Raw genomic sequence first — 60,948 nt, forward strand, 5'->3', positions numbered from 1 at the left:
TAAACTTTCAAGTTGAATCATGTTTTTAGCAGCATGTGCTTGGGAGCTGCGGTAGACCACAGGACGACCACAGGAAGAATTAGATCCTGTATCATTAAAAGGTTTTATGGTTATAAATAGAGAATTTTGGGAATTTCTCTCCATATTTTTGGATAACCACAATGAGATTCCACCACGGCCAGAGGTTTATTTCCCATAGACTGAGATTCAACATTTTCCAGGAAGTTACGGAGCAGCTTAACAGGAATCCTAATTACAAAATTTTATCATGGTATGCACGCAATGCTTCGAATACAAACTTGTTTGTTTTTCTGCAGAGAAGAAGCTACAAAAGACATTTTTATATGACCTTGTGGCAAGCGGGGGATTTATTGTGTCACGCAGCCTGTTTTAGTCCTGATTGCAGCTAGTTTAGAACTTCATATTAATCCCTGTAGTCACATGTCAGGGAACTTATTCATTTATCGGTGGTCAGACATAAAAAAATAATGGAAGACGGAAGAGGATGCAGAAACCAATCTGCTTTTATTATTTTATTACCCCTGATTCATTTACACACCCAGATTAAGGCGGTGCACAGCTAAATTTCTGTACACAATTAACGGTCCTGTAAAGCCTACAGTGCATTTAAAAAAAAAAGAAAAAAAAAAACAAAGGCAGCATTTACTGAGTCAGTTTACCCCCTCACCGGTGCTCTCACACACTGCAGGGCTCTGTGTCGGTGCTTGTGCACACTGGCTTCTCCTGTTCCACACATTGTTTCCAGAACGAAGGATAAGGCCCAAAGTAATTACTGCAATTTATGATCAAAGCTCGAACAATGTCCAAGACAAATATAGCCGTGGCATCATGTAGCGGCACATCTGAAGATATGTGGGAACTTGAGAGGGTCTGAGTGAGTTGTGCCAAGGAGAGACTGGAACTGCATCACCGTATTTGTTTGTAAGGAAAAGCATCTTGAAGTCGAACACAAGTACTTATTATGTCTTCAAGTTGTCCTCGTGAGCTCCAAGTACAGTACACCGCAAGGCATCATTTTTCACACTGTGTGATAAAATGTCTAACATTGGCCTCTTGGATGATCTTAATATTGATCTCCTTGTACCAAATCTTATCAGAATTCAAAGTAAGACTGAAGGTAGTTGAACTATATAATCCTAAATCAAATACCATGGACATTGTCAGCCATCTGTGCTTTTAAGGGTTTTTTTTTTTACAAAATACATAATATCTGTGTAGGTAAAACAGCTTATTTTTGTATCAGGTATAAAGGTTGTTGTTGACGGGAAGACTCAAACGCAGGAGACAGGTAGGACAGAGTAATTATTAGAGTCCTTTGCTGCAGGCTACAACTTGTAGAATATTGAATGAACCAATGACTTGGGCATGGGACAGCATAGAGAGGCACCACAAACGGACTAGCAGGGGAATGATGAAAGCAATGACATGTACAGTATACTAACCAACACAGTTATTGAAGCTACAAACCACTGATAAAGAAAAAAAAACTTTTTGTCATAGTTGTCCTAAGTATTGTTTCTGAGCGCTGGATCAATTGCAGCTTTATACGTATGACACAATGAGTGCTTATTGAAAATGCAGAAATAGATACGGTCTGTGGTTTATGTAGTTGAGAAAAAAATCAAGCAGAAGGAGGCAGTATTATGCAGATTGAGAGTGTGGACATAACAGCTGTCTTATCCTTCACCACTTTCCTGTCTCTTTATGCAGCTTTAGTGCTACACACTACAAAATACCTCCAGATTCCTAGATTGCTTTAATCATATTACGTTCTTTAGAATATGACATTGTAAAGTCTTTCAACGTTTTCTTAAGGAACTTTGTTCTTTGACATTTCAATGATTTTCTTCTGCATTTGTTGATGAACCCCATATCGTCTGCCTACCTTTGGTTGAACAAGCAGACCTCGGAGTAAGCTTGAACACACTCACCTTAGTTCAGTGACTGCAAGAGTTCTACTTTTGCTCATTGTCATGTCAGTTCCCTTTTATTCAGTTGAATGACGACAGGATTCAGTAGATATCCTTTATGCCAGTGTATAAATGTTATTTTTTGGGTGGATGTGAAGTCAGTTTTATATGAAAAACAACTAAATAAATGTAGGCTGTACAGACTCCAAAGGGTTCATCTCGAAATCATAGTGAACAGGCAGTTTCCTGTTTCCAGACAGTTTAACTGCAAATCAGCTGAAGCCATGCTGGTGTTGACACTGCAATCAAGGGCCTATTCTCAACACATGTTCTTGTTTGTGCTTGTGCTCTCATGGACATGTGAGATGTCATCAGTTGGAACCCAAGTAATGTTCCAGTTTAAAGTCTGCATGTAGAAAATTCAGTTGAAATCCCCGGATGTGTTTATGCTCAGCTTTTTTCATTGCGGATGCATCCAGCAGAGACTCAGGCCAATGTTTTAAAATTGCATGCTTGAGCATTTACACTTAATATTTTAATGATTTGTCACAATGACAATTCTGTACAAAGCAAGTACAGGTATTCTAAATACTTGGATGATGCATTCGAAACCGTCAGAAAATTGAGAGTGGAGCACTGGACACATCATTCCCCTAAATGGTCACCATGTTATTGGTGTAACCGAAGGGGTGGGACACTGACATGGTACGTGTTTGTTTAAACAGGGACAGCTGGCTGTGTTCGGCTCTAGCGTTGGCGCAGCCATAAGCTCTGATAAATCAGGGAAGATAGAAAAACCAAACAAAGAAAACTTTTTTTTTTTTTTTATTTGGAATTTGGGATTGATGAAAAAGAAAAATCTTGGAGATAAAATGGGGATAATTCTGTTAAAGCAGCCAAAGAGGAAAGTTAAATACCGGGCCAGCTCTCATTCACAGATGCATGTAAATGTATAGTGGGCCTCATTCATGAAATGTTCATAAATCTGTGTGTGGATTTGCACATAAATCACCTATTTTCCAGAAACCTTCACCGGATTCACTGCAACACTGCATGAAACTCCGATTTGATCATAACAACATGTGTACTTTTATAAATCAAAGCGGATCGCTGCCAGCTTGTGATTGACTGGCGATCATAAAGAAAATAGAGGAAAAGAGCGAGAAAAGAAATTGCACATGCAATCATAGAGGGAATTTTACTGCAATGAAGCAAAAAAGTAAAATAGCCGCGGGCCTGAAAAGAGTGAACTAAACCAGGTAATACCGCATCTTCTGCCCAACCAAATATTCAAAAGGTGAACTGAAAATGATTTGATATGAAGTTAGATGCAGAGAGAAAAAATGCATTTCCCCAAAATTGTGTGCTGCAGACAATAGCATTGTCTGTTAATTGAGGTAGCTCTTCATCTGGACTGGTACTGTACCTGATGAAGACTGAGATCACTCCACAGGTGTCAACAACAAAGTCTGAAAGTAAGCTCATACTTGTTACAGTTTGTGTAGTATATGTGTATTGCGGCAGCAAGGGGATGTATCAATTTTGACACATATTTGAAGAAACGATGGGGAGGAACAGTTATAGCCTGTCAATGTCGTTCACGGCCTAGTGTGCGTTGTACTGTACCGCGTGCTTAGGTGCTCTCTTGAAAGACTGCCACCTGGAACATATGTAGACTTGAGATGCCAGAAGAAGATGCCAAAATGCATTTTCCATCAAAAAGCAGCAGTAAGGGCAGAGGCGAAAACTCACAACTGGACTTTGAAATACTAGATATTCTCATGTGAGAATGTAACTGTGGTTGATTTATAAATTATTTTAAACTTTACTTTAAACTTTACCACACCCTGGGTGGGGTTGGCGAAAGGGCTTTTCTGTGTGGAGTTTGCGAGTTCTCCCCGTGTTCCCTTGGGTAGCAATGTGAGCTACCCTCACAAAAACATGCACACAGTCCTGGGCTATACATGCCCCCTCTGGCCGGCCGGGGCACCAGGTGGGGTGGGGAGGATCTGGCCGGAATAACGTGATCCTTCCACGCGCTACGTCCGGCCAGAGAGGCCCCACCCTGTCTGGTGAAAAGAAGCGGTCCGTCACTCCTCAGGAGAAGAAGGAGACCTGAGCTCAGTGTAGGACCCTCCCTGGGTTGGCAGAGGGAGCAATGCCCAGGGGCCTCATCTATAAAGCTTGCTTGCGCAGAAAAAGCGCCTGAAAGTTGCGGAAGCCGCCATCTACGCAAAGCCTCGGATCTAAAAAGTAAAAACTAACCGAAAAATCTGCTTATCTTTACGGCAACCGAGACCCTCCCGTAAGAATTTACTTAAGACACGGGGAACTGGCGACGCGGGTTTGAGGTGGTGAAATGAAGCCAGATTCATGTCATACTCTTAATAATGTCATCACATATCACAACATATATCAGACTTATAATAAAATAGTGCTGATCGTGTCCCTCTGTGTGTGAAGCGTCAGTCAGGACTCTGGTGCTGCTGGAGCTGCAGCCGCGGTGACACGCCGGGAACATCCTCACACCCACCGCTTTAGGACAGAACAAATGAGGGGCTTCGTAGAGCGTTTAGGGGCTCCACGGAGCCCCTCATTTCTTCCCTAAAGGGACACAGATTTTTGTATATATATAATGAGTTTTACGCGCGAGTGAAACCTTTAGGTGCGGGTGTAAGCCTAAATTATGGTTCCGCGTTAAAACGACGCAGAGCCTACGGCGTAGGGTACGCGGCGACACGGTGAAGCGGGGGCTGCCGGGCCATTCTCGTATCATCTTCGCACAGGGTGTGATTTGCAGTTAATGGCTGATCCTACCGTTAGTTTTTAAACTATAAACAGTGGGGGGGACAAAAACATGATTTTGAAAAGACGGGGGGACATGCCCCCCCCTGTTGCGCCGGGGCACTCACGGCGTTCCGCGCAGCAACGGCGTGCTGCCACTCACTTGCTGTATTTTATACTATTTATTTTTCTACTTTTACTGTGACCACAAAATAATGTCGTTTTCCTGTCCTCCACCTCATCCACAACATCTCGATCTCATATCTCAGTGAAATTCAGTGGCACAGTGGCTGGGGATACTTCTCATTCATTCTGAAGCCAAACAGGCTGCAGGAAGCCGCTGCGCATGCTCAGCAGGCTCATTCATATGCAAAAACATACCATTTTTGGTATGACGTGGGCGTGTAGAGGGCGGGATATGAGGCGGATTCAACTGCGCAACCTTCCAGCTGGACTGTGATTTATAAAGAGAACCTTACGTGCAAGTGTGCGTGCACGCGGTTTTATAGATCCGGATTTTTTTTTGCGCCCGCCATTTTCGGCTTTTGGGTGTACGTGCACTTTTAGTATGAATTCTACGCACTCCATTTTAAATGAGGCCCCAGGACTGTTACTTAGGTATGAGCACTGGGTGATGAAATGGGTAAAAAATCGGGATAAAAAAATAATTAAAAAAAAAAACTTTACTTTAAAGTTTCTGAACATGTTTTGGGCCTGAAGCAGGAAAGCAACAGTACCTTATATCATCAAATACATTAAAGCTTCAATAATAGAAAGACCAAACGGCATCTTCTCGTCCCCTGAAGTTTGTCTTCACCAAAAATAAACTGCCAAGTATGCAAGTTAAAATTCAGAGCACTCGGTATTGAGGAACGGCCATGATCAACTCACCTGTGGGTTAAACTCAGAATATTCTGGGTTTGGTAAAACTTTGGTGAACTGCAGCTAATTTTGCCACGGTAACCACGTTAACTGTTCCCTCTTTTATTTCACATCTTTCAGACGAGACCCTCAGCGAGCGGGCTTGTGAAGATGTGTTAAGCCTGCAGACAGATTCCGTGTTGTACAGTTTACCATCTGCATGCAGCCAGGAATTTTCTTCCCCTCTGAGGTCGAGAGACAGATGTTCTCCTTTGATGTGCTCTAGAATCAACATCTGATGCGTGATCTTCCTCCCTCTGTGTGACCTCTTCATTCTGTTGGGGTCCTGAGGTAATGTTCCCAAGGCTGTCCAGCCTCATCCTGACATGGTGTCTTGACAGAATCATAAAGTAGAGTGATTTATCAGGCCCCGGTAATGTTGGAGTAATGATTGTTGCCTGAAGCCTGCGGTAACTCAACTGTATGTGTGCGGTAGGAGAACGCAAGCAGTGAGTCCAGACACTTCTCAGTCTCTTCAAAGATTTGCACGTTTTGTTATGTTTCACACTCCTCTTCAAATGGATCCAGAGTTTGTTTGTGTTTTTTTTTCCTCATTAAATTAATTTGTGAAAAATAAAGACTAATGTGAGTCTTGCAATTGCATTCAAGTCCATGTTAATCTAACGCTTTTGGAACTTTGAGCAGATTGGTGCCCACTGTAATCAAAAGCATTAGATAAATAACACTAATAACTCTATATGGAGTTCCAAAAGTAAATGGTTCTTTATCATGTTGAAGTGTTGAAAGTAGTCTGAGTGGAAAACAAAAAGAAAACCATGAGATGAGTGTGAAACATAGCAAATGGTCTGGAAACCTCTTCTACTATCAGAAAGTATCCCAACTAATGATTTCAGGATATTATGCTACACTTTACATAAACATAAGTGGGCTACTTTAGGGTTTAGAGTTAATTTATTTGTCTGTGCCTTCGAGCAATACGGCGATATGGCAATATTTAAAATGTCCCTTGCAAACATAAATCTACACCGTGTGTAAATAATTACCATAAAATATGTCTTGTCTCCAGTCAGCGGCTAAAGATAATCAACTGGATTTTTAATGTGTGTTTGTTTAGCATTGTATTCCCGAAAAGCTGCCTTTGGAATGCTAACAATATGTCAGAACTTCCTAAATATCCAGTTCATAAAATAGGATGTGTCACAGCTCATCGCTCCGCCATCAGCAGGCCAAAAGGATCAAAACCTTGACTGCTAATGAGCACCAACTCTGCCCCGCACTCACCACTCAAAGCCGTCGCACAGGAAAACGACGGCCTTTGAATTTTAACCATGTCCTGTGTCACTGTACTGCATATTTCAAAGTAAAGCCTGCTTTTATCCTGAATGGCTTTGACTGGAACTCAAAACAGATGGAAGGAAATTGGAGATAAATTCAACCGGAGTTCATGCTAAAACAGAACCTCTCAGTGGTATGAGATGTGACCGTGACCATGTCATTTCTGTGTGATACGTGAGTGCATGTGCAACGATACTCTGAAGCCATTCATATACATAACCTTTTACTTTTCTTTCTGAAGTACGTCATTTGGTTAAAGGACAATGCTATTATTTAATCAAGTTGTATCTCATTTATTTATCATCTTTTTTTCTGGTAACCAGTGACTTTTGAAACTTTATTTCTTAATTGTATGTTTATTTGGATACTGTTCTGCCTGGAGGATTTCTATCGGCACATCTTAACATTTCTTATGACGAGTACCATGACGATGGAAAGCTGATGAAAGATGTCAAATGCAAACAAATTGAAGAGAAGAGGTCAAGGATGTAGAACAGAAGAAAAACTAGGGGTTGGAGTTGATGAGCTTGAAGTGCTGACAGGAGATGTGTCTGCAGGATTTCAGGTGATACAGGTGGATATAAGACTTCAGACAGACCAACAGAAGTGAAGTGGGAGTGCTTGCAGTTCTTGTTAATAACACATGATGTACATGTAATCGTGGACATGTTGATGTGAAAGAGTACCTCTGCAACCCACGTGTTGAACTGTTGGCTGTAAGTTTCCATTAGTCTACTGAGAGTTCACCTGGTCTACCTGCTGACGCTACATGTGACATGTTGCCAGGCGACAAACAAAAAAACTCCAATTGATGCCTTTATGAATATCAACGATCCAACAGTTTCTTCCCTCGTATTTATTTTAATTTAACTTGACTTCAACTTGAGTAAATTACATTTACATTCTTCTATGATGTCATTACTAATTTTCAGTGCAATAATATAATTTCCTTTTGGGGGGTGGATAAAGCATAATTCAACTCAATTCAATTCAAATTAATTTTGGGAGTAAAGATGTGGAATTGAGTGAGATACATTTTAAATCATCTTACAATAAGCCCATTTAACCAGGTTCTTTCTTCTCTTCTGTTTCCTCACGCTTGCTCAGGATGGGGAATTGCACCAAAGTGAAGATTCACTGCATTTATTTGAGTTCTTTAGTTTGACTATTTTTTTTTATGAAATGGCATTACATGGGATTTGAATTTTCAAGTCAGTTGGAATGAATTGGATTCTGCAAAAATTATAATGAATTGCACTAAATTGGAATACTGTATCATTTTGATTGGATTGGATTGTATTATATTTAACCTTGAGTGCTTTCTTTGTTGTGAAGTGGAGCTATACAAGTAAATTGTATTGAAATGTATTAGGGAACATGCATAACATTTTAAACATACAGTTGTGATTCTTTCTTAATATACATTTTATTTTCAATATATATACCACTTGCTTTATTCACTAATAACCTATTGACAGTACTATAATGGAATATTTATTTATTCATTTTTTATTTAAAAAAGATAGCAACTGAATGTTTTACTGTTTATGGAACCAAAATATGCCAGAGGACTGATTGAAAAAAATGAATAAATAAAATGTTTGCAGTTTACCAAATGCTTTCTGAAAATACATTAAGTTTTGGTCAACAGACCAACCAACAAAACAATAATCGATCACCTGAAAGAATATAACAAGTTATGTATAAATAAAATAATATGGACATAAAAAGTTAAAAGTCTACATTCTCTCACAAAATTGAAGTTTCTTAAATATTAAAGCTGATTAAAACCAGATAAAAGTCAGCTGTTGCCGTAGTATTTGATGAGATGTCAATGATGTATTCTGTGATGCAAGGAGTTGCAAAAGAAACGAGGGAAGCGAGGCGACCAAGAGGCCAAGAGGAGCACTGAAGAACCCACATGATTTTCTGGCAGGTCACCACTTCCATGTGACTCCCAGCTTCTGTGGGCTGTAGAGTAAGGTGTAAAGATAGAAGCTATTCCTTTCAAAATGAAAAGAATATACAAGATTATCAGCCAAAAATGTATTTAGTCACTCCAGCCACATAGGAAAATGTGTTATGGGTAAAGGTTGGACTTTCTGGGCTTGATTATATGAGGAATGCTGACAGTAATGCACGGCAGGGGTAGCATTATGGTTTGGGGATGCATCTTTTCAGCTTGGCCAGGGGCACTTGTTGGTACAGATGGGAGTGGGGGGTTGTAGCTCCAAATACCAAAGGTCCTGCTCTTCCTCACAAAGGAAGAGCCAAATTTCAACAGGACAATGACCCGAAGCACATATCAAAATCAACCTAGACTTGGCTTCAGAAAAGGAAACTCAAATTCCTGGAATGGCCCGGTCCAAATCCAGACCTTAATTCCATTAAAATCCTGTGGAAAGAACTAAAATGACCCATTCACAGGAGATTTTGTTGCAGTTTGAAGGAATTAATAATTTTTTTTTGTTGTTGTTTTGCAAAGAACAGTGAGATACAAATCCAAAAGGTGCTTCCACAAAGTATTATTTAGCAGAAATGTATATTTTCTTTTATTTAAAATGTTCTAAATAAATGTAGATTTCTTTCCTCTCTGGGTTTCTGCCTATTGGATATTGCTGTAAAGATCAAACAAGTCCTACAGTGATGTTGCTGTAAATTATGTCTTTATATTTCATCAAAGCTGCAGTTTCAGATGGGTGTGTGTACACTTTTTCCACTGTGCATTGTTAATTCAAAATATCATTATAATGAGTGACATTCAGCTTCTCTTATACTTTCTAACCACCACAGGCGGACTCTTCAAGACAGACAATAGTTTTGCATCAGATCAAATAAAATCATACCGCAATTATGAATTTTGTACAAGAAAACTCAACAAAGCATTAACCGAGGTGGCGCAGGAGTCAAAGTTAAACAGTTGTCAGAACAGGTCAAATTTTTCTTGGCAGCTTCTAGCCCTCTCTCTGGCGATGTGCCAAGAGGTAACACCCTCAGAGAGAGGAAAGGTTTCAAAGCAAGATCTTATTATGAAGCAAACAAGCCGAAAATTGGCCCAGAACTGAAATAGACAGTGCATGCTACAGCAGAGATAACATCAAGATGTCACGGATACGCATATTAACAGACACCTGCACTAGGCAGAGGGCACAGATCCCTTCCAGCCAGTTAAAAGGACGGCAGAGTAATCAAGAAATCGCTCCAAAATAATTTTATCATTATCTATGTGGAAAAAAAAAAGTATCTCTGGCTTTGATGTTGCACTGAAGTTCCGTCTTGATTAACATTGGAGATTCAACAAGATCTGGTAAAAAGCACAAAACAAAAATGCTGCTGGCGAGTGTCTTCGTAACATCTTGGAGTTGGATTAGATGGAGGTATCCAGGATATTTCTGACAGTGCTTTTCTTACTGGAATAAATCCTCTATTTTCTAGTTGTACTGCATCTGGGAGCCAGCTGTAGCTCTCTATATACACGCTGCAGGAGTGTTTAAATCTGATTGGGGTCACTGGGAGGTCTGTCTCATTTAATATTCAGCTGATACAGGCCCAACAGGCAGTGCTTGTAATATTAGAGAATTTGGTTTTGAAGAGCGGCATGCTCTCAAATGACAAAGAACACATAAGGAGATCTGCAGGCACTGAAACGTCAGAAGGGTTGCCGCAAAATCACAAAGAGCTGACATCTCATCAGCGACAATCACTTGAAAAGAACAAAGCATAACCTGTTTTAGTTTGAGTTTTTACAGTATAACAAAAATCATCTGGTCTGTAGCAGAGCAGACATGAATAGACAATGAATACACACAAAACGCCTTTTCCTGTGCAAGAACTGGTCAGATATGCAGCAAGAGAGCTTACACAAAATGAAAATAAAAGTCTCTTTCACTGAATAATATGATAAGGATTCTTTTTTTATACAGTTTTTATCCTTCTACCAATGTGTTCATTTCCTCTCCCCTTTACATTTCAAGACCATCTCTATCTGGTCTCTCTTACTTTGTCTCCAGGATATCTAACCTTGGCTATTACTATAGTGATTTTGATTTGATTTGATTTATTTTATTTTTGTAAAAAAAAAAAAACACTTCGTGAGAAGTTTTAGAAAACATAACAACAAAACAAAGAATTTCATCCTTTAAAACTTGCTATCTTGATTTACATGTGCCAAAAAAGGAGTACGAAGAAGTGTAAACTTATTTAGTCCTACCCCCATTCACTAATCATTTAACCTGTATTTATAAATATTCACACACTATTATTATATACTGTAATTATACTCACACACATACTTATACATACATACATACATACAAGTTGAATATTTCTATATATTTATATAAATATGCTTATTTACACTATACTGTATCTGCTCTATATCTATGTATATATCTACTTACACACATAATCACACCACACATATATATATATATATATATATATATATATATATATATATATATATATATATATATATATATATATATATACATACCTATCTATACACATGCATACATACACATATAATTTGCTGCCCATTTCTGTACATAAATATACACAGATCTACCCATTCACCCAATAGTGCTATCTGCAGGCTCCTAAAGGCCGTTAAACCCCTTCCTCTTTGTACCTTGTGAAAATCATGTTTTTATATTTGTTTTTAAACTGGTTAATGTTTGGACATTGTTTTAATTCTGAATCAATTCTGTTCCATAGTTTAACTCCACTGACTGATATAGAAAATCTTTTCATTGTTGTTCGTGTTCTAGTTCTACGAGTCTTAAAATTTAGAGTACCCCTTAAATTATACTTCCCCTCTCTGTCATAAAACATTTCCTGCAAGTGAGATGGTAATGAGTTGTTCCTAGCTTTATACATGAATTGTGCGGTTTGGAATTCTACTATGTCAAAATTTTTTATTATTTTAGAATTGAAGAATAGCCTTATGAATTATCCTTATGGCTCTTTTCTGCAGTATGAATAGTGGTTGCAGTGAACTTTTATACGTATTTCCCCAAACCTCTAAACAGTAACTCAGATAAGGCAAAACTAGGGAACAGAACAGAATGCGGAGTGATTTGCTATCCAGGAATTGCTTTGCTCTGGCCAGAACTGAGATGCCTCTAGATACTTTGTTGTGGATGTGTTTAATATGAGATTTCCAGCAAATCTTGTCGTCTATAATTACCCCAAGAAATTTAGTTTCATGTACTCTTTCAATGTTTACAGTGTAAACATTGAAATTGAGGGTGTAAACTTTACACCCTCAATTTGTACCTGTGCTTGATTCTTTTTATTGTTTCCAAATACCATCATTTTTGTTTTGTTTAAGTTTAATGATAACTTGTTATTGTCAAACCATTTTTTATCCATCCATCCATTATCTATACTCGCTTTATCCTTTGCAGGGTCACGGGGGTCTGCTGGAGCCTATCCCAGCTATTTTCAGGTGGGAGGCAGGGGTTACTCCCTGGACAGGTCGCCAGTCCATCGCAGACAATTTTTTAATTTTGTCAAATTCTGAGGTAATATTGTCCAAAGGTTGCTGTAAATTCTCACCAGAATAAAATATGTTTGTGTCATCGGCAAATAGTATGAATTTCAGTATTTGTGATACTTTACATATGTCATTGAGATGATAAACAGTTTAGGACCCAACACTGACCCCTGGGGGACTCCACACTAAATGTCCAAACATTGTGACTGATTTTCTCCCATCTTCACAAATTGTTTCCTGTTCTTTAAGTAGCTTCTGACCCACTGTAATGCACACCCCCTTTTCCCATATAGTTCCAATTTATTGAATAATATGTCATGATTTATTGTATCTAAAGCTTTTTTTAGATCAATGAATAAACCAACTGCGTATTCTTTTCATCTTTCTGTCAGTCTGCCCCAGGGCAGCTGTGGCTACCATTTGTAGCTTACCACCACCAGAGAGAATGTGTATGGATGAATAATTATTTCTGTAAAGCGCTCTGGGTGCCTAGAAGGGCGCTATATAAATCCAAGTCATTATTATTATCTATGGAATTTGTGGTTACTTCAATGAGTTCAGTTAACGCTTGTGCTTGTTCAGGTTTTTCGGAATCCATACTGACTGTCAGATAGTAAATTGTGTATCTATGTATCTATGAAATTGTCTAATCTGTTATTAAATAGTTTTTCCAAAATTTTTGAGAATTGTGGGAGAAGAGAGACAGGTCTGTAATTTGTGAAGTGGTGTTTGTCTCCAGTTTTATACAACGGCACAACTTTAGCTATTTTCATGCCATTGGGGAATTGACCAGTTTGTAATGATAAGTTGCGTTAGAGGTTTGGAGATCCCGTCAACAACCTTTTTTACAATTTTCATGTCTATTTCCTTATAGTCAGTTGATGTTTTGTTTTTGCATTTATTCACACTTCATTCAGTGTGCTCATTTGTAATGTTATCTATCCATGTCACTCCCCAAAAAGTCTTCAGCTCTGCCACCTCCACCTCTGCATCGTCTCTTGGTCAATGCTGCCGTCTCCAAGCTTATAAAAGTGCTGGTTTCACTGCCTCACTGCTGCTACTCTTCTATCCCAGATAACTCTAGGTACTATTCCTCATCTGCACTCTCTTCTTCACATCTTTTCCACTCTCCAAAATGCTCTGAACAGCATTGAAATAATTATGAACATAATTACTTCAATGCCTACATCTTCTTCAGGTCCACACGTAGTGTCCTCACTGTTCCACCTGCTTCCCTTTTATTCACACACATGTATTCTGTCTTGCTTCAACTGACCTTCATTCCCCCTGTCTCTAGCGCATATCAACACCTCTCCAGGTTTTTATTTTCCCACCTGCCCACTACTCTCGTATCATCTGAAAAATATCATAGTCCACGAACTCTTGTCTGGCGTCATCTGTTAATCGATCAGTCAACACGATGGAAACAAGAAGCAGCTCAGGCGTGATCCCTGATGCAAGTCTGACTTGCACGTGAAATCCATCTGTTACGCCTACTTCACACCTCACTGCTGTCATGCTCCCATGTGTTATGGCCATCCATTAGGACGGATGCTGAGGGGGTGTTTGAAGACATTTGGAAGAGAATAAATGTTAAGAGATTTGCTGGATTTTTCCACACCAGATGATAGTTTATATTCATCCCACTTTTAGCTTTTGGCTGTTTAAAGAGTCCTGATCATCAACATGCAATGACGCAATGCATAACCCAATGCACACCAATTAGCTAACACCTTATGACCATCTGTTTAATGTTGAGCAGGTTCTCTTTGTACTGTAAGTTATCTGAGAGGTCAGTGTGCATATAAAGAACATCTAATGGAGTGTCTGGTGCCAGGGACGTTAGCAATCGATTATCTTAGAGGATTTGGATCATTTCCCTCAGATGCCAGAAGTTTGGAAACCAAATGAACACCAAAAACTTTTTGCCGTGTTCTTTGAACACAAGATTGTTGAGGGGCCCGGGGGAATCAAGTTGTATTGCGTAATTGGTCTCCAACAGATTTTTGGGAAGTGGCAGGTGCACAAATAACGTTCATGTATGTTCTTGGATGGAAGTTTCCCAGCTGATTACTGTAACGAGATGAGCAGAGTGTGCACGTGGCACCTGTTAGTGGTCATAATGTTATAGCTGACCAGTTTATTCAGGCTATCTATTTAGCCACTGCTGATGATTGGATAGCATCAATGTTGGTGATCACTCAACCATCCTGCTGCCTTTAACATGTATTTAGGAAAAGAAATATGACACGCAGAAGCAGTTTGTAAGAAAAAAAATGAAGTGTAACTCATGATACAGCAAATTGTAGAATAAACTTGAGCAGCAACAACTAAGTTTTGTGTATGATATGAGGCTTGCAAGTTTCATGAATTTATTTAGGTTTTTTGGGGCATTGTTTATCTTTTGCATTTCAATCAAATTGAGGTCAGTGCTTTTTTCAAAATCTTGATTCTTGTTTTTTCAACCATCCTGCTGCCAATTTGTTGATGCGCTTAGGGTCAATGTTCTGTTGTATGACCCAGTCAGCCAAGCCTTTGCTGTTGGACAAACGCAAAGGAATTCATAGTTGACTCAATTACTCCAAGGTGTCCATGTACTATGGCTGCAAAACAAGCCCAAATCATGCTTTTTTATTTTCAAATGCTGGTTATATCTCCTAAAGATGCCACTTTCGCAAGTCAAATGGTTTGTTCAGATGAAACCTTTAAATCTAAGCCACACTACCATATTCTCAGCGATAAAAGGCGTTCCCCTGGCAACCGTTCCTAATAATCAACAATGTTCATGATCAACATGCTTTCTGAGGCCTGCAGAGTCTGAAATGTACCTCTTGGGTTTTTCTCGCAATATTTTTGATCGCCTCATAATCGACCGCGGCATGAACTTCCCGGATCACCCGGGGAAGGTTAAGCAAGTTACTTGAATGTTTCCCACTTGTGAATAATAAAACACACCTGCATTCTCCAGACCAGCAAACAGCCAAAACTTCTGTCTCTATAGAGGTGGTTATGTTTGGTGATAAACTTCAATTGCAGCAAGTGCATTTAGCGGCACCTGGTCACATGCGAGTGGTAAGAGCATACTTGTTTTTCACACTCTTGATGACTTGAGTTTTTTGGCAGACCGATGAATGTGGTGGCATTAACTAAATTCTAAGGCGCGTTAAGGCTCAGAGGATTCTTTATTATGTCTTGATACATAAAAACAAGGACTTGGAAAAAGGAAAAGGAAAATTGTTTTTAGCTAAAAATGGTTTATTGGACAAGGATGATTAAAAATCTGATCCCTTGGTAGCCCCCAACTATCTGATTATGGAGCCCAACTTGAAAAACACAAACAACACATGGAAAATATTAGATTCCCGAGGGAGGAAAAAAAAACAAAAAAAAACGATGAAGAACAACATACAAAGATGTTAAAGCACAACAATTACATGCAAAACATGGTTAAAACGAGAGATGTGGCAATGTTAGGACAGAATAAATAGACCAAGTAATAATAAAAAAAGAAAGTTTTTATCATTAAGTTTATGTAAAGTTATGATTGCATCTCAACCGTTTGTTTTTTTACTACTGACCCATTTCAGTGTAACAATACAACAAGTGTGTGTTCTAATTCAGACAAGATGTGAATTGACTCTGAAGACCAAGGCACTCAACTTTTACTTTAAATACTTGTGCACACCAAACATTTGGTAACTTTCACCACCACTTGCACATATTCGGTACAAAAAAAAAAAAAAGTTTGTTCGGGCATTGTAAACTCTAGTAAGAGCAGTAACTTCTTAAATTTGGACATCACAAATACTCAACATCCATTCCTGAATATTCAAGTACCGGTCAACAGTACTTGCCACGCACATCATGAGCATGAGCCTTCTTGGTCTTTAGATTTTTACACCATACTTTTTCCCACCCAGTCATCAGAATATGTAGTTTTAAAGTCAGTGAGAAACACAAACATCTACTTTTATAAATACAAAGTATTAGGTATTCTGATTTCTCCTAAAATATTTCAGTATAGGTTTAGTTAAATGAAATACATAATGCTAAAACACAAGTGTGAAAAGACTAAAAGCAACTGGGACCAGTCTCATAACGGACAGTTTGGCATAAAAGTGACACAGAAAGAAGCCGGAGTGAGGTTTTTGATAGAGGTGCGTGGTCCCCAACATCGTGATGCTGGACATCAGCAGAAACCACTGTGCCCTCATCTCTTTTCTTTTCCCCCCCATCTGTGACTCCACCTTTAGGCTTTTTCCAGTGACTTATAGTATTCTTTCAACACAGCCCAGGCCTTCAGAGCCATGAAGCCGTCAGGGGGGTTCTCTCCCTCGCGAGCCATCTTGCGCATCCGAGTGCCTGAGATAAAATCGTAATCTTGATGGCTGCAATTTAGAAGAAAAAAAAAGGCAAAGAATTAATCATTTTGAAGTTGTTGTTTTTTTTAACTGACACAAAGTATTAACAGCTAAGACAATATGAGGTGATTACAGAGAGGATCAATGTGAAGACTATTTATTGTTTCTGCACATAGCACCAGATATGTCGTCTATAAACAAAAGAAAAGTTCAGACGGGGTCTTCTGAGCTAGAATCAGACATGTTTTATGTCCAAAAGCAGAAACGTATCAATATCAGTAAAGTGTGTAAGTGTTACATTAGAACTTAGTTGAAAAAAGGCATTTTTATGTCAAATTATTTCCATGAACACTCACGGAGGTAAAGTGTTCTGATTGTATTCCTCAAACTTTTATTTACTTTTTAATCTTTTAAACATTCTGGCATCTTCTCTTCACTCTCCTTTAACTAAATTTGACCTAATAACTGTACATCAAGGTAAATAAACATAGAGAAGGTACATTTCTTTCAATCAAAGGACTCAAATTTCTAATAATTGCATGAAAATACACATCATGTGGCTATTAAATAATACATATTTGCAAGCTTCCTCAGTGCAAGTTAAAACATCACCGTGCAAATCATTCCAGCACTAAACTGGAAACAATTTAATCTGGTCTGAGGCATCACACTTTAGAGAAACGTGTTGTGATTCAGATTGTCATCCATTCCCAGTGAAGTCCGGTGAGGCCGGCAGGCTTCAAGGACAGGGGTGCCATAGATCTGCAGGAAAACTAGACTGAAATCTTTGACAATATCGCAGTCTTTGCTCCTCAGTGGAACTTTCTTCTTGGCATCGGTTTTACAAGTGATACATGAAACCAAATAACAAACAAAGAATTAAAGCTGCAAGCAGCGATGAACGGGCCCTCGCACTCACGGCCACCGCCCCCCATAAGCATATCAGAAATGACACCACCCACGACTTCCTATGTTAAACCATTCAAAAGTTATGGCAGAAAATAGGGACTATGAAATATCGACCAATCAGAAAGAGGGGTGGGGCTAATTTGCACCAATTATGGTCAAGGACTCAATACAGAGTCTGATGACACCACCCACGAGTCTTAATGTCAAACCATTCAAAAGTTATGGCAGAGAAAAGTTTTCTAGGGGGCGCTGTTGAGCCATCTTGCCACGCCCATTAATGCAAACCATGAAATATCAAATTTATCACCAGGCCTGGCTTGCGTGCAACATTTGGTGACTTTTGGGGAACTATCAAATATGGACCAATCAGATGAAGGGGGGGCACGCGTTTTGGCGTCTAGCGTCGCCATGGTAACACTTTTGAAAGAGAAAAGTAATGCGCGTCGTCGCAGGATCGAGACGCATATTTTGATGTATAACACACCTGGGTGCACGTTACGGTTCGGGCCGTATTAACTGCCGAAGGAATGGCATAAATTGCGCCAAAATTACGCGATTAATTCAAAATGTTCAAAATGGCCGACTTCCTGTTCGGTTTCGGCCATGGCGCCAAGAGACTTTTCTTTAAGTTGCGCCATGATACAGGTGTATACCGATTTTCGTGCATGTACGTCAAACCCTATTGTGGGGCTTGAGGCACAAAATTTTTGTGCGGAAAGTGAGGAAAAGCCTTTGAGTGTCGCCGCTGGGATTTTTTTTCTGTTTTCTTTTTATCCCCGATTTTTTCCCCATTTTCATCACCCAGTGTTCCTACCTAAGTCAGTCCTGGCCATTGCTCCCCTCTACCAGCCCCAGGAGGGCCCTGCCCTGAGCTCATGTCTCCTCCTTAACCTGAGGAGTGAGCAGGCTGCTTCTTTTCACTAGATAGGGTGGGGCTTCTCTGGCCGGACGTAGCGCGTGGAAGGATCACGTTATTCCGGCCGGATCCTCCCAACCCCATCTGGCGCCCCGGCTGGCCAGAGGGGGCATGTATAGCCCAGGACTGTTGCATGTTTTTGTGAGAGTAGCTCACACTAGCTACCCAAGGGAACACGGGGAGAACATGCAAACTCCACACAGAAAGGCCCTTTCACCAACCCCACCCGATTTTTTTCTAATAAACATTCCAAGTATACTGCTAGTATAGTTAGTGGATCAAGACATGAGACTTATTATTTCACATATTTACTATTAATTATTAGGGCCCGAGCACTTACAGTGCGAAGGCCCTATTGTATCTGTAGGAATTTTCCTTATTTATTTTTTTTTCCTTTTTATTTTTCCGATGAAAGGAGGGCCTTTTTGCCCCCCTAAACGTGCCCCAAAAGTCACCAAATTTTGCATGCAAGCCAGGCCTGGCGAAAAATTTGATATTTCATGGTTTGTATTAATGGGCGTGGCAAAATGGCTCAACAGCGCTCCCTAGAAAACTTTGTGCCTCAAGCCCCACAATACGGTTTGACGTACATGCACGAAAATCAGTACACACCTGTATCATGGCGCAACTTAAAGAAAAGTCTCTTGGCTCCATGGCTGAAACCGAACAGGAAGGTGGCCGTTTTGAATTAATCGTGTAATTTTGGCGAAATTTATGCCATTTCTTCGGCCGCTTTTTCGCCCGAACCGTAACGCGCACCCAGGTGTGTTATACATCAAAATGTGCGTCTCCATCCTGCGACAACGCGCATTACTTTTCTCAGTCAAAAGCGTTACCATGGCGACGCTAGACGCCAAAAAGCGCGCCCCCCCTTCATCTGATTGGTCCATATTTGATAGTTCCCCAAAAGTCACCAAATTTTGCACGCAAGCATTTGCATTAATGGGCGTGTTCTTCTGTTATCTTCTTTAATTAACTATATTGACAATTAGAGATAATGCTACACAATACAACCCTTTTGTAATGATCTGCCCTCTTGATCCCTAAAATGTGCCACTTCTTGCAGCGGTGTCACTGCTTTCACAGAAGATCTAGATGACACAAATCTAGAGCTTGTTTTTGGATGTTGCCAACAAATATGATTCATGGAAAACCCGGCTAATCGTCAGATTGGTCCTAACAGATCTGGCTTAATGCACCTATATTCGCACAACCTCACGGAGGCAGCTCTGTCGGACCTGGACGAAAAGCAAAGAAACTGCATGATTTTTGTTAGTCATCATGTGCAGCGTCCATAAACAGACTTTAATCATCAGCAGGTCTCTATAATTTTGAGAAACATCAAAGGTCATACTAATCCACAAAACCTTTTAACTATAAGAAAGAAAAACAGTTGCTGTTATTCTTGGCTCAGTATTTCACTGCAGATAGCAAAGAAGAAAGCAAGAAAATGGATGTCATGGGTCTCTTTCTGCAAACAAAACAAGCCTAATGAGAAATTAATTTTGAGAATATTATTTCTGTTTAGGCCGCTTTGCCTAATTGGCCTAAATGTGAGGTATGACTCTGGACTAAATCTACAAATACGCTTGTAGATTAAATGTGAGTGAGTGCTGACTGTAATCCTTCACTGTATCCTATTACCACAATAAATTGACTAAAGAACACAGGAGACAAAATGGGGCAAGCTTTAAAGAAGAAAAGAAAGAGTACTTACTTTTTAGGGTCATAAAAGTCCATTGCTCTTTTGGTCTTGTTGTAAGCAGCAACCTTGAAGGGTACGATCTCGAGGGTGATGAGGCCTGGGGCCATGGTGAGGACCTTGGCTCCATGAGTGGGCTCGTACAGGTCTTTTCCTGTGTCAGGGTGAGGCATGCCTGCGGGGTCTCGGCCAACGATATAGAAATTGGCCCCAGCCACCATACGTGCCCTGCAATGCCACTGTACCTGTGAGCAAGGAGCATAGAGAAAACTGAAATAACGCCGTCCATCCAGACTGGTCTTCGTGCAAGACTTTATAGTCATTTACTCAGTTGTGTGAGCCTGAATTAATAGATAAACAGTAAATGATAACACTGCTCATGTTTGCTAGGGTTTAATATAATTGGCAGTTATTTCTGATTAATTTGCTCTTTCACCCAGTTATTAGAAAAATACAAGTCAATGTGAAGAAATTAGCAGTCTGGACCTCTTTTACCAACGAGTGAGCCTATTCCAGTAGTGAGTCTTTTCCAGTATAAAGTGTTTCTGTTTTCTAAGTCATAGAAGGTGAAAGGATAAATACAGCAAAAATAGAACTTGTACAAGTCAGACTCTTAAAATATGACTCCTGATGAAAAATTAAACTGGTTCAGATTTTATCTTAAGTAAACAACCTCCACAAAAGTGCAGCCAGCTCCTGAGCACTTCTTTTCTCTGTTTCTCATTACCAGTAATTGTTAAGTCTACTCATTAATCCTTGGCAATTACTAATAATACCACCAATGAGGTTGTGCCCATTTCCTTTCTATTTTTCAGGTCTGTGAGTTTTAGAAGATTACAAATTGCTTTGGTCCTATGGTTTTATCGTGCTGCTATTGTTCTGTAAAATATGAATGTTTGAGAGCTTTATTTCATTTTATTATTTGGGGGGCATGCCATCCCAGTGTATGTTGTGTTTAAATGGATAAACAAAGGCAGAGCTATCATGTTAAAGCTGGGACTCTAATAAACTATTCAGAATTATAAACTTATTAAATTCACTGCCTGACATCTACCAGCCCACAATCTGTTTTCAATGATTTGGACCATAGCTTTCCCATTATCCTAAGTGAATAAATGCAAGATTCCCAACTGCACTCAGTCACATGGAGGTTTGCTGCATATGGCATAAAAACACTGAACAGAGCTCCTCAAGACAACTGTAAATCCCCTTTCCTTGTCATTTTTCACTCTCAGAAATGTGCAAATTATCTAACAGTCGACTTCCTTAAATGTCACATGCTGTTGCAGCCAGATGTCGGTTCTGTCACTTCTGAGGGAAACATGATGCCTGTTGTGAGAAAACTCAAACGTGCAACTACAGATACAACCTTCCTGGTCGGCGTTACCTCAGTTGGCCCAGCATACATCATAGGTGAGGGGAAAATGGCAACAATAGTGGAGGCTGGGTCTAGTACGCCTTCTTCCAGCACAGCAGCATGTTGCTTCATTCTCCACGGAAGCGGCACGTCGTCGTCTTTGGTCCAACCTCCCAGAGGGTGGAGCAGCAGAACAGGCCGGCGGTAGCCTCGCTCGATGAGGCGTTTGTGGGTGTCCTGCATCAGAAGAGCATGGCCATTGTGGACAGGGTTACGGAGCTGGAAGGCGAACACAGCGTCTAAAAATGGAGGAAGGGGCAGAGAGATTTGTTCAAAAGCAACTAAAGACGCCAGCGCACAACTTCAAAAGAAAACAAAAAGACGTCAACGTAGTCAAAGACATCACAGCACAGCTTTTTCTTCCCACTGTGATCACTTAAAAGAAAATCTTGAATACCAAAGTTCTCCTCTGACATATTCTGGAATTTCATCACAGTTTAAATGCATTCCTTTCCATACCTGCATTCATTTCTTTAAACTTCTGTTTGAGCTCATTGGGTGTTAGTCGGTAATGGTCCAGCCCGTCATTCCAACAGATCCTGTCCAGAACCTGCAGGTCTCCACCAACCAGCCAATCCCCACTCTCCATCACCATCTGAAACAGAAGCCAAGATGATCATGACCGTCGTCATGATTAAACACACATCCAGACAGGAGGCAGTATGGCCCTCAAATACCAATTTTCAACCAACTTAAGACTGAGGCCCCGTTTACACGGAGCAAAAACGGTGGTGTTTTCATGCGTTTTGGCAGTTTGTTTACACGAAAACGAAGCTCAAAGTCACCAAAAACGATCATTTCTGAAAACTCCAGCCAAGGTGGAGATTTTCAAAAACTCAGTTTTCACGTTTGCTTGTAAACAGAGGGAAACGGACATTTAGTCTTCAGAACGTCACATTATGCGTCAGAAACGTCACCAGCATCATGTGCTCATGTGCTGTGTGACCTGTGTTTACAATTAGTTTGGCCACTGTCAATATTTTCTTGTATTTTACCCGTTTTATATTCTAAAGTCACACTTAAAAGTAACTCCACTTCTCTGTCACTCCAAACGAAAGACTCTCGTTCATCTTGGAATAACTGGAAGTTACACGTGTCACTTGTTGACATTTTTTTCCAGGATTCTGATTGGCTAGCATGACTTTATGCTTCTCGTTACACTGCCGCCTGTAGGTTTGGCTGCTCATAGCACCTTAACAGCGTATCTATGCAGGTTTGTGTAAATTATGCTATTTTTAAAAACGTAGAGGGGGAAATATCCGTTTTTGTAAATACCCGGCTACGTGTAAACGTGGCCTGATACTGTTGCTGGACTGGTTCTAGGGCCTGTTCACAGCTGGTTCTACATTGGAACCTTTTAAGAACTGGTTTGCTTTTCCATTAAATCTCTTTTAATTTTAATGAAATAAAAACAAACATCTGCAGAGAACTAGTGTTCACACAGGACACACATCAGTGTTCTCTCATAAAACCGTTGCTTTAATACTGTCAGTCTGCCGTTACGAAGGCTGTTTTAGGTTTGTAAATGCATACTATGAGGCCAACTGTCCAAATTTTAGCCAGCGTCTATGAATTCTGCTGCAAACAGGATTTATAGCGGCTGTTTTCAGTGAGATCCATAAACTCCAGCAGACGATATCAAAACTTTAACGATGAAGATGAAAAGACCGCAATTAAATTTTGTTCAAAACAACCACTGGGGGGGCTGGATAGCTCAGTGGGTTGAGCAGGGTCATCACCCTAGTGCAGGCAGCGCAGGTCCAACCCTGGCCTGACGCTGTTTCCTGCATGTCTTCCTCCCTCTCTCTATACTCACTTTCCTGTCCACCTATTTTGAATAAAGGCCACTAGTGGCAAAAAAAAAAGTTCATTTAATTAAAAAAAAAAAAACCCCCGCTGAGAATGCAACTTTATGCCCTCATTTCCAAATGCTCGTCTGCATTAATGAAACAGGATTCATAGCCAGGATTTTTTAATCAGGGTCCATAAATTCCAGCGGGCCATACTTACACACCCAGATGTGTGTATAAATCCCAAATGCAAACACTGTTTTCAAAACGCAGCTAAGAAAAGCTCCATCATGTGAGCAGCTGTCTGTGGCACTTGGGACACTCCATATTGACTGGTATTTACAAACACGGCTACAAACAGTATTTATTTCAAATGTTTGAGTGGGATCCATAAACACAACTCGAGTTGTTGTGAATACTATTTTCGAGGAACTTTCACAAACACCGACTGCTGATTTAAAAAAATTAAAAGTAGTTTTTCTGCTGCTGCCCCATGGTACAGGGAGACGGTTTCCTTTACGGACCACTGATGCTTGGTGTTTGTTAATTCCTTTTCATCATCTAAATAAATAAATATTTTTCTTGAAAATGTAGATGCATCCCAGCGTCACCTCAGACCTGAAAGGTAAATGCATACACCCATTTTGCATCAGCTGTGAACGGGTTAACTTCATTAACAGAGAAATGAGAGCAAAGACAAAAATAAAAGCTGCTTATATTCTCATGACCACATTTGAGAGAGAATTTCCCCTCATGAGAGTCATCAAACAATGTCCCTAAAGTACCCAGGAGCAGGCTACTTTTGTTTCAGGCAATATCTTTCGCCTGCCTCCTGCGGCACTTCTGAGACTGCAGCTAGAGTTACTGAAATCACTGGCCTGTACGCTTTTAATGTGATACAAAGTGACAAACTTACACATGGAAAAATCCATCCACGTCACTTGTTTCAGTGGCAGGTAATTAATCATGTGGACAATCTTTGATAGTCACACTTTCAAAACAGACCGAGTTCAGTTTAATCTGGCAAACTGTACGTAAATTAGAATAATTTCTGCAGCGGAGGTGTCTACTAGATGAGATCAAAAACCACTTGGCTCGATTTCTCTCAAAAAATGTTAAAGATCGAGTTGTGATCTGTTTTCCACACTCAAATTATTCCATCTCGTCCAGTCCTGGCTAACATGAGTCATGAAAGATGCAATGCGTATGTGTATAGACCAAAGGAAGAGGCTTAGATGTTCACATGTGCTCTGTTTAACTATTATAAATGTCCCCGCAAATTCACATGTGAAAAGGGGCCTGACCAAATAAACAGCCGCTGCACCATGGCTTCCGGTGAAGGGGGCTCTGTCTGACTGACAGGTAAACAGGAAAAAGTGGATTAACTACACGTTATGTGGAACGGCTCATTTGTGGCTGAAAGGACGTGGAATAAAAACGTTGTAGATTTCTCTGCAGAGGAGTGTTGACAGACTGGCTCCGGTGCGCGGGGTTAGACATTCGCTTGTGTATACATACACACACTTAAATGATTGAGCCCTTAATCAGGGAAGGCTGAAAACACACATGCTACGTTAGAGCACATAAAGAAACACAGTTGCGGAAACAAGGCGCATAGCGTGCGTGTTAAGGAACTATTGAAGCATTAGGTGTTGACAGTGGAGGGTCATGGTATCAATTTATGAAACTTGTGGGGTGCAAGACATCTTGAAACACATTACGGATGCCAGATTTCATCATAAACAACGTGGAACGAAAAGGTAAAAGTAAAATCTAACATGACTATCGATTGTGCTCAGATACTGAGACAGCTGCTGACTGGTATGCAGCCAGAAATATTAGCAGCAAACGGCTTTGACGTAAGCCAGCATTGAGCCAGCTGCCACAAGGATGACCCCCCCGGGAGTGAAATCACTAGATTCCACGTAGATTACTGTTGGTTTTGTTTGAACCGTTGCCAGTTACAAGTGGCTGACCAACTGCAGTAATCTCTAAAATAACAAGAATATAAAATTAGCCAGACAGGCAACTTTTAGGATCAGCTTTAGCCTATGACTTAGCATTAGCAGAGGGGGGATGCAACCATCAGATAAGTTTCAGGACCTTATTCCCACAGTTTTAAAAATAAAATCAATCTACGTCACTTCGCTGACATGTAACTTAATACGTGAATCCATTCTGATACAAATAACTTTCAATCTGTCTGCAGTTTGTTCTGGCAAGCTTTAAGTAAGAATTTGAAGGCTGTCAGCAGCTGAGGTGTCTACGTGATGTGATCTACAACCACTTGGCTCCCTTTTAAGATGTTTTCACGATCGTTTTGTAATTTGTTTTCCACGCTGTTAATTAATCCAACCTGTCTGGTTCTGGCCTGATAGCAATCATGAAAGATGCTCCACAGTGTTTTTCTTTGGAAAGGTCAAGAGTGTAAATAAGCCAGAGCTGATTTTCCCAACCAAGGTGAATGGGAAACATACCATGTAGGTGGATTTATCAAAGGAAAGAATTACGCAAACATCTGTGATCTATAGCAAGTACAAATTTAGAGTGAAATTGAGCTTATTCTGGACGGGAGATCCTTCTACTCAGGGACTCACCTTGATGTACGGATGGTCTTTGCAGGTGGTGCCCCACTGACGAGCACAGCGCTCTTCTTTTCTGTGCTCATAAAACTCTGGGTTACGAAGGATGGCCACTCTCTTGCCCTCATAGACCAGCGCCACAGCTGTAACACCATCCAAGCGCTCTTTATCTGCAGTGGACACTGGCAACACCACAGGCACCGAAAGATTGATGACACCACCTAATGGAAAAGAGGACAACTATTAGGGCTGGGCGATATATAGAGATTTTAATATATATCGATATATTTTCAAACGCGATATGGTATGAGACAATATCGTTTATATCGATTTAAAAAAAAAAAATAAAAATAAAAAAAAATGATTTTGATATAGCTTATTTTGTGACAAATTGACTTGAATGTTTTATTTTAGATTTGCACAAATGTTTTGTTATTTGCACAACTTTCAACCTCAGTGGAAAAGTCTGCCTGTTACTGTCTACATTGTATTAATTGCACAGTGTATTTTAATTTAATTGTTATGCAGGAAAGGGATATTGGTTTTATTTTATTCAAGAAGCATTTTTATTCTATATATGCAGGCAGTTTATTTTTATTTCATTTGTTTTATACATTTTGATATTGTGCAGACCTCTGTTAATAAAAGGTACTTGTGTGACATTTGGCACGAGGCATTGTATTAAAACAGTTTTTTTTAAGGGTTTGCCTCAGAAAAAAATGAAGCTAACAGAGATGCTAACAGAGATGCTATGCTATAATGCTTTGGGGGAAACCCCATTTATGGCACAGAAAAAATATCGATATATCGAGTATCGCCATTCAGCTAGAAAATATCGAGATATGACTTTTGGTCCATATCGCCCAGCCCTAACAACTATGAAATATTTCAAATGCACAAATAATCACCGCCATGTTTGTTTGTTTTATTTTCTTAGAACTGACATTATATAAACATGGCAATACATTTTAATTGGAAGTAGCTAGATTAAAAATGCCATATAACAATTATTTTATTTTGTACCACGCCAAGAGAATTTAGAAGAAGCAATATATTCATTTCTAATATGATTGATTGACAGTTGGCTAAGCCAATGGCTAACCACTATCAGTCCTTCATCTGTCATGCTACCAAACTTAGTGAAGCAACCGGCTGCTTGTTTTAATCCAGTGTCATGGTTTCTGACACATGTTACACGGTATATTTTGCTGTAAGCGTCTGATGCAGCTCTGGAGATATTTCGGCGGGGATCCGTTTAAAAGGAGCCAATAGCCCAAGCTAACCTTGATTGACATATGATGTATGACGTATGTTCCCTTCGGCTTCCCGAGCAACGTGACTGCGCCCAGTACAAAGAAGCGGCTTCAAAACCACTATTCAGAAATCAATGGATCACGTGACTTAATGCTTCATCCATTTTTTTTGGTAAACTATGACTATAGATACTCAGCCTTCTTCTTTTTTTTTTTTTCTTTCTTTTTATAAGCCTTCTTTTTCAAGGGTTATTGGTAGGGTTAGGAGAAAGGGACTGGGCCAAAGGCAACAAATCCAACTGACTTTCTTGTCAAAGTCTGATCTATGTAGTGTCAGCATTTATCTGGCTTATTCATTTTCAGTCCAGGTTCTTGAAAATGTTGAGTCCTTCAGACACTTCACATGGCATTAAATCAAACAATGTGGAGACAGAAAAGGACACCATTTTCTGCTTTCCCCTTTTTCTTCACAGATCCCTCTCTGGTCCACGCTGTCACATTGAGGAACTCACAGCTGGTTGCAATAAAATGTACGCGCTGGACTGCAAAATGTCAAAATATGAGAGACGCAAAGTTTAATTTGGATTTCTGTTTCTCTTTGCTGACTTCTTGTCCAGCAAATTTACAGTTGTATGCTTCCGAGCCATTTATAGCATGCATTATACTTTGTGTAATCAAGCCGCTCTCTGTCATATCCACGGAAGGAAGTGAAATTGATAAACGATGGTATGCAGTGTCGATCAATAGAAACCTTCTTCCTCTGCGACCTTCACCCTTAGAGCTAACAGGAAATCTGAATCATGACTTCTTATATCAAAAGAAAAAGTATATAAATATTTATTCATTTAAAAAGAGCATTCTTTTTAAATTTCTAAAAGGTATGAAGTATAAGGATTTAATTTTTTTTATATCATCTGGTCCTCAAATTGTCTTCAAACAAGTTGAATGGAAAAATAAGAAGAACGCCATCACATGACATAATGCACCACGAGGTACTTTGATAAACACCCTTGCTGCTTTTACAGGAATTAAGCGCATAAGTAGCAGCCAGGTGTTGCTAATCAAACACACCTGATTATGAGCAGATGTTTTTTTTCTGTTTTTAGTGACATCAGTTTTACCGAAAATGATTCATTTAAATTATTACCGTTAGTGTTTTTACAAAAATACTGCAGCATGGGATGTCCATAGCTTTCCCGCACACTGCTTCTGCATACAGTCTTATGGCTGGTTAAATCAAAATTAATGCAGTGAAATACAGTATTGTTCAAAACACTTGGGCACTTCTAGTGTTGTGGTTTGATCAAAGTTTTAAAGGCAGAGTAAGTAATTTTTGGAATACATGGTGACTCTTTATATTTAGACAAAACTATTTGCACTGGTCAGAGTTTGCATATTGCATATATTTGACAGTAAAGCACTTCGGTCAACTTCATTATTTTCAAAAGTGCTATATGAACAAATTTGACCTTGACCAAAACATGAAACAGAAAACAAGCTATAATTTGAAGAAACAAGCTCCACCATTTGCAAAACCTGCCCCCCGCTCAGTGATCGGCTTACCATCCAGCAGACAGTCAAAATGAAGACACTGCAGAAACTCTCTCTCTCTCATGAAGCCGTTCAGGGGAGTGGCCCAGCCTTCAGCCAGCACCTGCACCCACTGCATGTCCACCTGAAGATTGTACAGTCGGGTTACAATTGGAAGAAACAACCCATCATACATGCAGCTTAAAACTCAATATAGATTTAGGTAATAGTACATTGATGACTAATAAGTGCTCTAATGCATCACATACAGATATTACATTTTAGGATTACTATTAGTTAGATGATTGATTCAAATTACAACTGAAAATCACCTTCCCAATCTGCACAGCAGGAAGAGTCTCTGCATCAGCCTTAGCCAGGTCCAATTTATTCTCCTGAACGTACAGCTCCTTTACTTCATATGAAGCATCAACGGGAACTATGTCCTGCACAATGTAACATTCAAGTCATCATTACTGTCAAAAAGGAAAATAAAATCAATATGAAACATGTTTGTATAGGTTTCTTGAGGTTTTCGTAAAAGTTTACGAGTCACTACAGGAATACGAGGTGTTAAAAGGAGTGAACATTCACCAGCATCAACATCGAATCAACTATGATGCTTTCCTGCCCCACAGTGGCCAATACAGAAATTACACTATATCATGCAACAGATATATGTGTAAAAGTGAGGTTAAAAAGACCTAACTGATTACACTAAATAACTAAAAATATTTCTGTTCCTCACCCGTTCCTGAAGCAGGTCAATAAGCTGCTGTATGCACTCGTTCACGTTGCAGGAGTCGGTCTTCAGCACCAGCTCTGGAGCTTCTGGCTTCTCATACTCAGCGTCGATGCCAGTAAAACCTGATAAAAACAAAGAATATTTCATGTACAGGTCAGCTTTTCTCCTGTAAATCAAATATTTATCTCTCAACATTTTCAGGAAAGCTTCATTTCAATTAGTGTACAAATTTACAAGTCTAAAATGAATGCAATCTGATAATATTAGTGATCCACAGCAACACTTGTAAACCAATTTTATGCCTTTCCATTATCAAAAACATGCAATATGCAGGAAATAGACTTTAAAATATTCAAGAAATAACCAATATAGATACCATTTAAAAAGAAAAAAGGTTCTGATGCCATGTCGGATACACAGATCCAGTTTATTGATGAAAAAGTTGCTGAAAATAGTGTCTGGATGAGCAGGACAGGCTGTGAAATCTTGTAGTACCCCTTTGTCCCACTAGAGGTGATGTGAAGCATTGTAATCAGAATCAGAAAGAAGTTTATTGCCAAGTAGTTTAACACACACAAGGTATTTGTTGTGGTGATTGGTGCAATACAAAAGAACAAATAATATTAAAAGACAAAATGTACAACAGGTTGGTTTTGAAGTACTGGAGTAATGAGTCTGAACAGAGGTGACCTAGGATGTGCGTCTAATGTTCAGTCTACTTTTAAACCTCTGAACAAAGAAGAGGATATTACTTTTATTTTAATGGTGTGCAGGACATTTTTGGTCCTCAAATTAAGAGAAAGGAGTCTCAGTTAAGTTGTACATTAACATTATGACATATAGTGTGTTATACCTGCATTTATTCTTATAGTGAGAGACAAATTTTAATAAATTGAGTTTGGGAGGAGGATAATTGCAATGACAACTTTAATAAAGAAGGGAGCAGTCATAATGAATGTAATATGGGAGAAAGTAAAAAAAATCATTTCTGTTAACTAGAGACCCAGAGTGTGAGACAAGAGAGCAGTTTATTCAGGTACCTCAACAAATTCTTGATATGTTAATTGCTAATGAATCTCAATGGACTGTCCTTTGAAAAAATAAAATATATTTTAACAGCCAAAATGTAAGGTTATTACATGATGTAGGCCTAATTTGAGTAAAGTCACAAGCCACAAGATTTGGCTATTGTGGCATACTTCCTCTGACTTAAGAATCCCTAAAACCATGTAGTAAAATAAACTGCTTATGTTAACCTATACGTTTTACAAAACACAAAATAAAAATTTTGATTAATAGTTATATACATAAATCGGATTTTTCTGCAATAAAATTCTTTAGGTCCGAGTTAATCACACATACTTTTAGATTTATGTAAATCTACAATATTATTCTGCTGAACAAACAGGCCGACAGAGTTCTTTCAAGCTCATGTTGTACCACCTTAGCTAGTCAGTCCTTCCACTCATCCATTTTCTATACCCGTTTTATCCTTTGCAGGGTCACGGGGGTCTGCTGGAGTCTATCCCAGCTCATTACAGACAAGAGGCAGGGGTTCACCCTGGACAGGTTGGTAGTCTATCGCAGGGCCACATAGATAGACAGACAATAGGGGGTGGGTGTTGCCAAGGACCTCACGATACGATACACATCACGATAATTGAGTCATGATACAATACGATATTACAATATCCAAATTTTGCGATATATTGCGATGTTATACATAGTTCGCTGATAACTGTAAAAGGCATTATGCATCTTAAAATCAGAGTTGCGCGTACATCAGATTATAATGATAATTCATGGGACAAACCGGACAATGCCGTTTTATTGTAACTATACAAGCTTTAGTTACAACATATTTGCATATGTTTTCCATATTATTTACATAACATGAAATTAACATTAACAATATTATTTAAGTCCATGTATACAATAAAGTCGTGGATTTACAACCCGTCTGAAACACGATTTAGTATTTGTAAAAAATAAATAAGTAAATAAATAAATAAAAAAGTATTTAAATTTTGAATATCGAGTCAGCCGGCACAGTATTGCGATATATTGCCATATCGATATTTTTGCCCACCCCTGACGGACAACCATGCACACTCTCACTCCCTCTTACGATCAATTAACAAACATCAATTAACCTAGTATACATGTTTTTGGACTGTGGGAGGAAGCCGTTGTAGCCGGAGGGAACCCACCCAAGCACAGGGGAGAACCAACTCCACACAGAAAGACTCCGACCGGGGCCGGGAGTCGAACCAGGAACCTGTAGCACCACCTGGAGTCAATGTTAGCACATGCCTGTCCACATATCGATCATGCTGAAAATACTGCCCCAGATGGACTAGTGAAAGTCAGGTTGCAAGATTAATAAGCTACAAGTGCTATGAAAATGGGCTGCCTCAACACCAACAGAAGCCACTCTAATTAAAATTAAAAAAAAAAAAGGAAAAAAATCAAGAGTTGAAGAGAGGAAGTGATTAAAACAAAGAAGCAATATGAAGGTCAACACTGCTGTTGCTCTCTTGATAGAGAAGAGAAATATGATGCACCACTGGCAATTATTCTTTGAGACTTTACAATTACTTATACTAAAATTACACTTCCATCATCAATGTTGTTGCACAACAGTATCCCTGTACTGTATTTCTACATTCACTGCTGACGGAGGTGCACTAAAGGGGCTGAAATATGAGCCATCTTGTGATATGCTATACGAGGCTCCCTTTTAGTCTGGAGAGGTACACTTAGACACAGTGCCATGAATCACACAGTTGTGATTTGACATTCATTTTATGTAAATGAAAACACATGTTTTTAGTAGAGCTGCAGGGACAAAATCCTTGGATCATAAAGTAGTCATTTGGAATTAGGAACAATTATATCTAATGCTCCACAAGCTAATCTTTTCAAATGTAAGTCAAGTGAATCCTGGCATTTTTAAAGTAAGAATATTCTTCTGCCATGAGAAAAATAAGAAAAAAGAATATAAACTACAGATGGGAAAAAATGGTATTTCAGGATATACAGGAAGTCAGATGGCTTAGTTTGTTTGTTTGGTTTTTTATTTGCAGTTTTTTCAGAAATATCATCTTATTGACCTTGTACAAATATTACTGTTGTAAATGTGGCATTCAAATTAATGTCTTCAGTAAACCAAGAAGGCAACACTGCATGCTGCAGAGTGGTCGAATGAGTCCCAGTATCAACGAAAGCTGCGGTAAGCAATGAAATCAAAGCAACAGAAAAATATGCCAAATAAATAAATAAAACACAGTTCATTTTCTTAAGTTTAAATAGAAATAACACTAAAGAAATAGTTAAAACACACTTCCTCAAAACTACAGGGACTTGCATTTAAGGCAAGTAAGGCAATAGTAATGACAGCAAAGCAGTAATTTAGTGCAATGAAATGTTCATCTCTGAATGTTTCAAATTAGTTATATTTAAAGAAACAAAACTGAAAATACCAAAAGCCCACAGAGAGGCGTAATAGTAACCGAGCGTAAGCGATGTGTGTCGTGTTTTTACCAGACGGTGAGCTCTGATGAGGATATGAAAAGATTACGGTAGATCTAGCCAATAAAACTTTAATATCCAGGTGTTTCATCGTTGCAGTTGTGCTGTAAGGCACAAGCTGAAATATTTGTACAAGTGCATAACATGTGCAAGTTAATTAAGCTAAAGCAAACTTCCTGGTTTAACAATCAGCATCTAAGAGATTTAGATCTGCCCTGACACTCCAGTGAAAACTGTGGAGGAGTGACACACTTCAAATAACATAATTTCCACAATCTACCCTGAACCTTACATCTTAGTGGAAACTCCATTGGCACAAGTCGGAATTGATCTTATAGCTTTCTAAAAAACCCAGGGGTGTCTAAGTTCTGGATGGTACTGGTCAAAACACAGCTGACCGGAGATGCATTGCTGACACTCAAAAGAGGAACACCACACTTGGACGGATTTAATATTATGGTGCAACGATTAGTCAACAAAAATCAATAATAAAAATAGTTGCCAACAAATTGTCAACTATTGTGGGGGGAAAAAAAACAGTGGGGTACCTCCCTCCCTTCTTATCACTGCTGAGAGTTGCACATGCAAAATAGAGTCCAGCACCAGGTAAACAATACGGCGCTGGCCAATGCAACAACAGAGCAAATTCATTAAAAGATTTAATTTTGAGTGAATTCTATCTTGTCTTTATTTTTAATTAGCACATCACAACGATGTGCAAAAACACCATTGTAGTTGCTGCTTTGTCATGTGGTTGTTGGCACTGTTTTCTTCATTTTCCTTCAAGACTTTTAATGTTAGTTTCTAAAAACAAAACCATCCCAATTTGTGGTTTCAGTCTCAATCTTATGTTGCAACCCAACAAGCTATTTTGTAACATAAATACTAAGCTAAAGCTGAAACTAAAGCGTCACTGTTAGCTACACACTTGCTTGACTAGAGTTTCCTAAACTTAAAACTGACAAATATGGGAGAAAATATATTTATCCGTCAACACTAGAGATGTGCCGATTGCAATTTTCTTGGCTGATTCAAATAGCCAATTTTTCATCAAAATCAAGCTATTGGCAACAATCTATCAAAGGATTAAACTGGAGATTCCGAGAAATCCAAGTATACATGCGCGAGAAGACAGACAATCGATTATTGAGTGAGGTGTGTTTGACTCCGCAATGCTAGGTGGCACCACACGCACTTTCGCGTTGGCGTTCTTCTGGTATAATTAGTAAACAACCGCGAAGGAGGACAACACCATGCAAAAATATGGACGCTAACATGACTGCTATTCCCGCTCCCGCGGCTCGTCACTTCTGGAAGGGGGAGTCTTGGGCAGTCAGTAGATCAGCTAAGCGTGGGTCATATACATACCGAAATAACTGGAATTGAGAGCGCATTATCTGGCACTAAAAGCTCGATCTCAAGAGCTTCATTTTGGTTCGACTACAGGTCGTATACATAAGGTGTATACACGGCTTTTAAAAATTCGATGTTGATCAGATTAAGGCAACAATTGGACTTTCTGTTACTGAGTGACTACCTGACTGGCAGGCCACAGTTTTTCCGTCTGGGCAGGGTTCTGTCTGGTGTGGTGGTTAGTGATACAGGAGCTCCACAGGGGACTGTGCTTTCTCCTTTTCTCTTCACCTTATACACCACTGACTTCCAGTACAACACCGAGTCATGCCACCTACAGAAGTTCTCACTCGGCTGTTGTAAGGTGTATAGGTGGTGAGGAGGAGAGGGAGTACACAGTACTGATAGACAGATTTGTGGATTAGACTGAACTGAACCACCTGAGGTTGAATGTCAGCAAGATTAAGGGGGAGGAGGTTGAGGTGATGGAGGACTACAGGTACCTGGGTGTCATGATTGACAACAAACTGGACTGGAAATCTAACACTGAGTCTGTGTACAGGAACGGAATAAGCAGACTGTACTTCCTGAGGAAGCTCAGATCCTTTAGTATGGAATAAGATGTTGGAGATCTTTGATCAGTCTGTTGTCTCCAGCATCATCTTTTTTGCGACAGTTTGATGGGTCAACAGTATCAGAGCCAGACACCCACAGACTGGACAAGATCACCAGGAGGGCTGGATCTGTGATTGGTCTCAGGCTAGAGACTTTTGAGACTGGGGTGAAGAGGAGGACAGGGAAGAAACTTTCCTCCATCATGGACAACCTGACCACCCCCTCCACCCCACCCTGGACAGACAGAGGAGTTCCTTCTCTTACAGACTATAACAGCTCTGCTGTCGAACAGACGGATACAGGAAATGTTTACTGCCACATGCCATCACTGACGTCCTTGCACATTTCTTATCATTTATCATTTCTGCTGAACACTTACTATTATGTATGTATAGGATGTAAATATATATAGACATTTTTAGATATTACTTTTCTACTTATATATCTAGGTTTTATGTTGAACTGTTGCTTTTTTTTTTTGCTTCTGTATGTTGTGCTGCTGCTGCACAATAATTTCCAAGTCATAGGATCAATAAAGTACATTTCTATCTTTTATCTATCCCATTTCTTTAATACTCAATTTAATACACGTTTTGCTTGATGGTCTTTATTATTTAGCTTCTTTTTGTAATGAAAGAGTAGTTATATAGTTATTTGCTACTATGTACGACTTTTTTATTATTATAGAAAAACGTAGACTATAAACTTTGACTATAACTTGCTTGCAATGAATAACTGGAGGAAACTGTAGCTCCTCAGTGTAACTGAACCTTCTCTGAAGCACATCCACCGGTGTGCTTTTAGCGATATATAGTCATTGAAAACTGAAGTGGATCAAAACTTTTATTCAAAGTTTTTCAAAAGACAAGAATTGGTATCGTTCAAAATTCTTTCATAACACGAAAGTGTGTTTTTAATTCACTTTGAATGTTAACTATTGTATATTATCATTTTATGCCACATCAGGTGAAGTTCTAAAATGTTTTTGTTTTATATAAAGTCTCCTCTATTGAATTCCATATTAAAATGCAAAACTGTACACATATTTAAATACTGATTAATTAAAAAAAAGTTTTGGTCTCCATTGCCAGATTTCACATTCAATAAGGCTCTAACAGTACTTCAAAGTCATGCATTTATTTATATCATTTACAACATGGCGCCCTGCATTACAAAAAGAAAAGAGGCAGAAAACCTGTGGCGTGACTTTGAGAATCATCTGTCCAACAATATTAAGGTTTATGGTCAGTAAAGATTTCCATGTAACCGTGTTTCTCGCGCTCCATGTATACCCAACGCTTTCACATTTAATGTGCTGCATACATTATATGGTGCATGCGTAAAACGGACCAGAATGTAATCGATAAAAAAAGTGAGGATGACCTGCCAGTCACCAGTCAGGCTAGTCAAGCTGAAAATCAGCCAATTCCTGTCCCTGGTCAGTCAATCGGTGCATCCCTGGTCAATACTGATAGCTGTTAGCTTGCAGGTAACTGTCACTTTGATTAAGTCAAACAATTGCATTGCAGTGTAGCATTACTCATTACTCAAGTTTCGGAAAACTAATTCAGAACCCCGGGAGTCAATCTTCAGCCTGCCATCATGGGCAACACGTCCACTGCAAACAAGGGCAATGAGGTGTAGAGTGTGAAAGCGTTTCATTCCAAAGCCAAAAAAGATTTCCTGTAAAAATGGGAGAATGCTGCACGGCCACTTTCCCCATTGGACCATTCTGAGTGCTAGAAGGGCACTGGTTCAAGTCACGTTGGTCAAACACAAATAGGTTTTGCTATAAAAACACTTGACAAACAGATGGCAGTGAAGCTGAAACAGATCGAGCAAACACTGAACAAGAAACCCATCCTGGAAGCTGGAAGCTTTCATTTACTGACTGGGGCACTGTTTGGTTTTTTTCCACACATAGGTGATTTATGCCTAGAGACAGTAAGAGGATTAATGTCATGATGTATTTTGTTTTAGTGAGAAGGGTTTTCAGACTGTTAGGATTTTCTTTTGCATTATGTTTTTGATTTGGGCATGACCTGCATGATGCTTTGATTGGATTAACGGTCATTGTGTTTAAGTCTGTATTTATACCATGCATATTCAATACATTACTTCTTCAAATGCTCCTTTCTTTGTCTTCATTCAGTTATTTACACTCACATGCTCTGGATCTTACTTATTCAACAGTCTTTTAAAATGACCCCCGTCCTAGACAACAGGGTTTATCGTGACCCAAGTGTAAAAATCAAAGGGGCAGACGATTTTACTATCATTTACCTGAAGTTTAGAGTTTAAACTGCAATGTAAAACAACATGGGATTCAGGCCTTTCTTTAAATCATGTACAAAACAGAACTGAATCATACTTTACCCCTTATCTCCCCTGCTCTGGCTCTCTTGTAGAGCCCCTTCACATCCCTCTGTTCACATACATCCAGCGGGGCGTCCACAAACACCTCAAAAAACGGTAGACCTGCCGCCTCGTGGATCTTCCTGGCATTTAGGCGATCCTGCCACAAAATCATTTGACATCATCATTACACATCATTTATGTTTATGTTTATGTTCATGTTCTGGATCTCCGGAAAGCGTCTAGAGACAACATCTGTTGTATTAGACGCGAAACACACGCATTCTCATTTATGTGGTGCTTGCCTGCCACGCTGATGATGGCTGAGACAGGTCTGAAAATTCGGACTGGCGCAGTTGAATTAGCGGAGCGGAGCTCCTGACGGATACAACCCGGTACCGACATGCGCGTGGCAGGCAAGCACAAGAGTAAATAAACCACCGGTCCGCCACAAAACCAGCTGGGGGGGGCGGACCGGGACGCGGGACCCAGTCCAGCGCGGGGGGGGCGGAGCGGGAGCCGGGACGCGGGACCCGGGACCGCCGCGGTCGGGATCCGCAGCACAACGGGGTATGAAAAGTTTATTTACTCTTGTGCTTGCCTGCCACGCTGATGGACAGAAACTGCCGGCTATGGTGATTTTTAAAAGAAAAGCGTTGCCTAAACAGACTTTTCCAGCCAGAGTGAAATGAAAAGGGCTGGTGGCTGAGACAGGTTTATGTGCGGCGACCCGGTGTTTTTTTTTAATTCTTTAATGCGGAAACAGAAGAGGAACCTTTGAAGGGTTTGATTGATGTGAAAAGTGAAATAAAATATCAAACTAAGTTTTGCTTCCACTATATTTTTAAATAAGCACTCTTGTGTGTGTGTGTTTTGCAGCGCTCGTGTGTGCAGCTCCGTCTCTGTAGACGGCGCCTTTTGGGTCGGTGCGCCGTATGTGTGTTTTAAAACCAAAAATGACACACAAAACTGAGGGTGCGCCTTTTCACACGGTGCGCCGTATGGTCGTGAAAATACGGTAAATAAAATTGAATTGAATCATAATATTGGCTAAGCAGTAAGTTAAGACAGTAGACTTCTAAATCTTTGTTGTTGTTTTTTTTTGTTTGTTTATCTTTTTTCCCTGATGACAACAAAAAGAAACGACAGATAGAAATGATCAATAATGCCATTATCAAAAAAATATCTTTATGATTCAATAAAGTTCATTTTGTCTTTGGGCTACAATTAAACTTTGCTGGTTCTTTTATCTCAGACAAGGTATTTTAATTTGTTCTTTACCTGATTTCACAGAAACATGTCCGGTAAAGAACAACCTAAAATACCTTGTCTGAGATAAAAGAACCAGCAAAATTCAATATCTTTATAGTTTTCAGAGACAATAGTTGAATTGTACCGCACTATACATTATGATCACATTCGTTTTCTTTATAGATAGTCCAAAGCAGACTAAAAATAGCCAGGCTGGAGTTCATTTTTTTTAATATATTGAATGAGAGACACACACAATCCATTTCTCTCTTTCAATCTCTGATGCATCTTTTTTTTTTACTCACCCTGCTATAGGGAGAAATAAAACTGGCGATGCAGACCAGTCCTGCGTCAGCAAAAAGCCTGGCGACCTCAGCAATACGTCTAATGTTCTCTTCACGGTCCTCTGGACTGAAACCCAGGTTTTTGTTCAGACCTTGACGGATGTTGTCCCCATCCAGGGTGTAGCAGGGGATACCGTGACAGACGAGGTACTCCTCCAGGGCCATGCTCACTGTGGTCTTCCCTGCACCGGACAAACCTACGAACGAAGAAAAACCACAGGATTGTAGAAAACTTCTGAATTAAAGACACATCATTTTCTGGGGGTATAACAGCTTACATCCTACCTGACAGCCAGACAGTGCATCCCCTGAATCCTCCTCTTGTGCCCACAACCTGCCCACGCTTGTTTCGGCTTACATGATGAGCTTGATAAGTTACATTTGTTGCACGTTGCATTCCCTGAAATGATGCAGATTTAGTGGGACTTGCAATCCATCAATAATAATTCAATAAAAAAAAAAACACTAAATAATAAAGACTTCTTGGTTCACCAAAACCTTCCAAAGCACCCTTAAAACATGAGTTCTTGTGACGTAAATGTATGTAGATCTATAAATGAATGTACAGGACTGTCTCAGAGAAGATTAGAATATTGTGATAAAGTTCTTTATTTTCTGTAATGCAAGTAAAAAAACTAAAATGTCATACATTCTGGATTCATTACAAATCAACTGAAATATTACAAGCCTTTTATTATTTTAATATTGCTGATTATGGTTTACAGTTTAAGATTAAGATTCCCAGAATATTCTAATTTTTTGAGATAGGATATTTGAGTTTTCTTAAGCTGTAGTGTAAGCCATGATCAGCAATATTAAAATGATAAAAGGCTTGCAATATTTCAGTTGATTTGTAATGAATCCAGAATGTATGACATTTTTGTTTTTGTAATTGCATTACAGAAAATTACAATATTCTAATTTTCTGAGACAGTCCTGTAAATGAACTTCTGATGCATCATTATCTACACTGCACATTGGCCAAATCAGTGTTACACATTCAGATTTCAACTCAATTGAACTTACTAATGCTTCGACTGAATGATTATGATGACTATGTCTTGTTCTCAACAACCAATATACTAAACCAGCCTTATACTGAGTTAATAATAACAACACACTGACATAGTAGACATAGTATTGGCTTGGATGGCCTTATTGGCGTTAAACCGAGGCTTTCCTGGGTGTTGCTTGATTCTGATCAACCCCTGATGGCTGAAAATCGTACCGTATTTTCGCGACCATTCGGCGCACCGTGTGGAAAGGCGCACCCTCATTTTTGTGTGTCATTTTTAGATTTAAAACATACATATGGCGCACCGACCCAAAAGGCGCAGTCTACAGAGCAGAGCTGCACACACGCGTGCCGCAAAACACGCCGGCCGGAAAACACACACACCCGCTGCAGAACGCACACACATGCAGAACGCACACACAAGCACACAAGCGCTTATTTAAAAAATAGAGCGGGAGCAAAACCTCTGTTTCTGCATTAAAGAGCTCCACTAATTCAGCTGCGCCAGTCCGAATTTCCTCGGTGTCAGTCACTTTCTGCACAACAGTAAATAAACTTTTCATACCCCGTTGTGCGGATCCTCCACCGCGCAGAGCCCGTCTCTCCCCAGCGGGGTGGAGCAGCGCGTCCCGGGTCCCGGGTCCCGCGTCCCGCGTCCCGGGTCCCGCGTCCCGGGTCCCGCGTCCCGGGTCCCGGGTCCCGCGTCCCGGGTCCCGGGTCCCGCGTCCCGGGTCCCGCGTCCCGCTCCGCGCTGGACCCGCTCCGCGCTGGACCGGGTCCGCTCCCCGCTCCGCTCCCTCGCGCTGGACCCGCTCACACACGCGCTGTCGGGGAGCCGGTACCGGGGTTTGTATCCGACAGGAGCTCCAGTCCGAATTTCCAGACCTGTCTCAGCCACCTGATCATCATCATCCCTTCATCCAGCCCCCCCTTTCCATTCGTCCTTATAATGACTCCGACTGGAAACGTCTTATGCAAAGTTTTTCTTTTAAAAATCCCCATAGGTTTCTGTCCATCAGCTGCGCCCGGCCAGCACCACATAAACCAGTAAGTGTGTGTCGCGCCGCGAATACACACCCGCGCATGTCGGGATCCGGTACCGGGTTTGTAACCGACAGATTTGGCTGCAAATTTCGGAGGGTGAAGCTGATCAGACCTGAGACAGACCCCAGAAATCTCTGCTCTTAAAGCGGCCGGGAACCAGGTCGATCGGACCGCTTTGGGAACCAGGAAGTCGGCTGCAGCAGCGACCATCACCGCGCTGCTGCAGCCGCTGCTTTAACCGGGGAATGTGGACGGTTCCGACATGCAAAACACACGCGCGCTGCAGATAAGCAAATAAGTGTGCTTATTTAAATAGAGCGGGAGCAAAACTTAGTTTGATTGTATTTTATTTCACTTTACACATCAAGCAAATCCTTAAAAGTTTTCATCTTCTGTTTCGCATTAAACAGCTCAGTGGATGGTCTCATTCAGCTTCACCCGCCCCCTTCTCCCTTTACCGTTCTCATGGCCAGCCTTACATTACCGTAATTCAGGTAATAGACACGGCGCACCGTTTCTTAAGGCGCCCGGCACATTTAAAAAAAAAAAAAAAAAAAAAAGTTGCGCCTTATGGTCGCGAAAATACGGTAAGCACTATTGCCTAAGGAGCATTTAACCAAGAATCAAACTAGGGCTGTTCGATTAATCGATTTTAAATCGTAATCGCGATTATGTAATTAGAATGATGTTAAAACGTGAAACTCGTAAAATCGATTTTTCACTTTTTTTTTTTTTTTTTTACCTTGTCTGCACACATATTAATGATTGATGGAAATACCTCTCAATACCTGCGACAAGTGCCCCATCGGAGAGGCTCTTTAGTGCATTATTATTTAGCATGCAAAGACCCAGTTTAGTTTAATTAGAAAATGTCTTGTTTTATTTAATTGGAAATATAACTTACTGTATGTTTGCAAGTGCTGATTTGCTGATTTTTTTTTCAGAGATAAAACTTTATATTTTATTATATTTTTTCAAACTTTTTTTCAACTTATTTTACAGAGTTTTGCACTTTATTCATTCATTTTTGGTTTAATAAGAGCAAAGTTTGCACTTAAAGCGCAATGGGGCAAATGTGCAATAAAAAAAAAGCATATTTGAAATCATTTCTTTGCCTTTTGTCACAAAATAATCGTAATCGTAATCGAAAATCGGATTTTGAGAGAAAAAAATCGAGATTTTATTTTTGGGCAAAATCGAACAGCCCTAAATCAAACCATAACAGAGCTCTGAGTGTAGAAAACTAAGGTTGTATGAAGAGCTAGCTGCAGGGGCAGCTAGCTGTAATGAATAGCAGCGCTAACTAAAGCTTAACGACAAGGCGTGTGGTCGGACTAGGTTGTTCGCTAACTATTCACTGCTTTACGGAAATAAAACACATCTCTTCTGTTGAATAGTCTCAACTTAGAAAGAAAGCACATTCACCCAGCTGGCGGCGGCGTTGGTGAGCTTCTGCTTCTTGTGCGAGTTGCCGTCATGCGTCTCCATGTCGGGTTCAGCCGGGAAACCGAGCACGGCGGGGGAAAAACACGCTTTTTGGGGGGGTGGGGGGGGGTTGTTTAGTTTACCGGGGCAGGTTGTGTTGATTATTTAGCCCAGATACGTCCAGTTAATGGAGGGACCCCGTGTATGGGAGGACGAGGAGGAGGAGGAGGAGGAGCGGACAGGGACGACTTCCCTGGTGGCGCGTCATCGGTGACGTCATGACGCTGTCGGTGCGGAAAACAAACTGATCTGATGTCAGTTTGTGCTGTGTCACCCTGCTGTTTAGAACCGTCACTGGGTGAGTGTTCAACTGATCTGATGTCAGTTTGTGCTGTGTCGCTGTTTAGAACCGTCACTGGATGAGTGTTCAACTGATCTGATGTCAGTTTGTGCTGTGTCGCCCTGCTGTTTAGAACCGTTACTGGATGAGTGTTCAACTGATCTGATGTCAGTTTGTGCTGTGTCGCCCTGCTGTTCAGAACCGTCACTGGATGAGTGTTCAACTGATCTGAAACCGACGGAGAAAAAATCCAAGTTGAATCAAATAACGTATATTTTACTGTTTATTTTTTTAGCAGTAAAAGAGATTAAAAAACAATTAATTAATTAATGGCATGAATGCATCTCAAAATGAACCTACATCACACAAATGACTGATTCACGTCTACATTAAAAAAAATCACACAATTTTTTTTAAATATGTAATATCCATGAAATAGAATATATTTTATTTACGTTGTTGATAATGTTCACATAATTTAGAAAACCAGACGATAATGGAATTAATTGGAGGGACCCCGTGGATGGGGGGGAGCTCGGCACGACAAGTGGGACGACTTCAGCATGAATTATGGTTCCGCGTTAAATCGACGCAGAACATACGCCATACCCCACGGCGTAGGCTACGGCGTAGGTTACGCGGCGACTCTGCGTTGGTGTAACGCGGAACCATAAATCATCCTTTCCCCGGTGTTGTGTCATCGGTGACGTCATGACGTGCTGTCGGTGCGGAAAACAAACTGATCTGAAGTCAGTTGCGCTGCGTCGCCCTGCTGTTATGAACCGACACTGGATGAGTGTTCAACTGATCTGATGTCAGTTTGCGCTGCGTCGCCCTGCTGTTAAGAAGCGACACTGGATGAGTGTCTCAACTGATCTGAAACCGACAGAGGTCCATAGTTGAAAGGAAAATTCCAGTTGAATCAAATAACGTAGGCTATATTTTAATGTTTATTTTTTTTAAGAGTAAAAGAGAGAAAAATGTTGTTAATGGCATTGAATGCATCTCAAAATGAGCATACATCACACAAATGACTGATTCCCGGCTAGTCTACATACAAAAAAAAATCACAATAATGTTTTCAATAACATTTTTTTAATATGTAATATCCATAAAATAAAATATTTTTTTTATTTACGTTATTGATCATCTTCACATAATTTAGAAAACCACACGATTGCACAATCCGCAGGAGTACACTATTTCCAATGGGCGCAGTTACAGGGCACATGCATGCGTTGATTATAGGACAGATGTGAATTATAGGGGATGCGAGGCGGCAGGCGCACGGAGGCTGGCTGGCTCTGAATATGTGGCGCTTCAGGGAGGAGCGCTTCATCAAAACCGAGCAGCAGTGTCATGAGATGTAACAGTCCAGCCTCCGAGGAGCAGAACAGCGGAGAGGCAGCAGCAGCAGCAACAGCAGCATCGGGGATTCAAGGAACTGCAACTCCAGGAAGAGCAGCAAGGAGGCCCGAGGAAGGCAGGTAAGGATGCTATAACCTGAGCAACAGGATACTAAAACGAGAGATGGAGTCATTTGATCATCGTTAGGCCTGCACGGTTGGCGTCTAAAAGCATAATAGTGGCAATATTATCTGACGCGTATAGAGAAACTGATGATATTTAACTTTTTCCCATCAGTCCTGGTTACAGATTAATAGATATGCTGGGTATACGAACTGTAGTATTTGTGATGTGTGGTGCTGTGTTCATGTATTTGCATGAATAATTTGAAAAAGTTTTATCCCCTGCTCATGCCTGGATTTATTGTTAATGGTAAGATGATAAAACCTATTTCTGAATTAAACATACCAAGCGCAAAGAATGAATGGGAACCAGGCTTCCTGCAGCTGCACCATGATTTCAATACAATTTTAAAGCTCCATTTAACAGTTAATAGCTCTAAAGAAAATTAGAGGGTTTAAGTAAAGGCAATGCAAAAACCTGTTGCCCCACCCTGTAGCCTTATGTGGAACCTAGTGTTTAACGCTGTGTGGGGCCACTGTGTTACACCCCAAAAGTAAACTTCAAAACTGGCTGACTGCCGCCCTGTAATATACTGGGGCCAAGTGGGAGCCACCCAGCCCTGTGCCTGACATCAGTGGTCAGTATCCACCACACATGTGGTTACGGAGCCCAGAAAAGCATAGGTGGCTCTATGCAGAGTTAGACTAGTACTTTGGAGCCGTGCGGAATGGATGGCTTTTCATCAATTCCAGAAACATGTTGTCAGCCCAGATGCACCATAACTGCCCCAACCAATGTGGTCCTTATGGTCCTCAGCAGACTGACTTTCTTCTTGTAGTATTGTTGTTTAGTGTTCTCCTGATGGTGGACTCATGCAAAACATTAGCCAATAAGGTCTTTTGCAGTAATTCCTGTTGTTCAGCCACTACTGTGGCTGATTATGATGTTCTTGGTTTACTACCATTTGAATGAATCCTTTTCCGACCACGAATCTGTGAATTCCACACACCATTCATTTTCCACACGTGAATCAAAGCTCAGAATGTAATAGACACCTATTCTTTAAATAAAGCAGAGTGTCCATTCACCCGGATCGTCATCTTCTTTATTGACAAAAACACTCTGCTAATCCAAGGGATTTCCATGCTTTTTACCACTCACTTATTGGACCATTTTCCATGGTGAACTAAAGACCAACTGTCATAGTTATAATTTTATTTACTTTCTTTCAAAGATGGCATGAAAATCTGATCATGTTTTTTGTTACATTTATTATTAGCCTTTATTCATCCCACGAGGGGAAAATATTCTTTGCTTTTAACCCATCTCTAGTTGGACTAGGAGCAGTGGGCTGCTACTTTTACATCGCTCGGGGGAGCCTTGCTCAGGGGACTTGGACCTGGGTCCTCCAGACCCAGCCCACCCCAAATCCTAAGGGTTTATTCACTTGTCATGGATAGACCAAATGTTTATAGTTTGATTACGACCACAACAAAAATACTATATTATACTATAATATACTGTACTGTACTGTACTATACTATAATATACTGCACTGTACTATACTATACTATACTATACTACTAAACTGGGCAACATGTAAATAAAAAATGTCCACAAAGAGTGATCAGTGTCAGTTGTTAAAAGCCTTGAAGTGAATTTCCCCATTGAGGGAGAAATAAAGGACAATCTTATCTTAACTTATCTTATCTTGACATGTTGTGTAGACGTACACAAACTCAAAAAGTTTTGAGTCCCAAAAAAGAGGTGGCATTGTGAAACGTGCTTTACCACGTGCGATACCTCTGAAGATGGAACATCCTTGCTTGTTTTATTGCAAATTAATTGCCAGCTCATCTGTGGGTGTCACTTGTTCGTAAAGGGCAGGGCTTCCTATGTTACTTGTGGCAGAGTGGAGGAGCTGCAGCCACTCAGGCTGACGGGACACAGGTGTGGCCCGTCAACCTCTCCACTCTGCCAGCCTTGATAAGGCGGGGCTGGACAGCAGCAAGGGTTCAGACTGGAGCTGCTGGTCGGAGGAGCTGCTGGTGGCTGATGCTGTGGGAGAAGGTGGTTCTGCACGTGTGTGGCTGTGATCTGGGTGATTATTAAATAAAAGGGTCTGCACAAAGCTCCGTGTCCTCTCCATCCTGTCGGTCGGGCCCCGTGGCACTCACACTGCTACACTCGTGCAGAACCACCTTCTCCCACAGCATCAGCCACCAGCAGCTCCTCCGACCAGCAGCTCCAGTCTGAACCCTTGCTGCTGTCCAGCCCCGCCTTATCAAGGCTGGCAGAGTGGAGAGGTTGACGGGCCACACCTGTGTCCCGTCAGCCTGAGTGGCTGCAGCTCCTCCACTCTGCCACATTACTATTTACTGTATTTTTAGCCCCTTTGATGGAGACAGTCCACATGTTGCGAAGATGAAAATGAGTAGCCAGAAAGCAGAGCATGTTATTATGAAGGCCCAAAAATGGATGTGAGAACCCTGGGTCTCCCAGAGTAAAATACAGTCCTCAAAGCAACTGGTAGACTTTGCTAGAAATAGCCTGGGTAAGTAGAGGCAGCTAAGTTATCCATTACAGCAGGCTGTGACCATGTAGGAGAGCTTTTTCTGCCAGTTTTCCACCACCACCCATCCTTTCAGAACGCTGGGCTGGTGGGAAAATACAGCGCACTGTACACAAGGGAGACGAGGGACTGGAAAATAAGTCAAATACCACCATACATAATGGTGCTATCTTATAATAAACAAACACTCACATCACCCCTTTCCCTTCCCACTGAATCCCCCAACAATCTATCACAGTTTGGGGGCTGCTATAACTAATATAAAGTATATATCAAAGGAGAAAAATGAGGAAATTGTTTCTAGTCTGGTCTGCCATATTCATTCTTTTAGCAAAAGTTGCCCCCTGTGAAAAGTACCTGTTGAAGCTCCCATACACATTTCGACCAGTAAAGAACGTGCTAAACCAATCATATGAAAGTATGGTTTATGTGATGATTCACATAGAAGCATCTTTTGACCACTATTCAAAAATACCTGCAGAATTGCTAATAAACCCTGGGATCAACTGTTCACAGATTTCAGTGGCTCCAAATCAAGTGACAAGGTTGTCCTATCTCAATGTTTTTTTTTATTCACCAGAATAACGAAAAACAGGTCTAATAAAACCAGCCAGACTGTTGACTTTCTGAGAACTCTGTACCTCATAATAAAAACACACAAAAAAGCAACTAAATAAAGAATACATGAACTTACCTAATGTATTTTTTTTTTTTTTTTTTTATATTTTTATCCCGGTTTTTTCCCCCATTTTATCACCCAGTGCTCCTACCTAAGGTACAGTCCTGGGCATTGCTCCCCTCTACCAACCCCGGGAGGGCCCTGCACTGAGCTCAGGTCTCCTTCTTAACCTGAGGAGTGAGCAGGCCGCTTCTTTTCACCTGGTGGGCCAGGGTAGCGCGTGGAAGGATCACGTTATTCCGGCCAGATCCTCCCCACCCCATCTGGCGCCCCGGTTGGCCAGAGGGGGCATGTGTAGCCCAGGACTGTTGCATGTTTTTGTGAGAGTAGCTCATATTGCTACCCAAGGGAACACGGGGAGAACATGCAAACAGAGGCCCTTTCGCCAACCCCACCCAGGGTGTGGGTGCTGAAGTCATGGGGGAACTAACACGCACTTCAGCGCCCACAGCGTCCCCGGCGGGAATCGAACCCAGGACCTTCTTGCTGTGAGACGGCTGCACTACCAGCTGCGCCACCGTGCCCCTCCTAATGTATTTATAATGACTGGAATAATAATTATTTAGAAATTGTTAAATACGAAACTCCAAATTAAAGGAAAAAACTTTTTTTTTTTTAGGGGGGGGGGGGTGTTATTTCATATGTCAGGCATTAAAGAGTAAAGTTTACACACAAAAAAAAGCGACCTCAACTTGCACTACTACCACTACTGTCATTTAGCAGACGCTTTTATAGCGACTTACATTTGAGAGAACAACACAAGCAAGAAGTCAGATGGATAAGTACTGGTCAGACTGCTGGGAGTCCAGTTGGATTATTTTTTTTTGCCCTTTTTTCTCTGTGCATTTTTTTTTTTACTGAGTGCTTGACTTTGACAGCAGAAACTTATGTATTTCAGAAACAATTTCATGATGCAAACTCTATGTTAGACCATCAACAGTGACTCCCCCTTAAATGTCATTGTCATTAAGATCACAAATTGCAGTGTAGCTCACTGCAGGGATACATTACAACCCCACCAGGGCATGGAACTGTAATTGGCTTATTTTGTTTGCTTGCTCTTGCAGATGTAATTGGCCATCTTGACCAGTTTTAACATACCTTATGAGCCCTTGAAGCCTGTCAGAGTTTGTGTTCTGTATCCATCTCATTGCATAACAGAGACTGAGCTTGCAGCGGGCTAGTCAGAGGGCGTTCAACTCAAATGTTTTCTGTGCGTTATATTTTCCCCTGAAATTGATTTTGAAGAAACTGATACATTGGATATCTCCCTTGTACCCAGTCATTCTCTGTTTTTTGTTGTTGTCCTGCTGTTAGGTTCCTCTCCAAGTAAACACCATTCTACATGTGCCCCTGAGGACTTTTATTGTGATGCATTTCAGAGCTGATACCAGTATCCCTCAATCCATTAACGGGTGCTGTTGAAGGTACTAAAGCCAGTTGAGATGTGAAAGAAGGAAAACCTTCTTTTCTACTGTGCATTCTCATGTCATTAACTGACAAACTGTCAACAACAAACATCTCTTTTGGTCATGTATAACATTGTTTGTGTTCTGAGAACAGTAAGGACTTCCAGCTTTCAACAATAGTTTCATAGATGTGGCCATTGAAACAGGTTAAGTGAGCAAATCAGTTGTCTGTTAAGGATGATGATAAAAAAGAAATAAATAAAAAAGAAAAACATAAAATAAGAGTCTTAATGAATCGAAAGTGACTGAATTGCTTTGGTCGATGTCCAGTAAAAAGGAATTTATCTCTCACAACATTAACAGACACTGGAATAGCTAAGTATTACATGATCAGAAATAGCTTTATAGTCTAAAGTGGCCTTTTCAGCTAACGTTCCATCAATAAACCCTCCAACCGTTATACTGCCCAACCTTGAAACAGAGAAGAGTGGAAACAAACGTAAAGCACAATTGATCTTCACACGGGTTTTCAATACAATACAATCAAGTTCTGAGCACATCCTTTTCAGAACCTAAGAGTTCGTCTGTTTCAACCTTTCTTTTCTCTTCTATTTTTGGCAGGTAAAAAGCTTCACTCCTGTGGGTCCACCGATCAGGTTCCCATGGCGTCGCAGGAGCTTGTGAATGACAGAGACTCTGCAACTGATAATCTGAACCCGGGAACGGATGATGGCGCTGTGCCAAGCACGGGCAAAACCTGTCCTGTCCACGTTGCAGGTGGTGAGGATGCAAAGCGGGGTTTCCGGAAAGGCATAAGCAGACATAATGACTATGTGAAGATCCCCGTGCCGGAGTCCAAAGTCAACCGATTGCCCACAGAGTGGTGGAAGACAGTGATGGCTTTCTTTTATGCCACTTTCAACCTGATCTTGACAACAGTTGTCATTACAATCGTACACGAGAGGGTCCCCCCTAAAGAGAGCAGCCCGCCTCTTCCTGATAAGTTTTTTGACTATATTGACAGGGTCCAGTGGGCATTTACAGTGACAGAGATCAATGGCATGTTGCTACTGGCCATTTGGATTATCCAGTTGTTCTTCTTCAGATACAAGTAAGAACCTTCTGCACTATCTACTGTATGCTGGCTTCCAGGGTGTAGGTTTAAGTATGGACAGTAGAGACATGTCCCTGCCAATGTTTTAGCTTTGTTTGTCATGTGCTGTCAAAATACCCAGTTCATATTCAACTGGCTGAGTGAAATCTTACTTTTCAGGTAGGACGTGGTGTGCATCCTGTTATGAAGGGCCAAACTGATTGCAGAACAAAGATTTGCGACTGTCCCTGCGCCGTGCTTCAAATCAAAGAAATGCTTAAGGCCGGGACACACCAACCCAACGGCCGACCATCGGCAGAAAAGCAGTCGGGCTGAAAGTCGGCTTACCCCGAGTTGGTCGAAAAAATACTCCCAAACACACCAACTAATCTGTGATGTCGCACAAAAACTAAAGGAAAAAAGAACAACCGGAAATGACGCATCGCTTTAGTCTCAAGTTCTGAACCGAGCCCACTGTTTTCACGTCTGAAAGTAGTCAAGAAGGATCGGAAAATAAGATGGCTAATAAGGAAAATATAATACAATCCAACACAAGCCAAATCCAAACCGACGCGATTGTAGAGTGTAGTTCACCGTCTGTGTTATCGCTGTTTAGCTATTAACTTTATCATCGTCATTTTTGGTTAACTCTGATTCGCTAGTCAAGGGCCAGCACTCCACCAATCAGATTGGTCATAAAGGCCAACTGCTAGTGGCCGATTCTACATGTCGATTCAGCCAAAATTAGCGCCAATGCCAAAAGTACGACAGCACGGGACACACCGACCTGACTCGAGTCACCGACCTGGCCCTTCGGATCCCGTTGGGCCAGGTTGGGTCGGTGTGTCCCGGCCTTTAGCCTGGACACAGCTGTCTGCGACACCACAGGTTGCAGAAAACCAGACACTAGGAATGGGCAATATTTTACCGTTCACGATATACCGTCAAAAAAATTCCCCACGGTAAGAATTTGTCATCTCGCGGTAAAAACGATAAATTCCCGTTGATGACGTTTTTGTGTAACAAATATGGCGGAAGGCGGATCTGAGAGCGAGGAGCTCGTTGATAAACGAGGCTCCAGCTCCATTAACTGGAACTGGTTTGGATTTAAAAAGAGTGACGAGGAGCAAACATCATCTATTATATGCAGAGTCTGGAGATGGTTGTTACATGTTTATATAACGTTTGACTATTAGGAAAAAAAATTGCAATAGTATCTAATTTGTGGCATGTTCCAACCACAGGTTAATTTGCACATTTTATTTATATTAGAAGAGGTCATCACTGATAGGGTTTTATTTTCAGTGAACTTTTATTTATTTGTCCTGTTTATTTATCAAGTTGTATTTTTTTCTACTTTGTGATTTTACAAGCTAAGAAAACTTGTTTTGGGGGCTCCAAAGACTGAATGTGGTGATAGATTTATAGTTAAAAAGGTGGAGTTGAATTAGTTTGTTTTTTTTAATCGTCATTTTTATCGTTATCAGGATAAATGCCAGAAATTATCGTGATACATTTTTTAGTCCATACCGCCCATCCCTACCAGACACACCACAAAGGCAGTGGAGGAGGAGCTGATTTTAGTTACCTTCTTCTTAAATTGGTCGTACACGTTGAAGAGATTACATTACTCCAGTTTAAAGAGAAAAGCTATGGTGTGCAAAGAAAATCTTCAAAAATTCTATTTTTTTTTTTTCTACTTTCACAAGAGAGTTTTCCTGCCACAGTAGCTCAAAATGGTTCCCAGGTTTTTAGCCTGGGTGCATCGCTCCCCAGCAGGCTGTCAAACTGCTCCTGACTCCGGCTGAAGCAGTGTAGGACAAGCCTAAAGTCTACCAAGCCCGGTCTATGTTTGGGGAGCGCATGAACCCAAACCCATAACTGCAGCCTTTTTTCAGTCAGAGCTTTTCACTGACACGTAGAATAAAAGGTACACTCTGCATCCATCTCTGCAAATTGAAAAACTACCGTAGTTAATACCTGACAGCCGCTTCCTGCAATGTTCTTTTTTTTTAACAATATTTTTTATTGAAGTTTAACAAGCATATCAGAACTTATGTCAAATTTACAAACTTTTTTTCCACATATATATACACATATACCCACTAAAACAATCACACAAACAGTAAAAAAAAAAAAAAAAAAAAAAAAAAAAAGACATCAAACTAATAAAGTGCTGTAAAATTAAAATTAAAAAGGCAGGATCGTACATTCACATCGCCAGTGTAAGTTTTGTTTTGTTATTCAGTGTTATCCATCTCGTTGGTCAAGAAAGACATAAATGAGTCCCAAACATCCATATATTCTTTCTGTTTACCCTTGACTATATACAGGTAAGTCAACCTCTCCAGACCAAGACCCGTCATCAGCTCCTTCTTCCACAGTCCAAGTGATGGTGGTTCAACGTTTTTCCAGTGTAGTGCAATCACTCTGCTTGCATGGAGAAGTCCAAAATCAGTCATTTTTGATTGCTTTGTTGTGTTGATCATGTCTTTGGGGTATATCCCAAGTATGCAGACTTTTGGTATCAAAGGGATGTTACATTTGGTCATCAATGACAAGCATTTGATGACCTTTTTCCAGAATAGCAGAATCTTAGCCTTTTTTCAGTCAGAGCTTTTCACTGACACGTAGAATAAAAGGTACACTCTGCATCCATCTCTGCAAATTGAAAAACTACCGTAGTTAATACCTGACAGCCGCTTCCTGCAATGTTCTTTAGCTTGTGAAGCAGCTGGTGCCCTACATGTATACTGTACCTCTTACCGTGCTCTTACTGCGCTGCACCCCCACCACGAGCACAGGCCACATGGTATCTAAAAGCACCGTCGTGGACAGCTGCTCTGGAGCAAAGCTGGCCACTGTTCTCACAAAGTTTCTGCCAATGTTTGCTCTCAGTGTTGGCAGGGACACCCATTATCCATCCATTATTCTGTCTTTTTTGTAGAAGCATCTTCAGACCTCACCTGAGGCCCTGAACAAATGCATTAATAGACAATATGGCTGAACTTTTTATCCCATTTATTTTTGACAGTTAATATATATTGTTAGGTTATTTTATTTTAGGTTAGTTTGCTTTTAAATGCACTTGTTCCCCAAGATGTTGAAGATTTATCTCCACACTAAAGCATTTTCTTTTGTGTCACAGCAGCCTGTGTTTTTAAACTTTTACTGCCAAAGAAAGTGGAACATTGCTGAAATCAGGTCTCATGTTTTCGTGATGTGTCAGTTTATCTGGACGTGTCGAGGTGTTGGAGATTTTTAACTGTATCCAGGGATGGCATCGGTATCCATGCACTGTTCTCAGCTCGGTGCTGCTTAGAAACAAACCAGGAGTGTCTCGACCGTCAATGTCCATTCACTGCGAGTGGAGTGACGTCAAGTGTTGACAGTGTGTTCCCGAGCCTCGCTCAGCTCTGCCCCTGTCCCATTTCGCTCATCCACTCAAATTCAAACCGGTCATTTGAGGATATGACCAGTACTCGAGTTGTAAAAACAAATCAGGGGGGATGGTGGATTTTATCATATGGGGACAGATAATTTGTGCTGATTACAAATAATATAATATATTACAAATAATAGCACTGACCAAAACACCTGCAGAAATACTGCAGGAATGACATAGCAGCAGTTAAATGCAGCCTTCTGTAAGCTTTAAATATCCACTGGGCTTACATCAAATACATCAAAACACAACAATAAAAAACAGTTTTCTGAACTTATCAATATGACTCTGTCATTCACAGGATAAGTAAAATGGATCACTGCAAAAACTCAAATGAGAATATTTGTCCTATTTCTAGTAAAAATGTCTCATTTTAGTAAAAAAAATCTTATTACACTGAAAACAAGACTCAACAACAATTTTCACCTGTTTCAAGTAGATTTTCACTTGAAATAAGTAGAAAAATCTCCCAGTGGAACAACATTTTTTTGCTTGTAATGAGAAGATATAGGCAGGGACCATTCTGATAGGGACATGTTCTTTCCATACCTAAACCTAAGCCCTTTTATATGTTTGTGGCATCAATTACATTGTGAGGATTTTTCTTTTTCTTTTCCTTTTAATTGGAAAAATGCTGAAATGAATAAAGAAAATGTAACTCAAGTGCCATGAAAGGTTCATGAGGTTATTAATACCTGTACTTACATGTCAGAGACATGTCCATGTTCTGCTTGTGCTTTCAAACTGAGGGCCATCATCACCAAGAACTATAATGCTACATATCAATAATATCAAGATTCAAGATTCAAGATACTTTTATTTATCCCGAGGGAAATTGCTTTTCAACAGTTGCAGTACAAGGTGGGGAAGTAATAAAGGAAAATAGTAAATAATTAAAAATAAGTACACACTAAATAAGTAATGGGACAACGTGGAACAGTGGTAAAGTGAAAGGGTGATAAGTAGCATGAATTAAACTATGTCGATACACTCTTGATCTTTCTATAGACATGAATGAGATCATTTAGGAGAATCCAGTCTTCCAGTTTGATGTAAAGAACTGTCATCTTTTTAAGGACAATGTCAATTTGTACCTTTAAAGAATGTAAAAAAAAAAACTCCTTATCAAACATTGGTTGATTCTTTAACTAACTAGCTCTAGTTAAGTCGCTAGCTGGATTGTGCAGATATACATGATATATATAAAGATTATATTAGTTATCAGTCAGTAATGTGTTTGTTGCCAGTGAATCAATCAATGAAACTGTTTTTAAACTATACTGAAGACGACGACACAGTGGAACTATGTCTTTAGTCGGATATTTTCAAAAATCTCTTGTTACAAACTGCACACAAAGAGTGCAGCTGCCTAGGAGGGTTAAAAGTAAATTTAAAAAAAAAAGAAAAAGTTTTGTTTCAAGAAAATCTGAAAGCTATTTTAGACTAGAATTCTGGTCAATACATTTTTTCTTACTCCACCAACAAATATGAATTTATTTATTTTCTTAAAATAAAATGAATTTGACTACATTTAGGAATAAAATGCTTTTTTCTAGAGGGGCCGTTTTTTTTTTTAGTGTTGCGGCTCACTTAGTCTGTGGAGGTCACATCTGATGTTTGCTACATATTTTGTCTTCCTCGGTAGTTGAGGAAGTAATTGATAGTTGATGCACTGTTAACATTCCTCCTACTTTTGTATGAGTCCATATCAGTGTGAGGAGGATATCAGTAGGAAAACAAATGTCAAAGATCTCATCAGATCTCGCTCACACCTGGCACACCTGATCTCCTAGAATCCTAGATCCACCCCTGGTAGTGCATCTTTTTGAATGGATGCCTAAGACTGGGTGTTTTTAGGGAAAAGGTCTACACGATCAGTTAACTCATATAACATTAGGAAACTCAATAATCAACATGAATAAAGTATGTGATTAAGTTTTCATCTACACTTACAGAGAGGTTTTTATGTTAAAATGTCAGTTTCTTTTTCATTTTTAAGAGTGTTTCATTATGTTTAGGAAGCATCATCTAGCTCTCGTGGTCTGCCCGCCTACTACGAACAGAACAAACTGTGGAATCTAGTACTGATCCTGCATTGTGATTTTGAAACTTATAAGGACTTAAATGCAGGGCACAATGATGGCAGGAGTAATCCACAAAAGTGGTTTAGTAATGATACAAGCAGGTCAGGATAACCAAAAATCAAACCTGAAGTTGAGGTGATGAGACACGGATGTGGACTAGATGGAGCAGATAAAAGAAGTCACACACCAGGGAATGCACTTAAAAAAAAAAGGAAGAAAAAACAGGACATATTCAAACTTAAACTAAACAGAGGCTATAAAGATAATGCAGGGAACTCATAACTAAACAGAACCCCCCCCCCCCAAGCCAGTTTCATGATGTCACGTATGATTGATACCTGAACCTCCATCCCTACTGGGGGACCCACTGAGCTAAAAACTGCACATGTGCCTTAGTTTGTACCGCCTTGAGATTAGATTTTTTTTAATGTGAAGCAGTCTTGGAACTGCACATCTTTCAGCACAACAGAATTGAGGACATCACCCTCTAGTTCAATATGGCTGCGTTTTTATTCATTCAAATTTTTGTGAAACTGATTCCAGCAATATCATTTGCAATTAGAATATTATGGCCATTTAGATATATACTGTATGACATTAATGACCAAAGTTAAAGTGGTCATAAAGAATGCATAAATATCATTATATATTACTTTTAGTCGGCTCTTTAATCTGGAAGTTTGTCGTGTGTTTATACTCAAACTTCTGAAATTTGGTTTTTGTCTTTTTTTGTGGAGTGTATGAGACTGTTGGGAAACTTATGACGGTCGCTGGGTAGTTTGGTGCTTACAATGTGATCCATTTGCAGATCCATAGCATGCAGACGGTTCTTCTTCCTCATTGGCACCCTGTACCTGTACCGCTGCGTGACGATGTACATCACCACCTTGCCTGTGCCCGGCATGCACATGACCTGCGCTCCTAAGGTGAGTGGTAAGCAAACATCAAGAAGGGGAATCCCAAGAGCTTGCTTCTCCATACTCATGCAAGCAAAACAGCTTTTAAACCCATTTGAGCTTTCGTGGTGGAAAGTGCACCGGCGATATTGAGGCGCTTCACTGTCTGACTGAAGCATGTACATCTGGGAGTTGTTTGCAGGGCTGTGTGTGATTAAAAAGAAGATTGGAGGGGAAAGATATTATCTGTCCTTCTGCTGTTTTCAGCTCCATGGAGACTCCCAGGCAAAGATTCAACGGATTCTGCGGCTGATTTCAGGCGGAGGCCTTTCCATGACGAACTCTCACCTCTTGTGTGGGGACTTCCTGTACAGCGGACACACGGTGATGCTCACCCTCACCTACCTCTTCATCAAGGAGTGTGAGTACTGAAAGAAATGTTTATTTGTGTGGAATAATTCATGAGCTTTTCCCGTGAATAATTTATGAACTACATTACGGGCTTCCATTCAATATTGTTCTATAAAACAGGATAAACGGACCTCCTACTGTATATGGACCTGCCTTTCTTTCAGCAATCAGATTCTAACAGCAAAGGCCTTGTGATATTTAATCTTCTCAGTGTATGATTTAGAAATAAAGAATAGAGAATTTAGAGCCACTCTGTGTAGAAAATACCACTTCTGACCACGTGAGGACATATAGATCTAGCCTGGCGGCCAGCTCTTATTCAATTCATGACAATTCTCTCCAGTGAAACGGGTCTGGTAGCCCTCCCATAAGCAGCAGTTTCCACTGGTACGGAATGTACCGAACTGATTATGGTGGGGTGGCGGTGGGCTTTGTGCGATGACTGAAACAGGAGCATCCAAGAGCCAATATGTAAAACAACGTAGATGGCTGCAGAATTGCTAACGACACCTTGGTTACACGTATTTCTGCAAAACCAACAACAGTCATTTTCTAGCATATCTTTTTTTTCCACACTATTTTAGCCGTCACTCTGCTTTCACCACATGCTTCATTTCTCTGTATGTTTTGTATGCCTATACAATGGCGTCCAGAGGCAGTTTCCTCTGCATCTGTTGGTACTCCCCCGTATAAATCAAAGTGGAATCCTAAAGAGCCAGATTAATTCTTGGTTTTGAAGAAGAAAAGAATAAGAATAGCTGGCCAGGCTAATATAGATTGACAAAAGAGCTACTGACAACACTAATGAGAGGGAAAAGTTGTGTGCATCTCATAATACAACTTTGTCCCACTGGAGTTGCACCTTTTTGCGTCCTCTGCCATGGGGGGGGGGGCAGCCTTTTTTGTGATATGCTGCCCTCGTGTTGTCAGAATTGGAATTGCTACATGGAGTGATATAAAAGCTGCTGTTTTGGCTTCCACTAGTCCTATTTACTTGATACTTGATTAAACTTGATTACAATGTTTCATTATGTGACATGAAGACGGACTGCAAATGGTCCGTTAAAATACTGACGGCACTCTTGTCATTCAACTCTTCTTCCAGACTCACCGCGCTCGTTTTGGTGGTACCATCTCATGTGCTGGCTCCTTAGTGCTGTGGGTGTGGTCTGCATCTTGGTGGCACACGAGCACTACAGCGTGGATGTGGTCGTGGCCTACTTCATCACCTCCCGTCTGTTCTGGTGGTACCACACTATGGCCAACTTACAGGTCAGGATGCAGGGCTGGGGTGGGGTAGTGTTGTCTGTCGTGTATGTGGGTTAATGAAATTGTGCAACGATGAAAGTTTCCCTCTCTTTGAAGTTTGTTATGTTCTGTTTATGAATTATTGTAATGCATGGATGGCTTCAGCCGAGTGACACATGTTTCATGTATTTCTGTGAGTTTAGATCAGGTGCACCAGCTCAAAGTTATATATGAAGGGTCTCAGGTTTAAAGGAGAGGGTCTATACATTACAAATGTCAGTATGCATGCAAACCACGATATATTTTCAGACTAATGTGTGGAAGTACGTCCTCTAGTGGTCAAACTGTAGACAGTTTAAAAGCGAAACAGATTCCAATAAATATGAGAAATTATGATTAGAAAAGAGAAAAGCTTTAAGCTGTTTCAGCGTTATGTTTCTGACTTAAGATGGAATGTAAATAATAAGGGGTGATTTGGAAAACATCTAAGGCTTGTGTTTAACTGAAAATAGCACAGACAACGAAGCCAGTAACTTGTGTTGAGGGTGTAGTTTTGATGTAGAATTTCAGCAGCTCTTGCAGACATTCTTTGTCTTATTTTTTGTTCCTTTTTGCTTTTCATAGCCAACAAGATCAGAACGCAAATAATTCTCCCCTTTTTTTTAAATACAACTGTTGGCATGCATATAGTGGGTTAGTGTCAAGATTGGGGAACAAAAACAAACACCTTTTTTCCATATGTAATTTGATCCTGCAGCAGATACAGGTTTTCTTGTGCATGTGTGAGGGTGAACGTGTCCTTCACCTGCCCTCTTGACAGTCTGATCTAGAGTTTAGAGTTTAGAGTTTATTAATTTAGCACAAAAAGATGCATGAAGCACTGCGCAAGGAGGGAACGAAGTTCTATAGCGAACTTATACAAGGTTCCACCCCTGTCAAAAAACAAAACAAAGGACAAGCAGACAGCATCTAACATACTTTAACACGTTTTTTCGATGCTTTTCGCAAATTCTATTACAGCTGCTGTTTTCATCAAGTTCAAAATCAAACTGGGTTGACAAACATGTAATTCTTTTTACATTTTAGAGTATGCTGCTGTGGATCACATATTTCAAATGATCCGTCTTCCAACGATAGTATTTCAAATGTAGATTTTTTTTTCTTTAAACCTCTTCCCAACACAGGAATTAAAAAAAAAGTGATTATGTAATTTCAGTGTATAAATAACTTTAAACATAAATTCTCTTGACAAAGGTAGCACACCTTTCCATTTTAAGCTTTTATCTAAGAGGACACAAAGAATCCTCTGGTCAGGATACGTAAAGTCTTTAAACTGAAAAGTGAGGACTTAATTGTTCATGTTTTTACGTTTGAGGGGGTTGACTCTAAAGGAGGACTTTTATTGTCTTGACAGATTCTGAAATGTTCACCCAATAACTACCTCACCAACACCTGGTGGAACCCGCTGTTCAACTTCATGGAGAGGAATGTCCAGACGTCGGTGCCGTGCTCGTACAGTTGGCCCATCACCTGGCCTCCCGCCTGCCTGAAAAACCCCTGCAAGAAGTACTCCATGGTACAGAGCACAAGAGAGGAGTGACTTCAGGCCAGCACAGCAGTTTAAAGTGGAACTTATTCATTCAGTATTGTCTCCTGAGCAGGGACCCGAAGCATACCAAATCCTTAGATGTTAGAGAGAAGTTTCATCAGAAATAGGAAAATCATAATATCTCTGTATTTATGCCACTGTGATTTATTTATGATCCAAAATGTTCCAAGTTGTCATTGTTTGTGTACTGTAAATGATGCTTGTGTCAGTGAGTTCCAAACACATGGACGTACAGTTTTTATCATACATCAGCATACTTGCATATTTGTTGCTGTACTTGACATTTATTTTGCATCTGCTGACACAACTCCTCTATGTTCTATCTTTTGATTAGGTTTTTCCTCAATATGATGTCAGTGTACTTAAGTCACAAGGTGCCTTAGAGTGTAAAACATCTATCAGCCCTAGTGTAATTTTTGTCATTTTTTAAAAATCTTTAATTTTGTGTTGGTTTTCTTTTAGTAGCCATGAGTCTGTGAGGCTGTAGTATTGACATTGTATAAGTGTATTAAAGTTTAATCATGCTAAAGCTTAGGTGTAATGCTTTTATGAAATTAAACCAAAGTGTTATGCGATGAACAACAATTACCTATAAAATTGTTCCACTTCTGCATGAAAGTAAAGTCCATTCAGCATACACTAGAGGAACATTACCACAGGAAAAGCAATGCTTCGGGCTGTGGTACTTAAATCATTGCTTGTTTCTGTTCATAGTTCTCACATTTCTATATTAAAAACAATATTCAGATTTTCATGTTTATAGTAATATTTTAGCATTAATACATGGAAGTAGGTTAAAGAAAGAGCTAGAGTATAAATAGCCATAAAAAGAAATAAATAATGAGTCTGAATCTTATGTAGACATGTCAACAAAAGGTAATAAAGTAAAAAATAGCATCTTATATCTAAGTGTAAAGAAGTTTATATTGTTTTGTTTGATCGCTTTTTTTAATTACGTTTTTTTATTGGATGCTGAAATACGCCGTCTAGTGGACAGTTCATACTAGATCCCACCAAAGCTACATGAATAATAAACCTACTGCACATGCACAGCAATGACTGAGTTTCCAATAATAGGGAAGTATGATAAAAAAACAATAAATACATACATTTAAGATTTTTTCT

The 60,948-nt window shown here is 40.2% G+C and overlaps 2 protein-coding genes across 3 annotated transcripts; one reads left to right on the top strand and one right to left on the bottom strand.

Moving 5' to 3' along the window:
* Window positions 1–15,602: 15,602 nt before the first annotated feature.
* papss1 (3'-phosphoadenosine 5'-phosphosulfate synthase 1) lies at window positions 15,603–42,819 on the bottom strand. The gene is made up of 12 exons (XM_061717515.1): window positions 42,568–42,819; window positions 39,369–39,483; window positions 39,045–39,280; window positions 37,510–37,648; window positions 29,638–29,756; window positions 29,222–29,335; window positions 28,923–29,034; window positions 26,122–26,327; window positions 22,194–22,329; window positions 21,705–21,973; window positions 20,333–20,562; window positions 15,603–16,817 (listed from the first exon to the last, which is right to left on the bottom strand). Exons 1-12 carry the CDS (start codon window positions 42,628–42,630, stop codon window positions 16,679–16,681), a joined length of 1,878 nt encoding a protein of 625 aa, XP_061573499.1. The 5' UTR covers window positions 42,631–42,819; the 3' UTR covers window positions 15,603–16,678.
* Window positions 42,820–44,260: 1,441 nt separating this feature from the next.
* sgms2a (sphingomyelin synthase 2a) lies at window positions 44,261–60,712 on the top strand. Of its 2 annotated transcripts, XM_061730559.1 has the most exons (7): window positions 44,261–44,394; window positions 48,946–49,055; window positions 49,659–50,148; window positions 56,468–56,585; window positions 56,823–56,976; window positions 58,072–58,238; window positions 59,629–60,712. In XM_061730559.1, the coding sequence occupies exons 3-7, from the start codon at window positions 49,700–49,702 to the stop codon at window positions 59,812–59,814; spliced, it is 1,074 nt and encodes a 357-aa protein (XP_061586543.1). In that variant the 5' UTR covers window positions 44,261–44,394; window positions 48,946–49,055; window positions 49,659–49,699; the 3' UTR covers window positions 59,815–60,712. The 2 variants fall into 2 exon arrangements, with proteins under 2 accessions (XP_061586543.1, XP_061586553.1); XM_061730569.1 differs by lacking the exon at window positions 48,946–49,055 and having other exon boundaries at window positions 44,287–44,394.
* Window positions 60,713–60,948: the final 236 nt, after the last annotated feature.

The sequence above is a fragment of the Cololabis saira genome, chromosome 1, assembly GCF_033807715.1.
Source record: "Cololabis saira isolate AMF1-May2022 chromosome 1, fColSai1.1, whole genome shotgun sequence".
Lineage (NCBI taxonomy): Eukaryota > Metazoa > Chordata > Actinopteri > Beloniformes > Belonidae > Cololabis > Cololabis saira.

Excerpts from the sequence above, each read along its gene's own strand:
- papss1 (XM_061717515.1), bottom strand. The coding sequence starts at position 42,630 with ATGGAGACGCATGACGGCAACTCGCACAAGAAGCAGAAGCTCACCAAC. Across the intron at positions 39,281-39,368 it reads ATGCACTGTCTGGCTGTCAG|GTTTGTCCGGTGCAGGGAAG; the intron begins GTAGGATGTAAG and ends CTTCGTTCGTAG. Across the intron at positions 26,328-28,922 it reads TTTTGACTGTCTGCTGGATG|GTGGTGTCATCAATCTTTCG; the intron begins GTAAGCCGATCA and ends CTTTTCCATTAG.
- sgms2a (XM_061730559.1), top strand. The coding sequence starts at position 49,700 with ATGGCGTCGCAGGAGCTTGTGAATGACAGAGACTCTGCAACTGATAAT. Across the intron at positions 50,149-56,467 it reads TTGTTCTTCTTCAGATACAA|ATCCATAGCATGCAGACGGT; the intron begins GTAAGAACCTTC and ends ATCCATTTGCAG. Across the intron at positions 58,239-59,628 it reads ACACTATGGCCAACTTACAG|ATTCTGAAATGTTCACCCAA; the intron begins GTCAGGATGCAG and ends TTGTCTTGACAG.